The 72089-nt window shown below is 43.6% G+C and overlaps 1 protein-coding gene across 1 annotated transcript; it reads left to right on the forward strand.

Moving 5' to 3' along the window:
- The first annotated feature begins 39858 nt into the window (after positions 1–39858).
- Positions 39859–57521, forward strand: LOC138772516 (syndecan 4-B-like). The gene is made up of 5 exons (XM_069952963.1): positions 39859–40372; positions 52676–52814; positions 53642–53712; positions 53918–54098; positions 55035–57521. Exons 1-5 carry the CDS (start codon positions 40310–40312, stop codon positions 55181–55183), a joined length of 603 nt encoding a protein of 200 aa, XP_069809064.1. The 5' UTR covers positions 39859–40309; the 3' UTR covers positions 55184–57521.
- Positions 57522–72089: the final 14568 nt, after the last annotated feature.

Here is a 72089-nt window from a genome sequence, read left to right on the forward strand (position 1 = left end):
ATCAAATGCCAAATGATAGGAATCTAGCATTCTGTGCTCGTCTCCATTACATACCCACATTCTGCTGATTCAGTCATTACAAGACCTTCTTGCTATTGGACCCTTGGACTGAACCCTGACTACCCATTGTATGTTGATTCTGCTACATAGGAAGATTTATACTTTTCCCTTCCGCTTCCACTCCTGATTTTGGTCTCAAAATACTGATTAAAAATACTGATCAAATCAGCAATGTGTGACAAAGACCTTAAGTTCAAACACCTTTTCTACTTACATCTTCTTAAAACATTACTGTCATTACTGATCATACCAACTGAGACCCAATGCGAGTGTGCTCCACTCCCAAGCCGACGGGGAACTCCTACTTGTTCAGGAGGTTGTTCATAGATTCCAATGGAGCTAACAAGTCGGATTTGATTGACAGCCAAGGAGTAAAGCGTGTTGCCAAGGCTGCATCTCAGATCACAGTGGGTCTCGGGAGTAAGTGCCCTATTCCACCGGACGATTATCGTTTGCATAATCGTTAACGATTAACGATCTCAAACGACTGCTATAGCGAAAGACCTGAAAACGTTCACTCATTTTCAAGGAACGATAATCGTTACTTATGATCGTAATTGCGATAGTTTTTTCTTCGCTATTTATTGTGAACGACCGAACAACGTCTTATTTAATGCGAACGATTTGTGAACGTTTTGCGAACAAGCAACGATAAAAATAGGTCCAGGTCTTATAAAGCGATCAACAATTTCTCGTTCGGTTGTTAATCGTTAACTGCATTTCAACCAAACAATTATAGTTTAGATTCGAACGATTTAACGATAATCTGAACGATAATCGTCCGGTGGAATAGGGCCCTTATAAAGCGATCAACGATTTCTCGTTCGGTCGTTAATCGTTAACTGCATTTCAACCAAACGATTATCGTTTAGATTCGAATGATTTAACGATAATCTGAACGATAATCGTCCGGTGGAATAGGGCCCTAAGACCTGGTGCAGTCGGTAGCTTTTGATCATGGTGGGATGGTTCAGACTATTTGCAAATGGTATGCTAAGAGCCTCATTATTATTATGGAGATTTTTTTAGCAGTTGGGGGGCTGCTTTTAGCAATTTTCATATCTGTATTTCAATGTGTTCCTGCCTAGTGCGAATGGTGTTGTAAGAGAGCTGACCAAATTTGTCTTTTTTGCTTGTGTTCCAGGTTGTTATTATTTTTGCAAGTATAAGGGTACCGATTCGGCCGATTATTGCTCCGTGTAATAAATACAACGATCAGACGATGACACAATCCTTGAAATAGGTTTGAACCTATAACACTGGTCAACAAATTTTCAAAAGTTACATAGTTACATAGTTACATAATTAATACGGTTGAAAAAAGACAGAAATAAAATTAGCCATTTCTTGATTGATTTTTATGTGCTGAATTCAAATATTAAAAGGAAAAATGTTAATTGTCTCTAGTTTCTATAATATCGAAGAGTTCTCATGTTACTGTTTTGTGAATTGTATAGAATACAGTATAATAGCCGACATATTTATTACTTCTGCAATCATAAGGAAGCAAGTTTACTGTTCATAAACTTTTGAAATATATTCATAGGAAACTTAGTTCTATCTGAAATCAAATACAATTTACAGGCATATCCAAGAATTTTTACAAATTAATTATGTTAATTGAACTCTGGCAAGTATGGCATCAAGTGGACTGTGAATTTGGAAATCCTTGAGCATTGTTGACCATTTTGTTTTCCATCTAAATCCCCCAGTAACCATCCCAATGTAATCATGTGCAGGGCTGCTTTACCCCCATGCAGAATCACATCTCAGACAGCCAGACTCCCCAATACAATTACATGGTGTGGACATGTCACTGGTAAAGTGCTGGAGGGGATGTACATCTCACCCAGGTTGATACATAGTGTGAGATGGTGAGTCCAGGAGGCATCTGTGCTCAGCAGTGTTATGCTGCTGAGCTATTATTTATTATTGCCGGGCCTGGACTTACATGGAATGGCAGGTAGGTTTTGGTAGTGGGACTTGCCATTCCCTCCCCCTCGATCCAGTGTGGGTTTTGGGATCAGGTGAGCTCTGATCCCAATCAGCCTGAGAAGGCAAAAGGTGGGCTCAGTATACAGGTCCTTGCTCTCAGCCAGGGTGAACAGCCTGCATGCTGTGTTTCCTGGGAGCAAGGAGTTCTATTGCTGCTGGGGCCTGTTCACACCCCGCAATACTGCCGACTGAAGTGTCAGAGAGGTAACCTGCTGTGTTAGTTAGCGCCCAGACGGGCAAGACCTTTTTGTTTTGTTCTTAAAGCACAGTGTTGCTATATTTCTGTTATGGACTGTTTATGCTGCAAATAAACGCCAAGCTGTTATTTGGTAAACAGCCCTTGGTAAACGATAATCGGGCTGTGTAATAGGCCCAGTAAACGAGCGCCGATCTTGCAGATTGGCGCTTGTTTACAGTTATTCTCAGGCCTCCATTGGCCCGCTGCTTTTAGTGATTTTCATATCTGTATTGGGTCTTGCCATTAGCGGTGACCTGTTGCATTTCTTTTGGTTTTTGTGTGTCTGGAATTTCAGCCATAGCAACGTGGCTAACCTGCCAAATGTGAATGGTGTTCTAGAAGAGCTGACCCAATTTTTCTTTTCGCCTATATCTGATGACCTGTCAAAATTTCCTGCATATGACAGTAACGCTTTAAATCTAATTTCCTGTTCTATGTACGTTAGAGATTTTAAGTAGCAATAGAGCGTTCGTTTTCTGTTTCCTTTATCGGAAGTTTCATGTTACCTTCGGAAGGTGACCATTTAATATGATTGTAATGAATGCAGATCTCATCGCCACTGCAAACTCCGAGCTAATTTTCCTGCTCTCCCAAGCTGCAGTAAAAACATTTGCACGAAGCCAACTCCCATGATCTGTCCAATGAAACCCGTCCTATCCTCAAATGCAGGAAGTAGTCGTTTGTTTTTCTTTTGCTTTCTTTATTTTTCCATTTGATTCTTTCCCATTTAGCGTAAAAATAACAACTTAACTATTAAAATGGGTAAAAGGGCTCGATGGAATAAAATAAACAAATCCAAAGTTTAAGGATGAAACGGTTTGGGTCTCTTGTGATTCTTCTCTCTTTAGGCCTTGGCAGTACATCAGGTTTATGAATGTCTTGTAGTAACTGGCAGAAAGCACTGTAGGCCTCTTAGTCTCTTTGTATAAATTGGCTGATGTGATGGAAGGCGGCACTTTCAGGCTGGCATATGCCAACATTGACGTCTTTATGGAAAGTAGTGATCAGTCTTTCTATGGAGACTTGCACAGGATTTTTTCGACTTTACAAATCCGCACCGAATCTGGGGTTCTTTTATTCACTGGTGCCACAGAGCCAAATGCAACTTAATATATTTGTCGTTATCAAGCGGATATTGTTTCCATAGGCACAGGCACGTGTTTTGGAGTATTCGGCTTTAGAACTCGTCACTTATCAAGGTGTTACGGATAACAGGTGATCGGATTCCGGTTATAGTAATGTCCAGCTGTGAGGGTATGTCCATACTATGGAATCCTGGTGGATCACCTGCCGCGGATTCCGTAGCTTGCCCCCACTCGCCCCCATTCTTTGGGTGGTCAGCGGACCTACCCTAAGGGCTTTTACGTGAGATGATTATGGGCCAAGCAGGCCCTGCGTAATAAGGATAGCAATTGGCCGTTGAATGAGCACATGATCATTTGTTGGCCAAATCAGTTCCATTATATCCGCTATGTGAACATGGCCTTATTTTGCAAAATGTCCTAAGCTATATTAAAAAAAAATCAGCTCTGAAGCACAAACTTCTGCTGTAAGTGGTAAAATAATGCATGGACTTGGGAGAAGAGGACAGGTAAGTTTCTAGAACAGAATGGGGAAGTTTATCAAACTGGTGTAAAGTAGAATTGTCTTAGTTGCCCCTAGCAACCAATCAGATTCCACCTTTCATTTTCCAAAGAGTCTGTGAGGAATGAGAGGTGGAATCTGATTGGTTGCTAGGGGCAACTGAGCCAGTGTCACTTTACACCATGTTTGATAAATCTCCCCCAATGTGTTTCTATTATCCTCAGAGACAAAAACATTCTCATTCCAGATTCCGACATTACTCATCCACATTTGAAGCCCGTGTCACTTGGCACCACCAGTCCCCAACAGGAAGGAGTACCATAAACATCTTTTCTTTCTCTCAGTCTCGTTCAGCACATCAGGTTTTCCGATTTGTATCTCGTGTTTAAAAGCAGAGAAAAACTATTGTGTGGACAGGCCGCATTTCTTGCTGAACAGGTTTAGAAAATATGAAACTATAACCCCAGGAGTCTAATGCTGTTTACCAATGATCTATGTGCATAGTAATAAAGCAAGTCAATGCCAGCGTGCGAAAAGTGGAGCAAACAAACAGAACAAGATGGAGGCAGGTGCTACTGACAATGCTAGACGCCGAGATCAAGGTCAAAAGTAGGTGCTAAAGATTTCTACAAAGGTAAACTATACAACGTAAGCTAAGAAAGCACACACTAAGAGTATGGCGCAGAGTCTATAAGGCACGAATCATGCGAAACTAACATTCCTGCTTATACAATAAATCACATAACAAACAATAAAGCAATCAGGACGGCAATGTTGGGCGGGAGGATGGAAAAAGGGAGAGGGAGGGGAAATCACAGGCCTGAAGATTTACTAAAAGACCCTCACATAAAGGGGGTAGGGGGGAAGGAAAGGGGAACGATTGATGTCAGGACTGTCCAGGATGTTAGAGAAGACTATGGATAAGCCGGCAGTAGTGTAAGAGAGATGTGCTGTTATATTATAAAATTAGTATGAGACGTCCCGATGCCTCCAGTGTTACACGGATCGACAATCGTTTAGCAAGGGCTGTATATATACCATTAGCGGTACGGACATGTGCACCATTGCCCTTAGGGTGGGTCCACACTACGGAATCCGCGCAGATAAGCTACGTCGGATTCCATCACTCGTCCCCTCTAGCGGCGGTGCGCATCACCGCACGTGCCACAGACACCTATCTATGACCAGGCCGATTCTGCTGTCCGCTGAAAGAATTGACATGTCAGTATAGAATGGTGTCTATGGCACGGGTGGAGATGCGCGCTGCCACGAGCGGGGACGAGCGTCGAAATCCCCTAGAACTTATCCACGCGGATTCTGTTGCGTGAACCCACCCTTAGGCTATGTTCATACAACGTATCCTTTCGTTTAAACTACAGCCGTTGTTGCTGATTGCAACAATGGCCATGCTTAATACGAAAATATATGTTGCCTTGCCTTCTATGGAATCCCGTCCAGAGCGTATACACATAGTATACGCTCCGGCCAGGATCCCCAGCAGCGCCGTAGAAAACTGTGACGGAACGGCAGGTCTCGTACAGCATGTGAACATGGCCTAAAACTGTATACATTACCTCTCCACAGCCCCCAGTGTTCTTCTGCCCTCTGCTCAGTTCCTGGCACCACCGCTGTAGCTTCAGAGCGGGTCTCTTAACTCACAGGCCGCTCAGCCAGAGCCGGCTCCAGGAAGTGAATACACTGGGAGCGTGAAGGGGTAATGTCATCAGCCATCGCCGTCAATCTTTGATGTTTTCAAAATATGCAAATGAGGTCTTGTAGTGCACTGGAGGCGGGCCTAGTGCTCACAGAGCTTTTCATATGAAAAGCTCAATATGTGCATTACCCTGATACATTCACTTCAACTTTCAACATCTGTACTTTTAAGTGTTCCCTAAAAACATCTTCTTAGGCAGGTCTATCACCTACCATTCCCTAGTTGGTCTCTGCCCGGTTTTTACCATCCCCGATTCTATCAGTAGAGTCCCCCAACAATCCATGCAGTCATGTGCACTTTGTATGTCTTTAGCCATGACAGTATTATACAGCTTTGTGCTATATCCTATTGTATGACAGCAGGACCATTGTACAAAGCCTATAGATTGTAAGCTCTTGTGACCAGTCACCTCACTACTCCTATTTTGTTACTATATAACGGCTCATTTTTCTGTCTATGGAATATGTTCTATAAATAAAGATTATTCCTCTGTTCTGTTGGGACTGCCCGTGGTTTCTGTAAGAATGGCTCGAGCCTCTCCGGTTGGTGACGCCTCATAAATCCGCCGGCTTTTCCTCACTCCATAACTCAATCATGAACGCTGAATGAAGCATGACAATTCCGGCTTTAAACTCTGATAGTGGCTATAGCCAAAGGGGAGTAACATAGCAAATATCTCCATAACAACTTGCTAGGACTCCGGTACAATGGGGACGACTTCCCAGCAAGCAGTGTATAAAGCTGGTGCCACACAGACGACATTACTGTTTGATCCAAGGATTGGAGGAATAATGGTGCCGGTGAGGGGGGTAGGGGGGTTGCTAACCTGTTCTTATTGACAACTTCTTAAATGGATAAAGAATGTCCATGTCAGGCAAAGGAAATCTGCAATATGTTATAATTCTGTACAAGAACCTTAGGCACCCAAGTTGATTAAAGTTATTGATTTCATATTTAAAGTGTCTCTCTCCCTGATGAGTCTTAGAGACAGGTCAAAAGTGTTGAACATTTGGGGTCGGGATGTTCAAACTCCTCACTCCTCTTTAGAGAAAGAATAGAGAAGTGTGGTGCACCCCCGCGGTGGTATGGAGGTGATACGGCCGGTCACTTGTTAGATGGTGGAGTGTGACGCCAGCTCTATGGTGTATTTCCCCTCGGCTACATAAATGTCCCAAGGATTTGGTGTATACTATGTTGGTGCAGGACGAAGAATCATAGAGTCTCTTTGCCAGGGCCGGCTCCAGGTTTTTGTGGGCCTTTGGATGACAGAGCCTCAGCGGGCCCCTCATTTATGCACTATGCACAATAACATGAGACACCACTAACATGTACAAACGTATATTATTGACATAGACACTGACTGACACACTCAGACACTGACACACAGCAGTTACAGCTCAGTCTTCTCTCCAGATCTGTGATGAGAGTGGTACAGTTGTGCTGAGTGAGTTGCATGTTGAGAGATACAAAGGATCAGAGGAGCAGAGAGGAGGATGTTGTGAGAGTCCCAACCCAAGTAGTACTGTGCTCTGCTGGGATGTTGGAGGATGAGGTAGCAATAGAAGAATACTTGAGAGAGAATACTTGTGCCCGCACATTGACTATTGTTGAATGAACCACCTATTGCCCTACCAGTGTCGGGGGACCCGCCCTAGAGGGTGACACAAGCCCCAGACCTTGTTACCTGGGATGAGCGGAATGCTGAGGGTTCCCTGCTGACAACCGCGCTGCGAGATAGAGTACCTAGGCTTCTAGCAACTTTGCTCTATCCAGATCAGTTCCTAGCTTTCTGCTGTAGTGCAGACTGTCCTGCACTGTCACTCTCCTAGTCCACGGCGCAGGTTAAGATAATCTCTGTTCTGTGCTCTCCTGTGAAGGGCTTAACACTGCATAGTGTTGTGTAGAATGACTTGAAGAGAAACTGTTAGCTGCGTCCTGACTTGCTTCCTCACTGTACAGAAACCTGACTAAGACTGACCTACACTTCCTTCTACCCACGTGATTTTCCTATTTACAGGTCCTGTAAGGTGCGCTGCGAATGGTGAAGAGTGCGTATGGAAGAAGTAAAGAAGAAGATGATAGGATAGAAGAAGAAGATACTCTCATTGGTTCACAGATCCATGTGACATACAAACAAACAATAACCCCTTCGGTACTTCAGCTGTGCAGCAACCAAGTACACATACCCACAATAGCGACATCCTGTGGCGAAACTCTATCACCACTACATCACCACTTACACACAACAAGCAAAGGCTTTTGCGAAGGGTGTAACCAACAGCAACACCCGTGGTGGGACACCACAGAAGTGCTTGGGTAAGCTTTTCACTCCTTGGTTCACTGCACTCTACATTTTGCTGCAGGAGATGGTCTCCACTGACTTTTAATAAAGAGAGATGGCAAATGCAGCAAGTGATGCTTCTCTTGGCTCTATCCAACAACAGGCGGGTGTCTGAACACCCAGACCCAGACCGTTCAAAATTTTGAGAACATATCATAAGCCAAGTGCCCATCTGAATGTCCTCATTAGAGATGAGCAAACCTGCCATAGGCTGTATCCCAGTTTTCCAGGCGGTCCTCCGGCTGTATCCACCCTCTCCACGTAGTGGGCAGACAGCGGGAATCAGAAGCCGAGAGTTCAGGTTCATACGAACCCGAACCACGGCAGGTTCGCTCATTTCTAGTCCTCATACACGTTATACTTTTGTCAGCAATCCAGACCATTCACTGACAGATGATGTCGGTGGAGATAGGAGTCATGAATGATGGAAAATTAATTCCTGACCCCTATGTTCTCAGAGAGATAAGCCACAGTTAGAGCAGTCTGCTGCAGCTTACCCCTCCCTTCCCCATAGAGAACACAAGATCACTCGCGCGTGGTCAATGTTTCTGTGTGTGGGGAGGACGGGGGCCAGATGGGAGAGATAACCAGACTTTCAACAAATGTCCAACCATCAATCTACTTTCTATCTAATGTATATGGCCACCTTAAAGAGCTCAGGTAAAAAATAATTAAAAAATAAAAATCTTGCAAATCAACTGGTTTCAGAACGTTATATAGATTTGTTCTTTACTTCTATTTAAAGTCTTCCAGTACTTATCAGCTGCTGTACGTCCTACAGGAAGTGCTGAATTCCTTACAGTCTGACACTGTGCTCTCTGCTGCCACTTCTGTCCATTTCTGTAACTGTCCAGAGCAGGAGAGGTTTTTTTTTTAATGGGGATTTGCTACTGCTCTGGACAGTTCCTGACATGGACAGAGATGGTATCGGAGAGCACGGTGTCTGGCAAGAATACATCACTTCCTGCTGGACACACAGCAGCTGATAAGTACTGGAAGATTGGACATTTTTGAACAGAAGTAAATTACAAATCTTTATAACTTCCTGACACCGGTTGATTTGAAAGAATTTCTTTTTTTCGCTGGAGTACCCCTTTAAATTCACTTCAATTGCACCAAGGTGGGCAAAGGGATATAAAAGATCAAATATAAAGCAGGATATAGAGATGTACAAAGAATTAGAAGTATAAATATGGTGAAAAGGGATGTGCAGAGCTTTGGTGACCCATCAGATAAGATCTCAATAGAGAACCGCAGAAGTAAAGAACAATTTGACATGGCTGCATGCACATAATAACATGAGCTGGAAAAGAAACCTGAGGATCTTATTGACGGCTGAAATCTTAAAACAACCGAGCTTTGCGACCAAATTTGGGGAAAAAAATAAGCCACATAAGATGAATAGATATCCTAAGAGAAGTAGAGTGCACTGGGGACACCAGTATATACAGTATATTACAACATGTGGTGACTACAGGAACAAGGAACTTATGATATCACAAAGTCATTGCCAGTCATGTATCATCTGTACTGTTCCTCCTGTCATGTGTCATCCTCACAACGCATCTTCTCATGACTGATTACAAGCGTCTTTAGGGTCGTGACATTTACAATTTTGTGGAAATTGGATATGCTAAAAAGTAAAGCAATACTGTGCTATTCTGTAGGCTTCTGTTCACAGCTTGAGCCATCAAAAAATGATGCAAAATTTGCTTAGGGAATCTTGATGGTCCTTTTACACGGAACGATTTATCGTTCGAATTTGCACGATAACTAATTCGAACGATAATCGTACGTGTAAACGCAGCGAACGATCAAGCGACGAGCGAGAAATCGTTCATTTTGATCTTTCAACATGTTCTCAAATCGTCGTTGATTGTTCGCAAAAAATTCGCAGATCGTTCCGTGTAAACATTCTTTCAACGATTTCACCTATGTGTGAGATAGGCTTAAGCGATTGCAAAACGATCGCAAAACGATTTTTCCGTACAATGTATCGTTCCGCCTAAATGCTGATCGTTATAAAAAAATATCGTTCATTCAAAATCGTTAATCATACGATTGGGCAAATTATCGCTCCGTGTAAAAGTGCCATAAGTCTCTGTGACATCCATCCCTGCTATCATAACTTTCACAAGAGAAGGAATCCCTAATCTGAGTATCATATCGGCAGTTCTGTGTTGGCAAAGATTTCAGAAGAGAAGGATTTAGGAGTAGTGATTTCTCTCAGCCTTAAAATAAGTCACCAGTGCAGCCAGGAAGTAGGGAAAGCTAATGACATGCTGGGCTGTATATTAAATGGTATGCTGGGCTATACTGTATATATATATATATATATATATATATATATATTTATTTATATATAATGGTATGGTGGTCTCTCTTTCTCTATATATATATGGTGGTCTAATGGATGGTACACTGGGCTATATATATATATATATATATATATATATATATATATATATATATATAGTATGCTGGGCTATATATATATATAATGGTATGCTGGCCTGCCTACATATAATGGTATGCTGGGCTGTGTGTACACACACACACACACACATATATATTATATATATATATTATGCCGGGCTATATTATATATATATATATATATATATATATATATATATATATATATATATATATCCCATCTGTAGCCCATCTGCCTCAAAGTTGGAGGTACTGTGCGTTCAGAGATGCTCTTCTGCCTACCTTGGTTGTAACGGTTGGCTATTTGAGTCACTGTTGCCTTTCTATCAGCTCGAACCAGTCTGCCCATTCTCCTCTGACCTCTGGCATCAACAAGGCATTTCCGCCCACAGAACTGCCGCTCACTGGATGTTTTTTCTTTTTCGGACCATTCTCTGTAAACCCTAGAGATGGTTGTGCGTGAAAATCCCAGTAGATCAGCAGTTTCTGAAATACTCAGACCAGCCCTTCTGGCACCAACAACCATGCCACGTTCAAAGGCACTCAAATCACCTTTCTTCTCCATACTGATGCTCGGTTTGAACTGCAGGAGATTGTCTTGACCATGTTGCCGCCATGTGATTGGCTGATTAGAAATTAAGTGGTAACGTGTAGTTGGAGAGGTGTACCTAATAAAGTGGCTGGTGAGTGATTATATATATATATATATATATATATATATATATATATAATGGTATGCTGGACTGTATATATATAATGGTATGCTGGGCTGTATATATATATATATATATATATATATATATATATTCGTATGCTGGGCTGTATATATATATATAATCGTATTCTGGGATGTGTATATAATGGTATGCTACGCTGTGTATATATAATGGTATGCTGGGCTGTATAGGGGGACATGATTGAAACCTTTATATATGTTTCAGGACTGAATAAGGTTCAGGAGAGAAGTGTTTTTAATTAAAAAAAAATACTAAATACAAGAACAGGAGGACACAGTGAGAGGTTAGTTGGGGGAAAGATCAGAAACAATGTAAGAAAATATTACTATACTGAAAGAGTAGTAGATGCTTGGAACAAACTTCCAGCAGAGGTGGTTGGTAAATCTACAATAACTGAATATAAACCTGCCTGGCATAATCATATATCTATCCTAAGATAATAAGAAGGGAAATACTAAAAGAACAGACTACATGGACCAGGGGGGTTTTCTCTGCCGACAATCTTCTATGTTTCCATGATTTATTGATGTTGCTATGTCTTCTTGTACCCCAGTCCCTGAGGAATGTTAATAAGTGAATATTGCTAGAATTTGCTATATATACAGTATATATGTATTTATATTTCCTACATCAGTGAAATGTACCATTACATCGGAATTCAGTGAGTTCTTTACATACACTTGAAAAAATTGTTGTTCTAAAGGCAGACTGCATTGGTAGGGACTCGACTTTGTACATATGGGACTGAATGAATTTTCTCTGTATAGTATAACTATGGACAGCACCCTAATTGTAATGTCCCTGAACAAAGAATCCAAACTAAGAGTGCATGAACACTACGGAATTCCTGCGTATGACCCGCGGCAGATTCCGTTGCTCGTACCCGCACGCGGTGGCGCGCATCTCCGTCCGTGCCATAGACACTATTCTATGCATGGGCGGATTCCGCATTCCAGCGAGAGAAGTGACATGTCAATTTTTTCGGCAGAATGCGGAATCCTCCCGTGCCTAGAATAGTGTCTATGGCACGGGCGGAGATGCGCGCCGCCGCGTGCGGGTACAAGCGACGGAATCCGCCGCGGGTCATACACGGGAATTCCGTAGTGTGCACGCACCCTCAAGGTCCCCATACACCCTCAACGATACATGATCACTCAGCCGTCACTTATATTTCCCGCCCCATACACAGGAACATTTGGCCTGGCTGACCATTCCTGTGTTCTCTATGGGGAAGGGAGGGTTAAAGGGGACCTGTCACCATAGCTGCCGGGGTGAAGCCCGCCTGATCCCCCAGTGGAGCGCATGGCTTCCAACATGGATTTCTCAGTGGCGGGACGGGGTCCGGGATCGGGACTTCGAGGAAGGGGTAAGTATAAGGGGCCCTACCGGGGGGTCTGGTGGGCTTCACCCTGGCAGCCGGGGAGACAGGCTTCCTTTAAGCCGCAGCCTGACTGCTCTGGCTGCGGCTTATGTCTCTCACAACAAAAGATGTTGGGAAGAGATTTTCCATTACATTATCTGTCAGTGGATGGTCGGGACAGCCCCTTACACCCAGCAGCAGGCATGGCCGACTAAAGTATATTGTGTATGGGGAACTTAAAGGGGTTATCCAGTGCTAAAAAAACATGGCCACTTTTTCCCCCCTCTCTTGTCTCCAGATTGAGTGGGGTTTGGGACTCAGTTCCATTGAAGTAAATGGAGCTTAATTGCAAACCACACCTAAACTGGAGACAAGAGAGGGGAAGAAGTAGCCATGTTTTTGTAGCGCTGGATAACCCCTTTAATTGTTTCTAGTGAAAGCAATTTCTAAACAATCATAATCCATTGTCATGGCAGCTCGCCGTTCATTCAAACTCATCCAGACACCTTAACATTACCAAACAATTCTTAAAAAGCTGAATGATGGAAGAACAATAGGATGTCCTTACACCCCAGTCCACAGGAAATGTAATCATTGCTAGGAGCCTGGTGACAGTCTTGCGTCTTAGAAACATACACGAACTATACAGTACACTATATCATCAGAATGACAGCCTTTCGGAGGGGTGTTATTTCCATACCTTACCTTATTACACATGAGTAATGCAAATAAATAGAGCTGTAAACCAGAGGTGGATTTACATAGGCCCTGGGCTGTTCTCTTATTCTTATCCATCTGGCCTAGGCCTCTATGACATCTCCTCTTAAAAGGGTAGTTTAAAAAAAAATTCTTTTAAATCAACCGGTGCCAGAAAGTGCCAGAGATTTGTAATTTACTTCTATTAAAAAAATCTCCAGTCTTCCAGTACTTATCAGCTGCTGCATGTCCTACAGGAAGTGGTATTATTTAAAGTGTGGAGAGCAGGAGAGGTTTTCTATGGGGATTTGCTACTGCTCTGGACAGTTCCTGACACGGACAGAGGTGGCAGCAGAGAGCATTTTGTCAGACTGGAAAGAAAACAACTTCCTGCAGGATATACAGCAGCTGATAAGTACTGGAAGATTTGATTTTTTTTTTTTCTAAATAGAAGTACATTACAAATCTCTGGCACTTTCCAACCCTATAACGTATAGTTTGCTGTTATCTTTCATCTTTTGCTTCTATGGCTGTATCTATTTTTTCCAAGACTCCAGGACCTAGGGCTGGATGTTGGATATATATATACACACACCATAAAGGGGTATCCCCCCCCCCCCCCCAAGAGCCAAAAAATGAAATTCTCCCAAACCTGGCTGGTCTTACATCTTTTCTTATCTCTGGTCTTACCTGTCAGCAGGGCATGATGGGAATTGTAGTTTTGCCATCTGAGATCATCCAGGTTGCAGAAATACAACTCCCATCATGCCCTGCTGACAGGTCGGTCTTGATGGGATTTGTAGTTCTGTAACCTGTAGCCTTCCAGGTGACAGAATTACATCATTACTTGTCAGCAGGGCATGATGGGAGTAGTAGTTCTACAACCTGGATGCCTTCAGGTTGCAGAACTAAAACTCCCATCATGACCTGTTAACAGGACATGTTGGGAGTTTTAGTTCTGAGGGGGGTGATCTCACCTCTCCTGGTATTCCGGTGGTGCTGGGACAGTCCTGTAGTCCGGCGGTGGCGGTGCAGCAGGTGGTGAGTATCGTGTGATTCGCGAGGGGGGGGGGGGAAGAGGGTGATTCCCGGTGGGGGTTTTACCGTGGCACGCACCGGGTGAGTCCCGGGGGGAATGGGTGTCGCCGGCAGCATCGGGTGATTCGCGGGGTGGGGGTAGGGTGGGGGTGTGAAACCGCAGGCAACCAGCACTGGGTCAGTTGTGGGGGGTGTCACTGGCCTGAACCAGGTGGGCGATTCGCGAGGGGTGGGGGGTGCCAGCTGCCAGCACCGAGTCAGTTGCAGGGGGTTAGCCGCTGGCGAGGAGCACACATTGGGGGGAAATGGGGTTACACAGTGTGGTAGGGGGGCTGCTTTCAGAGAGGGAGACAGTGGTCAGCAGCGGCAGCTGTCAGTGTCCTTCCTCTCGTCAGTGGACTGGGTTAGAAGCACTAAAGAGACTGAGGACACATGATGCCGTGAGGGTGGGTGAGGGCCAGGAGCAGGGAACTGGTTGGACTGAGATTTGATGAGTCTATACATTCAGTGGGAGTGAATGCCTGTAGATAACAGCAAAACTGTGCAGAATCCATAATAACTTTATATTGGAAAGATGGAAAGCTACGGGTGGGCAAAGTATTAATGCAAAAATATTTTTTTTTTGGGGGGGGGGGGGGGGGGGGAATACCCCTTTAAATTTGCCCACAAGGGAGATGGACTACTGCTAGAAGTCTCTGCAAGCAGCTTATTCCCCTTTCCCTATAGGGAACATATGCACGCTCAGCCAAGCCAGTTGTGCATATGTATGGGTAGGGGGATTCAGGAAAACTTGCTGTTGACCAAATAATTTTGTGACCACAGCAATTTAATGTGTATAGCTAGCCTTAAAGTGTTTTTTTTTTTTTTTTTGAGCAAAGCAGACCCCTCGAATCCCTGATGATCAGCTGTTCAGTACACGCACAACACAGTACACGCACAACACAGTGAAATGGGACAAAAGCACTTAGCTCCATTCACTGTGTAGTGGCCAGACCTGGTAACTGCAGCTGGTTAACTGAGCTACAGTCACAGGTCACCTCTGGTTCAAAGTGAATGGAGACAACTACATTTAGCCCCATTTATAGTGTCAGGGCTGAGCCGCTAATCATTGGGGTTAACAAGTGTTGGGACCCAACTGATGAGCTATCATGCGGATAGCCCTGTTCTGCCAAGAAAACCCCTTTAAGGTGGTCATACCCAATAGCTTCCTGCTTAACCGCCTCCTGTTCATCCCTATATGGTGCGTTTACACAGACAGATTTATTTGACAGATATTGGAAGCCAAAGCCAGGAATGGATTTAAAGGGGTTATCCAGCGCTACAAAAACATGGCCACTTTTCCCCCTACTGTTTTTGCAATTAGGCAATTAGGCTCCATTTACTTCAATGGAACCGAGTTTTAAAACCCCACCCAAACTGGAGACAACAGTAAGGGGAAGTGGCCATGTTTTTGTAGCCCTTGTGTCCACTTACTAATATTGTATACTGCACAATTCAATTCTACTATAAGGGTGCCTTCACACCTACCGGATTCACAGCAGATCTCCCTTCTGCGAATTCGGAGCGAGATCCACTGCGGATCCGGTACCATTCACCCTAATGATAGCACATACCCGCAGCGGGATTGACATCCCACTGTGAGTAAGAGCTTTAACCCCCTGATGCCCGCATCCCCGCCTCCTGCAGCTCCACCGCTGCCCCCATCAGCCCCGGCGCCCGCATCTCCAATCGCCGCCCGCCCGCATGCCCAATCATACCCGCAGCCAGCACGCATCCCCGATCGCCGCCCGCATCCCCCATTATCTTTGCAGCCCGTCCGCATTCCCGATCATCCCCGATCGCTGCCCGCAGCCCCCCCGCATCGGGGCGATCGGGGGCGGCGATCGGGGATGCATGCGGGCTGCAGGGATGATAGGGGATGCGGGCGGGCAACGATCGGGGATGCGTCCTGGCTGCGGGGATGATCGGGCATGTGGGCGGCGATTGGGGATGCGGGCGCCGGGGCTGATGGGGGCAGCGGCGGAGCTGCAGGAGGCAGGGAAGCGGCGGGGCTGCGGGCATCAGGGGGTTAAAGCTCATACTCACAGCGGGATGTCAATCCCGCTGCGGGTATGTGCTATCATTAGGGTGAATGGTACCGGATCAGCAATGGATCTCGCTCCGAATTCGCAGAAGTGAGATCCGCTGCAGATCCGGTAGGTGTGAAGGCACCCTAAGGGTACGTTCACACTTACCGGACCCGCAGAAGATTTTCTGCTGCGGATCCGCAGCAGATGTAATTTAAATAACTGGACACAGCATCAAATCTGCACCATCAAATCTGCTGCGGATCCTGTAGGTGTGAACGCACCCTTAAGTGGCCAACCCCTTGAAAATCCAACATGCCTGACAGAATAGGAGATAATTCGTGGGGTGTCATCTGCATGGACCCCCGCCAATCACAATAATGGAGGACAACTGGTTCTGAGTCAGTGTGGGTGTGCAGCTCCATGCATTTTTAATGGGACTTGCAAACATTCTTTTGTGCTGAGTTTTTACCCATAAAAATCTTATCCTTCGAGTGAAAATCTCCTGTGTCATAAATGACCCCCGTGTGGTACTGAATACAATTTACAGTATCCCAATGCAAGTTTACAACATGGCGGATGAGTCAGGGTCGCTGACGGAAGAGTTCAGTCACTGAATACAAACATTTGTTAACCAGTTTATATAAATAAAACTTTTAATAAAGTTTTTCGGATGTTCCCTCCTTCCCGCCGTGCATACCTATAATGCCTTGCTTTGTAGGCCGCCACAATCACTCATCAAGAGATGAGATTCTAAGCCGTTCACAAAGCTTCTACAAGATAGGGGCAAAATGGAAAGTGAGAACTTATCTAGCGGAATGTCCTGGAAGGAAGCCAAGGCTGCTATTATATAGGCATCCTGAAGAACGCTAATCGCTTAGATCGGAATGGATGTGATAAGGAAAACCAAAATATAATATAGACTGAATGTTATCGATTCCATCTTACTGTATATTATACTGCCAAGTGAAATGAAGCTCGGGATAGCATTTTATCCAAAACCTAGTATTATATTATATGAGGCCTCCGACGTGTTTCAAATAGGTCAGTTCCTCATCAAGGCATGCTGGATTACATGCATTTAAAGGGATACTCCAGCAGAATAAAAATTCTTTCAAATCAGCTGGTGTCAGAAAGTGATAGAGATTTGTAATTTACTTCTATTTAAAAAAAAAAAAATCATTCTTTTAGTACTTATCAGCTGCTGTATATCCTGCAGGAAGTGTTGTATTATTTCCAATTGGACACAGTTCTCTCTGCTGCCACCTCTGTCCATGTCAGGAACTGTCCAGAGCAGTAGCAAATCCCTAAATAGAAAACTTCTACTGCTCTGGACAGTTCCTGAGATGGACAGAGGTGGCAACAGAGAGCAATGTGTCCAATTGGAAAGAATACAGCACTTCCTGCAGGACATACAGCAGCTCATAAGTACTGGAAGACTCAAGATTTTTTTTAATAGAAGTAGTTTACAAATCTCTGGCACTTTTTAGCACCAGTGGATTTGAAAGAAAAAAAAAAATCTTGCTGGAGTGCCCCTTTAAGTAGTTCTAACAAAATCTACCCAATTAAAGGCAAATATTATAATATCCAATGATGAACGATTGAAATAAGCAACTGTCTAATGATTCAATAAGTGCTTCTAATGGCTTATATATTATTAGACCCATGCGATCAGACAAATGTTCCTGACATGGACAGAGGAGGCAGCAGAGAGCACTGTGTCAGACTGAAAAGAATACACCACTTCCTGCGGGGCATACAGCAGCTGATAATTACTGGCAGGCTTTTTTAAAAAATAAAAGTACATTACAAATCTATATAACAGTTGATTTAAAACATTTTTTTTCCCTCTGGAGTGCCCCTTTAATGGTTTGATCAATGCTAGAAAAGTGACAACCACTGTAAACATCATTTAGCGCTTATAGCAGGGTTTAACCCTTCCCGTTCCTCCTGCAGAGTAACAGTCTCTGGATCAAAGTCTTTTCCTGCCATAGATAATCCTTAAGAGCTGTTAATGATAATCCTCGCATCGACTAAAACAAAAATGATCAGTTCTGACACTGATCCTTCCGGATGCAAACATTTTTTTTTTACAATAGACAAAATAAAAAGTGAAGGCTCATCAGATTTTAGCCAGATCTTTAAAGTGTACCTGTCATGCCGGCCTGCTCTCGGATCAGCGGCAAAGTTCCTCTGTTAAACCAGTAGTTCGGGTCTCCTTAGATATCAACACACAATGAGACTGTTAGGAGCGCGACCCCCATTGGATTCAATATACTTGATTGAGTTATTATCTAGTAAGTGGAGCCTAGCCTAAATGATAAAAGGTCCTGCCTTGTCTTTATAGTATATCCTAAGAAGCAGCAGTGGTATGGAGGACTTTATAGAGCAGTGGTGAACAGTCTAAAGCAGTGCTTCTCAAACCTTTTGTTGTCGGGCCTCACCTTGCGATCTCTGTTGATGCTGGGGCCTCACCAACAAACACATACCAGCCGCCCGCAGCCCCGGCCGCCCGATCGCCCCCCCGCAGCCCCGGCCGCCCGATCGCAGCCCCGGCCGCCCGATCGCCCCCCCGCAGCCCCGGCCGCCCGATCGCCCCCCCGCAGCCCCGGCCGCCCGATCGCAGCCCCGGCCGCCCGATCGTCCCCCCGTAGCACCGATCGCACGCCCCACCGCAGCACCGATCGCTTACACGCCCCCCTGCAGCCCCGGCCGCTCGATCGGGGGGGCGTGCGATCGGTGCTGCGGGGGGGGCGATCGGGCGGCCGGGGCTGCGGGGGGGGGGGCGATCGGGCGGCCGGGGCTGCGGGCGGCTGGCTGGAGCATATACTTCACCTGGTCCTCGCTCCGGCTTGCTGAAGACATCGGGAACCGCCGGAGCCGGGATCAGGTGAAGTATCAGCTCCGGCGGCCGGGGGGTTAATGGGGTGGGCTGCAGACAAACTCGCAGCAGGGATGTACATCCCTGCTGCGTGTTTGTCTGCCATTAAAAGTATAGCAGACTTGCTGAACTGCTTGTGTTTGACAACATTCTCCAAACCTGAATTTGACTACTGGCGGCTGGAAAAATTGGATGCTGCCTGGAAAACATGGATACAGTCATGGGCCATAGGCTCTATCCATTATTTTCCTGGCAGTCCTAGGGGGCATCCAGCTTCTCCGGCCACCGGGAGTCAAATACAGAGCATTTGCATTTGCAACTAGCAACACTAGTCTTGTGCTATTTTTCAGAGTGGGTTATGAGTTTAGGAGGGGGAGCAAGGGAAAAGCCTGAAAAGAATGGAATTTTTCTCTAGTAAGATATATTACAAAGTTTGTTAAAACAACAGTGACCATTTAACACGTTTTCAATATGCACAATAAAAAGATTATTTTTATTATACTGTATTTTAATTGTTTTTTCCTCTAATTTACTTCTACTTAAAAATCTCAAATCTCTCAGTAATTATCATCTGCTGTATGTCCTGCAGGAAGTGGTGTATTCTTTCCAGTCTGACACAGTGCTCTCTGCTGCCACCTCTGTCCATGTCAGGAACTGTCTAGAGCTGTATCAAATCCCCATAGAAAACGTCTCCTGCTCTGGACAGTTCCTGATATGGAAAGAGGTGGCAGCAGAAAGCACTGTGTCAGACTGGAAAGAATACACCACTTCCTGCAACACATACAGCAGCTGATAAGTACTGGAAGACTTGTTTTTTAACTAGTAAAAAATAATTTTCAAATCGCTATAACTTTCTGACACCAGTTGATCTGAAAGGAAAAAAAAAAATCACCGAAGTACCCCTTTAAGGAATTCCATTATTACTTTTTACATTTTATTATTACTTTTTAACCTTTTCTTCACTTGCCATATGTTTCCATACTGGCATACATACATTCCCATATATAGAGAGTGTGTATAGAACTATACAGAGATACCTAACAAGTATTTACAAGTTAGGTTCTGGGCTGTATCATGTACAATCACTTTAAAGGAATATGGTGCCTGAACTATCTGTATTCCTTTATGTGCTCCTGTATGAAGGGGCAGCACAGGGTTAACTAAGTAAACATCTCCTGAAATAGGCAAGAAGTGGGAATGTCACATCTTATTTCCCACAACTGATTCGCCATTCGCACTTTGTCCATAATATGTTTTCATAGCTGAATGACCTAAAACCCAGCTAAAAGTCCATAGAGTCAATAAACATTGTGTATTGCTATTGTTTACAATGCAGAATCATTATTTTTTCTAAGAACATCAACTTTGTTCTACTATTGCTTCACAGAAGGTCAGTTCTTAGATAATTCATGCAAGATCTATTGTGTTACAGGGGTAACTCCAGTGTGTGTGTGTGGGGTGTATATATATATATATATATATATATATATATATATTCTCAAATCAACTGTTGTCAGAAAGTTGTATAGATGTGCAATTTATTTATATTTAAAAAATCTCAAGTCTTCCTGTAGCTATCAGCTGCTGTATGTCCTGCAGGAAGTGGTGTATTCTTTCCAGTCTCACACAGTGCTTTCTGCTGCCACCTCTGTCCATGTCAGGAACTGTCCAGAGCAGTAGGGTTTTCTATGGGGATTTGCTGCTGCTCTGGACAGTTCCTGACATGGACAGAGGTGGCAACAGAGAGCACTGTGTCAGAATGAAAAGAATACACCACTTTTCCTACAGGACATACAACAGCTGATAAGTACTGGAAGGTTCAAGATTTTTAAATACAAATCTGTATATCTTTCTAGTACCAGTTGATTAGAAAATAAATACATAAATAAATCCCTGGAGTACCCCTCTAACCAAGTTAGCATATAACATTGCTGAAAACTCTTAGGGTCCTATTACACAGAGCGATTTTTAATGGTTAATGACTAACGATAAACGATCGCAAGCGAGATTGTTTATCGTTAACCTGTTAGTTACTACTATCGTTATTGTGATCGTTACTATGATCGTTTATTCCTTCTGATCCCAGCAAAACAATGAACAATGCGCAATTACATCGAACAATTAGTAAAAAAATGCGGAACTTGAGCGAACGAATGTGGAATTACAGCGAACGATTAATGAACGATTAACAATAATTTTAGGTTCAGATCTAAATCAACGATCAACGACATATGAACGATTTTTCGATCGTTGCCTGCAATTACACAGAATGATTATCGTTTAAATTTGAATGATATTACGATTTTTCCCACGATAATCGCGTCGTGTAATAGGGCCCTTAGACTTATTTTGCAAATGAATGGAATAATCCACTAAAGGATCAATGCAATAATGACATGCAGGGTGAACAGGGAAGCTAGCATTCTGCTTTATAAGACACACCTGATGATAAGACGAACCCAGGTTTTAGAGGGAGAAAATATGAAGAAAAAAAAAGTAAACCAATGTTAGTATTATTTTGGTAAAGGACCTTCCACTATCAGGAGCAACAATTAGGTACATGGTCCCTGTCCCCAGTAGGGCTCACAATCTATATTCACCTATCTGTATGTCTTTGGGAGGAAACTGGAGTACCCCCACGCAAACACGGAGAGAACATACAAACTCTTTGCAGATGTTGCTCTTGGTGGGATTTGAAACCAGGACCCCAGCGCTGCAAGGCTACAGTGCTAACCACTGAGCCATCCTACCTACACACTGTGAACCTAAATGATCGGTAAGTTCACTAGACCAAGAGCAGGGTGAAAAAAAAGGTCAGGTCAAGGTCAAGTTAGAAAATGAGCAAACAGACTGAAGACAAGAAAGGTTTATTCCTTAATCACCAGGTGTCCATCACCCTCTTCAAATAGGCCGCCTGACCGGATTTCATCTGTCACCTAGCTTACCCTGTCACACTAGAGAAGCGGAGGAAGTAGGATAATTCAGCTGCAAAGCCACCTGATGACCGGGCCTACTACCACCAGTGGGTACCCCGGGCTGGAGTAGAAAGAAGTGAAAAACAGTAACATTGGTAGTAATTTTTTTTTTTTTTTAATAATCCTGAAATCTTGCAGTTTCCATTCTAGCCACTAAGCCCTAATACTAAACCGAGACATCCTTTTCATTATAGATAATTTTGCAGCAGGATTCGTCCTATCAACACAGTCAGGAATAGAGTGAATGGTGACACCAGTATAAAGATAAATAAGGTGCACAAAATTGCTGTTGCTCACAACTCAGTGTCCCACTACCTGTAGAAAAGGGGTGTCAAGCTCAAAAACACAGTAGGCCAAAATTAAAAATGTAACTAAGTCGGCGGCCAACCTTGGTGCGTGCGCTGTTCCTGGGGGTTTCCTGCAACTAGGGGCGGGCCGACCTGCCTCCAGTACTTCACCCCCTGCACGTTACCTTTGAAAAGAATAGCGCCAAACACGGGAATCAGGCGCCAACTTCCCGGCATCAGCGCCGATTTGTCCATTGGTAATACTCAAAGTAAATGTACATCCGCCTTAAACACATCTATGAGCAATAACTTAATTGCTCATAGGGATCAATGCAGTACTGCATTAGTCCATTACCTTGGCACTCTGTTGGCACAGCCTGCTTTGGGACCGGTGGGGGCTCCAGTAGTCGGACTGATGGATAGCCATAACTTATGGATAACAAGCTGAGATGGGGAAACCCCCAACCTGAAATTTGGCTGTGTGACATTCATGTTAAATTGGCCTAAACTCAAAGTCGTACATGGAATAAGAAGCTGTTCTTTCAATAGGGGATTTCATAGACATCATAGAGATGGGACTTTCAAATAGCTTACAGCTTACTTTTTATTGAGTGTTTAGTACTGGTTACTTTCTATGGTCAGTGGTCACAAATCCATCATGATATGAGAGTCAATAGCTCTGTCCATTCCATATGACTGCGCTGGAAACTCATGAGAATAGATATACAGGTGAAATTCCACTGATCAGGTCATACAGCTGTAATATACAGGACTCCACATGAAAATCATAGACAAGGGAGCTCTTATAATAACCTTGGCTGGAGTTTCCATATGGAAATCCCTTGATGAGCAAAAGAGAAATACAAAGCACACTACACTCTTCCTCGTCTACCTTCTGCAATCTTAGAAAAGTTGATGTCATCACAGGCATAGATATTGTTACGTGGCTAAGTGAGTTATCATACTTCCTTGTTGCTGAGCTAATGACTATTTATATATTATTACATGAAAGGAATTAGGTTCTAAAAAGGGAAATGGAGAATTAAAGAGGTGTTCCATCATTTTGCTAAAAACGGATGGCAAAAAAACACAAAAAAAAACACAGTGTGAACCCAGCCTAAAACAGCTTGGCTACAAATCTACGCTAGGGTAGGATTTTGTGCAAAAAATGATAAATCTAATGAAAACTAGATAATAGAAGCCTGCAAACATTGAAAAAAGGTGCAGGCAGTGGAAACTGATGTAAAATAGCGCAAACCCTTAATAGGTTTTGCACAGATATTTATCACAAAATCTCCTTATTAGCCAAAAAAAATAATAATAATAATAATAATGTGCAAACACAATGATAAATGTCTCCTATGGGGGAGATTTATCAGTCATGGTGTAAAGTGAAACTGGCTCAGTTGCCCCTAGCAACCAATCAGATTCCACCTTTCATTCCTCACATACTCTTTGGAAAATGAAAGGTGGAATCTGATTGGTTGCTAGGGGCAACTGAGCCAGTTTCACTTTACACCATGTTTCATAAATCTCCCCGATGTGTGTCGACTTTCAAGATTTACTTCAGTCAGCTTCTCACGTAACTCAGCAGACGAAGTTGTATCCCCAATAAAATGTTTAAAGTAATTCTTGTGTATATTACTCAATGCTACTGATTTCATGAGGGTATAAAATGGCCTGAGGGGGTATGAATAGGCCTAGGCCAAAATATACCCCAGGGTGTAATCTAGCCTAGGCCATTTTAACCCCCGGTATAGTCTGGGCTTGGGGTATAAGTGAGGCCCTGGGCAAAATTAAAAGTGGGGCCCCAATTAAATGTACCATGTTTGCTGTAGATTCGATGCAGTGTTTCGTCATTGATTTACACAGCATAGTTCGCGAAATCTGTAGCATAAAATCTGCAGAAAACATAGTACATGTAAACAGGGCTGGCCTTTGGGGTGTGCGACCTGTGCCTTTGCACAGGGCGCATCACTCCTGGCCAGCTGGGGGGGGGGCGCTCTGGCAGACAGGCAGCTGCACACATAACTGGTCTGGCAGACAGACGTTCTGTCTATCTGCCAGAGTGCCCCCCTAGCTGGCCGCCTGCCCTCCTTGCATAGGGGTTGGTTCGGGCGCTCCTGAAGCCAGACGGGCTGGGGACCTGGCAAATCAACGTTCTGGGTAGGTCCCGATAAGCTCCGCCCCCGCTGACAAGCCCCGCCCCCGGGCACCCACCACGGGTGGGATACTTACTCCTTGCCACAATGGCCTGCTGAACTGGAGTGTCATCAGCTGTGTGTGTCAGCTGTTCTCAGTAGCACAGTAGCATCAGTGTGGTGACCTGTGACCTCTGCCCAGTCTGTGTGCTTCCTCCCTCCTCCTCAGCAATTCCTGCAGGTCTAGCATCCTGTGCCCTGCTGTAAGCCTGATGCTTCTTCTCTCTCCTCTGTCTAGCTCTTTATCCTCCCTCCCATCTATCTCTCTCTATATCTATTATCTATCTATCTATCTATCTATCTATCTATCTATCCCCCATTTTATCCAGGAAGTGACATCACCATGTTATCCAGGAAGTGACATCACTATGTTATCCAGGAAGTGACATCACCATGTTATCCAGGAAATGAAATCTTGATGTAGTAGTAAGTGCAGGGAAAAAAGCTCTTTATAAGCATTTCCCATAATAAGTATATATTGGTAATTTGTATAACTTTTGGGGGGGCAATACAATACTTTAATAAAAATTTTCCCCGGACTTCTACTTTAAGGGTATGTTCACATGTAACAAGTTAGCACGCTGCAAGTTTCTCAGCAAATCCGCTGTGATACTTGGTATTATTATGGACTCTGGCCCTGCATTCTGAATATCTGCAAACATGTAGTGACCGCCATATTTAACTAATTAAAGGGGTAGTCCACCAAAAAATTTTTTCTTTCAAATCAACTGGTGCCATAAAGTGCCAGAGATTTGTAATTCACTTCTCTTAAAAAATCTTAAGTCTTCCAGTACCTATCAGCTGCTGTGTGTCCAGCAGGAAGTGGTGTTTTCTTTCCTGTCTGACCCAGTGCTCTCTGTTGCCTCCTCTGTCCATGTCAGGAACTGTCCAAAGCAGGAGCAAATCCCCATAGAAAACCTCTCCTGCTCTCCAGACTGGAAATAATACAACTTCCTGTTGGGCATACAGCAGCTGATAAGTACTGGAAGGCTTGAGATTTTTTAATAGAAGTAAATTACAAATCTCTGGCACTTCATGGTAGCAGTTGATTTGAAAGAAAATTTTTTTGGGTGGACTACCCCTTTAACTGTAGGTAAAAATAATAAACAGCAACTGCTTATCTGCCTGTACTCCCTCGTCACGCTCCTCCAGGAGTCTCTTGGTCTCTGCACTCAGCCAGTGTGCTGTCCTGTGGGAGCCTGTGATTGGCTGAGCGTCCATCAGTGAGCGGGAGCCGGAGACTCAGGAGCATGGGCAGGAAGGTTGTTAATTTTACTGGCAGCTAATTAGTTATATATGGCTGTCACTACATTCTCACAGCGGAATAAAAATCCGTAGTAAGGGTAGCTTCACACGTACCGGATCCGCAGCGGATCCTGGTATAGTGAAGGACTATGGGGTCACATACCCGCAGCAGAATTTTCATTCTGCTGCGGATATGTGACCCGGCCCCTTTAACCCCCCGCATCCCGCCGCCCGCAGTCCCAGTCCGCAGCATACATTACCTGCTCGGCGCCACAACTGTGTGAGGTTCCCGGGAGCCTTCCCTATACCAGGATGCAGAGCGGATTTTGCTGCAAACTCGCAGCGTGAAATCCGCTGCGGATCTGGTACGTGTGAAGCTACCCTTAAAGAGATTCCCTACAAATGATTGTTCCCGATTGTCGCCCAGTGTAACCGTGCCTGAAATCAGCCAAAGCTCATCGTCAGCTCGCCGCGTTCATCACTTGGACTTTAAAAGCATTGCTTGTTGGCAAACTATGTCTATGAGCAATGAAGTCTATTGAGAATAAACGTGAACGAGCATTGACCAGCTTCCCATATCATCGACCATCATTTGATTTTCTGCCTGTATAAACTGACCCTTAGATTCTTCTTGTTCCTACATTGCAGTCCTGTTTGTTTAGGATCTAAACAGGAAGTACACGATAAGCAAGCACGGAGTTAAAGCTGTTTTCCATTAGCAGCTGCCTCTTGTTTGTGTACTTTGTTTTTCCATGGAGAACTCAAGAAAAAAGAGATTAAAAAAAATAAAAATCATCAAAATTACAGCGCGGGTATAAGGCTGTGACTAATGTCCCGAAACTCCTGTGGTTGCTCATTGGTTTGCAGAAATTTCCAAATTATAAAATGTCACAGACACTAACAGCTTCCTCAATACTACAGCCTGTAGGCTTCAAATGATAGGACAATAATTCTCTAGAAATTAAAAGGTTCACCAGCAATAAAAAGCCCTGTTAGGGTGATTTCACACATGGTGTTTTCCCCCCAAAAATGCAGTGGTTTCTTCCTGTGCTCAGATCAATCAAGCCAGTCTGGGCAGCAGGAGGTCTAGTTGAGCGTGACTGGAAGCTGCGGCGCCCCCTCCCTTTAGCCATGACTGAATCTGTAGTTTACTTTCTGTTGTTAGGCTTAGTCTGTCTCTAGTAACTCAGGCACCAAGACAGAGCCCAGGAAATGGGGATGAGGCTTAGCTAGTGCTATGTGAAGGAGATTGCTTGGACCATGTGACTGCAAGCTAAGCATGTCCAGAGGGTCCATACTGTGCTCCATGAGGTCCACATTGTGCCTGAAACTCCGGACACTGATAAAGTTCTGAGCAGTTATCATCATCGTTATCATCATCAGTTTACTGCTTGGACCAGGTCTTCTTTTGTGATGCAACCCCCTTCTTGCTGTGATGCTATTTTCCTTTCTGCTCACATGGCATCTTGCTAGGCTAGTGCATAAATAACCCATCCACCACCACCACTATGTTCTGTATAGTAGTATACAGTAAATTATCACCTAGCATAGCACCATCTCCATAGCCTGTCCAGTCCAAGCAATGCACTTTCTCCAACTCTATTTTTTAATGCCTGAGGTGCACATTAAGGGCTTCTTACCAGGAATCCAAAGATGCCACTCTTATTGCAATCCAGTGCTCCAGCACTGAGTTTTAAGAATTAAAAATTACATGAAAATTAGGGGATAAAGTGCATTCCCCTGAGCTGCAAAAGCCCAGCACAGCGCCTTCATTATCAACTAATGCCCCAACACTCACAGTATTCCTCAACAGACCTTAGACCAACAAGCAGAACCCTATATGTTCCCTCTAGCCCAACCTGGCAGATGTGCTTGTAATGGTACCTGTGGTGCATGCAGTCTGATCTGCTCTTTTCCAGGGGAAGACCCTATGGACAGTTTCTCCTAATTTGTTTACTATTCTCATATATCAGCGCTGGAGCGACGGATTACAATAAGAGTGATATATATAATTTATTGTAACAAACCCTATTGTATAATACCTTTAGTTTAGGCATCAAAATTAAGCAGTCATGCATTCCATCATATGACTATCATGTTGATGGCCTATGGCCCATGCTAAGGTGTACCCTATCCATTTTGGAGAAAACTGGGTAATATTAAATATCTCAGCTTTGTTTTGCAGTGAAGCAGAATCTGCAGGGGATAGAGGGTGACTATATTAGTTACCACCAAAAACCAAACAAACAAGAAGACACTGCTCAGGTTATGGAGGTGTTTTTTTCCCACCTTATTTGAAGATGACATTTAGAAAAAAAAAATTCCCTTTCAAAAAATGCAAATGTAACTTTCTGTTTTGGTGTAAGTGACATTATTGCTATTACACTGCAACACTCGCCTTTCCTCTTTGATGGTGGTAAATGTGCTGAGTTAGGTTTCCTTCTTGCCATATTAAAAAAATAAAAAGCCCTACATACTATAATTGGTAAAAATAAAAATATATATGTAACCCCAGCATTAAAGGGTTACTCCAGAGAAAATAATTGTTTGCTAATACATTGGTTTAAGGGGGTACTCCTGCAAAATTGTATGTATTTTTTTTTCAATACCAGAAAGTTATATAGATTTGTAAATTACTTCTATTTAAAATCTAAATTATTCCATTACTTATAAGCTGCTGTATGTTCTACAGGAAGTGATGTATTATTTCCAGTCTGACACAGTGCTCTATGCTGCCACCTCTGTCCATGTGAGGAATTGTCCAGAGCAGGAGAGGTTTTCTATGGGGATTTGCTACTGCTCTGGATAGATCCTGACATGGACAAAGATGGCAGCAGAGAACATTGTGTCAGATTGGAAAGAATACACCACTTCCTGCAGGACATACAACAAATAATTTTCCACTGGAATTCCCCTTTAATAAAGCTATATTACTTTGTAATAAAACTTTATTAAAACAAATGTATAGTTTTTTGTATTTTTTTAAATTACATATTCACTTCCATTTAGTGGCAGCAGTAAGGGGAGACACAGCCCCCTCTGCTGCCACCAATGTTGTGTCAGGAACTGCAGGCCTATCTAATGCCCTGCCCTCTGATGCACTATACAGAGCAGGGTCCTGGTTCCCCTGTGTACAGTATATTCTTATATACAGTATCCATGGGGGCCGGGAGCGACCAGCACGCCGCCGCCACGTCCAGCAGCTTCTACAGATACACAAGCCACTTAAACGTTATAAGCTTAACCCCTTAGTGACCGCTGATACGGCTTTTTACGGCGGTCACTAAGGGGCCTTATTCTGCTGCCATCAGCTTTAAACGGCGATGGCAGAGAATAACATAGCGGGGCCGGGACGGCCCCCACCCCATCCTCCCAGCTACCGGACGATCGCCGCTATTAACGTTATAGCGGCGGCCGTCTGTAACGAGGATTACCGGTGCCGCCGCCTTTCATCTCCCCCCCCCCCCCCGTGGGGGGAGATGAAATAAGTGTCCCCCAGACCTCAGATCAGCCCCTCCTAGTAGGGCGATCACTAACCCCCCTCCCCCGGCGGCCATCATTTCCAAGATGGCCGCCCCCATCCCTGCGAACAAACGATGTTTGTTCGCAGGGATGGAAAAGTGAAAATGAATGAAAGCCCCATGCTCTCTGCCACCGGAGGTAGCGGAGAGCATGGGGCAGTCATCAGGGACCCCCTGTGGGGTCCCGGTACAAGCGATCAGCGGTATATACTATATACCGCTGATCGCTTGTGCCACGTGCATCCCGGCACCTTTTATCCCCTGTCACCATAAATGATTGGTGACAGGGGATAAAAAGTGATGTGTCCGTCCCCCCAAAGTCGCCCCCCACCCTCCCAGTCACCCCCCCTTCCCCATATACGTTACCTGATCCTGGAGCTCCTTCCTCCTCGGCGTCCTGGCTGGTTATGAAGTGTGCATGCGCTTCACAACCAGTCAACTCTGAAAATTTTAAGTGACAGAGACCAATTTGGTCTCTGTCACTGAACTATGATTACTGTGATAGAAAATATCACAGTAATCATAGAAATACAGTGAAAATGAATGTATAAAGTACAAAAAGTGACAAACATACAAAAAAATAAAACACACACTTTTTATTATAGTAATAATTGCAGTTTACTCCCAAATTACTCCTAACCCCCCCAGATTACCCGTAACCACCGCACGTTGCCCGTAACCACCGCAATTTGCCCATAACCACCGCACATTGCCCGTAACCACCGCACATTGCCCGTAACCACCCCAAATTGCCAGTGACCCCCTCCAGATTGCCCGTAACCACCCCAAATTACATGTACCCACCCCAGATTACCTATAAGCACTTCAGTTTATCAGTAACAATCCCAGATTGTCTGTAACCCTTCCAGGTTGCACATAACCCCCCCAGGTTGCCCCTAATCACGCCAGATTACATGTAACCCCCCAGATTGCACGTAACCACCGCACGTTGCCTCTGACCACGCCACAATGCCTCTGGCCACCGCACCTTGCCTCTGACCACCGCACGTTGGCTCTGACACCAAACGTCGCCTCTGACCACGCCACGTCGCCTCTGACCACCACACGTCGCCTCTGACCACGCCACGGCGCCTCTGACCACGCCACGTTGCCTCTGACCACCCCAAATTGCCAATGACCCCCTCCAGATTGCGGTGCCCATGCCAGATTACAGGTACCTACCTAAGAACTTCAGTTTATCCGTAACCACCCCACATTGCCCGTAACCACCCCACGTTGCCCGTAACCACCCCAGATTGTCTGTAAGCACTGCAGGTTGCCCGTAACCACCCCACGTTGCCCGTATCCACCCCAGATTGTCTGTAAACACTGCAGGTTGCCCGTAACCACCCCACGTTGCCCGTAACCACCCCAGATTGTCTGTAAGCACAGCAGGTTGCCCGTAACAACCCCACGTTGCCTGTAACCACCCCAGGTTGCCGTAACCACAGCAGGTTGCCCGTGACCACCGCACGTCGCCTCTGACCACCGCACGTCGCCTCTGACCACGCCACGTCGCCTCTGACCACACCACGTCGCCTCTGACCACCGCAGGTTGCCTCTGACCACCGCAGGTTGCCTCTGACCACCGCACGTTGCCTCTGACCACCGCACGTTGCCTCTGACTACCCCAAATTGCCAATGACCCCCTCCAGATTGCAGTAACCATGCCAGATTACAGGTACCCACCCGAGATTACCTATAAGCACTTCAGTTTATACGTAACCACGCCACATTGCCCGTAACCACCCCATGTTGCCCCGTAACCACCCCAGATTGTCTGTAAGCACTGCAGGTTGCCCGTAACCACCACACGTTGCCCGTAACCACCCCACGTTGCCTGTAACCACCCCAGGTTGCCGTAACCACAGCAGGTTGCCCGTGACCACCCCATGTTGTCCGTAACCACCCCAGCTTACCTGTAACCACCTCAGGTTGCCCATAACCACCCCAGACTGTCCGTAACCACCCCACATTACCTGTAATCTCATTTTTTAAATTTTATTTTAATAACTGCGCTATTCTAATAACTATTACTAGCTGCGGTTTTCTTCCAGTAAATTGGCGCTCCTTCCCTTCTGAGCCCTGCTGTGTGCCCATACAGTGGTTTATGCCCACATTTGAAGTACCGTTTTACTCAGAAGAACCTGCGTTACAGATTTAGGGGTACGTTTTCTCTCCTGTTCCTCGTCAAATTGAGAAATTTCAAACTAAAATTCGAGTTTTTCATTTTTACTGGCCAATTTTGAATACTTTCCTCTAATACCTGTGGGGTCAAAATGGTCACCACACCCCAAAATGAATTCTTTAAGGGGTGCACTTTCCAAAATGGGGTGACTTTTGGGGGGAATCTATTCTGCTGGCACTACAGGGGCTCTGCAAACGCACCTGGCGCTCAGAAACTTCTTCAGAAAAATCTGCACTGAAAATGCTAATTGGCGCTCCTTCCCTTCTGAGCCCGGCTGTGTGCCCATGCAGTGGTTTATGCCCACATATGGGGTACCGTTCTACTCAGGAGAACCTGCGTTACAAATTTTGGGGTACTTTTTTCTCTTGTTCCTCGTGAAATTAAGAAATTTCAAACTAAACGAACATATTATTGGAAAAATTAGAGTTTTTTATTTTTACTGTCTAATTTTGAATACTTTGCTCTAATACCTGTGGGGTCAAAATGCTCACTGCACACCAAGATGTATTCTATGAAGGGTTTACTTTCCAAAATGGAGTGACTTATTGGGAGATTTTACTCTGCGGATACTACAGGGGCACTGCAAACGCACCTGGCGCTCGGAAACTTCTTCAGCAAAATCTGCATTGAAAAAGCTAATTGGCGCTCCTTCCCTTCTGAGCCCTCCTGTGTGCCCATACAGTGGTTTACGCCCACATATGGGGTACCGTTGTACTCAGGAGAACCTGCGTTACAAATTTTGGGGTACTTTTTTCTCTTGTTCCTTGTGAAATTAAGAAATTTCAAACTAAACGAACATATTATTGGAAGAATTCGAGTTTTTCATTTTTACTGTCTTCTTTTGAATACTTTCCTGTAATACCTGTGGGGTCAAAATGGTCACCACACACCAAGATGAATTCTTTGAGGGGTGCACTTTCCAAAATGGGGTGACTTATGGGGTTTTTTCTCTCTGCTGACACTACAGGGGCTCTGCAAACGCACCTGGCGCTCGGAAACTTCTGCAGCAAAATCTGCATTGGAAAAGCTAATTGGCGCTCCCTTCCTTCTGAGCCCCCCTGTGTGCGCATACAGTGGTTTACGCCCACATATGGGGTACCGTTGTACTCAAGAGAACCTGCGTTACAAATTTTGGGGTGCTTTTTCTCTCATGTTCCTTTTGAAAATGAGAAACTTTAATCTAAACATATATATTACTGGAAAATTTTAATTTTCCATTTTTTTACTGCCTAATTGTGAATGCTTTCCTCCAGCCCCTGTAGGGTTAAAATGCTCATTATACCCCTAGATTCATTCTTTAAGGTGTGTAGTTTCCAAAATGGGGTCACTTATGGGGGTTTTCAGGATACCAGACTTCTAAATCCATTTAAAAAAAGAACTGGTCCCTAAAAAAATCAGTTTTGGAAACGTTCACGAAAATGTGATAATTTGCTGATAAATTTCTAAGCCCCGTAACACCCTAAAAAAGTAAAATATGTTTAAAAAATTATGCCAGAATAAAGAAGACATATTGGTAATGTGACTTAGTAACTAATTTATGTGCTACGACGTTCTTTTTTTAGAAGCAGAGAATTTCAAAGTTCATAAAATTTTTCATGATATTTTGATGTTTTTCACAAAAAAAACACAAAGTAGTGACCAAATTTTGCCACTAACATAAAGTGCCATATGTGACGAAAAAACTATCTCAGAATCGCTAGCATACGTTAAAGAATCACTGAGCTATAAGAGCATAAAGTGAGACAGGTCAGATTTAGAAAAATTAGCCTGGTCATTAAGGCTCAAACTAGCTGCAGCACGAAGGGGTTAATAGACGATTGAGACCACATCCATACTTGCATGGGCCAGCTTGTGATAGAACGCAGCAGACAGTGACTTCTATCTACATATGATTATATTTGCTATAGGAGGAAATGCTCTTAGTGATGTACATTACACATAGCTAATCTACTTACAGGGTTAGAAGAACTCTCCCTTTAAGTTCATTAGTGCTGGATAACGCCTCATTCACCTCTAATGTATTGGTAATTGTATTGCTTCTGAGCTGACTGTATGCTAATTCAATCTTAATGTTACGGGTCTGAGCCGAGTGTGATTTCCCTCATTATCCTTATTGTGAATACAGACAGGGAAGGTTCCTTAATGAACTGCTTGGTTTGATGCTACTATAGATTTGTAGATGAAAGGCTCAATGTACCTTATCCCCCCCCCCCTTCATTTCCTTCACCTTATATCATTAAAGGGGTATTCCCATCTCACCATATTATCCCCTATATACCGGATAGGGGATAACATGCTGATCAGTCGGGGCCTGACGATGTTCAGAAGCCCCATAGACAATGAATGGAGCATTGGTTGTACATATGTGGCTGCACCCTATAGAAGCCCCATAGACAATGAATGGAGCATGGCTGTACATGTGTGGCTGCACCCTATAGAAGCCCCATAGACAATGAATGGAGCATGGCTGTACATGTGTGGTTACCCCCTATAGAAGCCCCATAGACAATGAATGGAGCATTGGTTGTACATGTGTGGCTGCACCCTATAGAAGCCCCATAGACAATGAATGGAGCATGGCTGTACATGTGTGGCTGCACCCTATAGAAGCCCCATAGACAATGAATGGAGCATTGGGTGTACAGGTGTGGCTGCACCCTATAGAAGCCCCATAGACAATGAATGGAGCATTGGTTGTACATGTGTGGCTGCACCCTATAGAAGCCCCATAGACAATGAATGGAGTATTGGTTGTACATGTGTGGCTGCACCCTATAGAAGCCCCATAGACAATGAATGGAGTATTGGTTGTACATGTGTGGCTGCACCCTATAGAAGCCCCATAGACAATGAATGGAGTATTGGTTGTACATGTGTGGCTGCACCCTATAGAAGCCCCATAGACAATGAATGGAGCATGGCTGTACATGTGTGGTTACCCCCTATAGAAGCCCCATAGACAATGAATGGAGCATTGGTTGTACATGTGTGTCTGCACCCTATAGAAGCCCCATAGACAATGAATGGAGCATTGGCTGTACATGTGTGGCTGCACCCTATAGAAGCCCCATAGACAATGAATGGAGCATGGCTGTACATGTGTGGCTGCACCCTATAGAAGCCCCATAGACTTCCCTATACTTATCAGCTGCTGTACATCCTGCAGGAAGTGGTGTTTTTCTTTTCAGTCTGACACAGTGCTCTTTGCTGCCACCTCTGTCCGAGACAGGAACTGTCCAGAGCAGGAGAGGTTTTCTATGGGGATTTACTACTGCTCTGGACAGTTCCTGACATGGACAGAGGTGGCAGCAGAGAGCATGGTGTGAGACTGAAAAGAATACACCACTTCCTGCAGGACATACAGCAGCTGATAAGTACAGGAAGATGAGATTTTTTTAACAGAAGTAAATGACAAATCTATCTAACTTTTTGAAACCAGTTGATTTTGAAGAAAAATATTTTCACCGGAGTACCCCTTTAAACTAAGTTTTTGATATGTTGCTGCCCTTTGGCATAAAAAAACAAACAGTCTATTCTTATCAGCGTTCATCTTCTGGTCCTGGCAAACAATCCCACCTCCACTTCCGAGATGGACTTGTCTCAGCAGTGACAGCCTGCTCAGCTAATCACTGGTCGCCCTGCTGTGCTGCTTGAAAAACATAGATACAGCCACAGGCTATAGACTGTATCCATGTTATCCAGGGCTGCATCCAAGTTCTTCAGCCACCAGCATTCAAATGCGACGCGTTTAGGTTTGGACGAAACCCAAGCTTGCTCGAGATTCACTCATGTCTAGTAGAGACCCCTTCATGGGTCATTTGTGGTGAAGGTCCACAGACAATGGGGCATTTGCGCCTCTTATAAACCTTAAAGGGGATATCCAGCGAAAATCTTTTTCTTTCAAACCAACTGGCTACAGAAAATTATATAGATTTGTAATTTATTTCTATTTAAAAATCTCTAGTCTTCCAGTACGTATCAGCTGCTGTATGTCCTGCAGGAAGTGGTGTATTCTCTCCAATCTGACACAGTGCACTCTGCTGCCACCTCTGTCCATGTCAGGAACTGTCCAGAGCATAGGAAACCTCTATTCTGCTCTGGACAGGTCCTGACATGGACAGAGGTGGCAGCAGAGAGCACTGTGTCAGACTGGAAAGAATAAACCACTTCCTGCAGGACATACAGCAGCTGAGACGTACTGGAAGACTGGAGATTTTTAAGTAGAAGTAAATTACAAATCTATACAACTTTTTAAAAAGAAGTAAATTGCAAATGGTCGCCCCTCATGTTGCCGTATGATAACTATATGGTCATTTGCTCCCATCCGCATCAGGGTAGTAAGGGACTTTTTTCTCAGTTTGATGTTATCAGTATTTACGCCGACACAATGTGAGTATAAATCAGATAATAGTGTTCATGACCGAGCCCAGAGCATGACTTAGGAATTCCGGTTTCAGTAACGCCGCACTGTCAATGATGTAATAAAAATGACTTCTAGAAAAAGTTTTAGCGGCCACAAAACCCCCCGAGATTAAAGTGAAACGGAATTCTCTGAATAAGTGGCACTTTCAGTTTCCTGTTCGTACAGCAGCTGACAAGTATGGGAAGACTTGAGATATTTAAATAGAAGTAAATAACAAATCTATATAACTTTCTGACACCAGTTGATTTGAAAGAAAAAGTAGTATGCAGCCCTAAGGATTCCTGCAAAACATGGATCCAGCCATAGGCCATAACTGTATCCATGTTTTCCAGGACTCCCTAGGGCTGCATCCAACTTCTGCAGGCATCAGTAATCAAATGCTGAACGCTCGGGTTTGGGCCAATTCGAATGTACTCAAAGTTTGGTGGACTGTAATGTTTTGTAGTGACATAACAACCAGATGCAGCCGGACCTATGTGCATGCGGATAGGTGGATCGGGGGAGACAGATAATGGTCAAGCTGCTCATTTAGTCAATTTTTTTTAAATTCAATGTGTTAATGATTATTAACATGACAAAGCTCTATTCTGTGCAAGTCTGTACTTTTTCCTATAAAGGTTGATGGGATAACCCCTTTACCATTACTGAGACATAATGAAAATGGCTTTAGCACTTGTTAGCACTCTGTAGACTTGTAAATGAGCCATTAGTGCTGGGCTTTTAGTAGGTGTGAATTCATGTAAACACAGGCTCCATTAAGCTGCCCATAGACCACTCCATCTGTTCTTAAAGGGACAAAAGATTTTAAAATATGTTCTGGGGTCCAGGTGGATTTCTTTTGCCCTTGGGGTGGGGGACGTTGTACATCCACGCTAAACATCTGCCCTAAATACACCATAGGATGACGTAAATCATGGTGGGAAGCTTCTTCCCGTTAGGGATTATTCACAGTGAGGCAATTTTGGCTGCGATTTTTACAATGTCACGGCAAAATGCGGTGTGAAATCATGTCATAAAATGTCACTTGTCCATACTGTATGAAGAAACTATTGTGGTCCCTTAACATGGGAAACGATCGTAGATCATTGTTGAACATGAGTCGACCTGTCAAACTGTTTGGGTTCGGCAACGTTCTCCAACCCAGAACGCTCTGTATTTGATTACCGGTGGCTGCAGAAATTGGATTCCGCCCTAGGGAGTCCTGGGAAACATGGATACAGCCATAGGCCATAGGCTGTATCCATGTTTTCCTGGCAGCTCTAGGGCAGCATCCAACTTCTGCAGCCACCGGCAATCAAATAAAGAACGTTCTGGGTTGGAGAACGTTGCCGAACCCAAACAGTTTGACAGGTCGACACTAGTCATTTTTTTGTTATGTAGTGATGAACTGCTTGTTAGAGATGAGCGAACCTGGAGCATGCTGGAGTCGATCCGAACCCGAACTTTCGGCATTTGATTAGCGGTGGCTGCTGAAGTTGGATAAAGCCCTAAGGCTATGTGGAAATCATGGATATAGTCATTGGCTGTATCCATGTTTTCCAGACAACTGTAACACCTGGAGTAGTGGATCCACTGGACCGTCACTAGCGATGGCACTAACCTCACCAGGGAGCGGAGTCTAAGGGGCCGCTGGTTTTCACCAGAGCCCGCCGCAAGGCGGGATGGACTTGCTGCGGCAGGCGACCCCCAGGTCGCTACCCCTGGCTTGGTTGCTAGTGACAGCAGGCGAGGCGAGGCAGGAGCAGTAGGCAGGAGATGGTGCTGGCAGAGGTCTGAAGGCGTAACCGCAGGTGACAGTCTGAACACAGGAGCAATGGAGTGACAGGGGAGCAGGAACCAGGAACAAGGACTAGGGACCAGGTAGCGGATAGGAATCAGGAACAACAGGGGGCTGGGCCAAACGCTATGGGAAGCATGTAGAGGCTCCAACACAAGGGACAGGGCATGCTGGGATTTATAGGGAGTAATTGGTGCAACTAACCAATTAAGGGCGGACTGGCCCTTTAAATCTGAGACAGCCGGCGCGCGCGCGCCCTAGGAGGCGGGGACGCGCGCGCCGGCCGGCACAGACGGAGACAGGAGCGGAGGAGAGGTGAGGCGCCCCCAGGGGCCGAACTAGCAGCAGCGCCGGGTCCCTGCACAAGGACCCCGGCGGCTGCATGGGGCAGGAGGAGGTCGCGGCGGCGGCCCGGAACACGGGACGCCGCCGCGGCCGTGACAACAACCTTAGAGCTTTATCCAAGTTCAGCAGCCCCAGCTAATCAAATGCCGATTAAACTGCTTAAACTGCATACATTACCTATCCATGGTCCAGGGCTCCTCATGCAGTCCGCTTCTCCCCGGGGTCCCACGCGCTGCAGCTTCAGAGCGGCCTGTCTTAGCTGATAGGCCGCTCAGCCAAACACTGGTCCCGGCTAAGACAGGCCGCTCTGAAGCTGCAGTGCACGGGACCGAGGGAGAAGCAGAGCGCAAGAGGAGCCCTGGACCATGGATAGGTAATGTATGCACTTTGCTTATCGTCAGCCACCTGCCGCGCACCGCTATTACACGTAGCCATACGCCCGACAATTATAGGTCCAAACCTATGTGAACGTCGTTGATTGTCATCGGCTGATCGTTGTGTTTATTACACGGCCCAATAGGGCTGATTATCATTCCGTGTAATAAGGCCCTTAGGGTCTATTTACACAGAAAGATTATCTGACAGATTATCTGCCAAAGATTTGAAGCCAAAGCCAGGAACAGACTATAAACGGAGATCAGGTATAAAGGAAAGCCTGAGACTTCTCCTCTTTTCAAATCCATTCCTGGCTTTGGCTTCAAATCTTTGGCAGATAATCTGTCAGATAATCTTTCTGTGTAAATGGACCCACTCAGCTGATCACTGGCCATGCCATTGTCCTGCAGTCAGTGATTGGCTGAGCCGGCTGTAACTGCCGAGATGAGTCCGTTTCAGCCGTAGTGGTTGTAGCGTTTAATAGGGGACTTGAATTCCCTGGGGTTTCCTCTAAGGGTCCTTTTATACAGGCCGACTACAGCCCGATCATTTTAGTAAACAAGCGCCGATCTGCTAGACAGGCCGCTCAGCCAATCACAGGACGGGACTGCCTCGGCTGTGCATCGCTATTACACGAAGAGATGGACGGTCGGCGTCCAATGATTTTAGGTCCAAACCTAAACCAACGATGAGCAAATAATCAGCTGGTCGTTGTTTCTATTACATGGAGTGATAATGGGCTGAATCGCCCCGATTCGGTTAATCATCGCTCTGTGTAATAGGGCCCTAACCTCTGCAGGGAGTCAAATGCTGAGAGTTCCGGTTCAGGGTACGCTGTGAAACAGTTTGGGCTCACTACTCCGATATACAATATATATATATATATATATATATATATATATATATATATATATATTTATATATATATATATATATATATATATATATATATATATATATATATATATATCTATCTGCATGCTTGGAGTACCCCTTTAAATGTATAGAGATCTGCGGGGAAAAAATCCAATAAGCAGGGTAAAAAAAAAACTACAGCATGAAAAAGCTTCCACATGTGAACTCACTCTAAACAAACAGGTAGGTTTATTAAACAAATAAATAAATAAAAAATAAAAATAATAAAAAATATAATATATATGCCTAATAATTATATTGATTGACTAGATGCCTACAGCAACCAATCAGCATTCACATCTCATTTATCAGCTATTTTAAGACTACTGCCGCATCCTTATAGGTTGCTATAGGCAACAGCTCATCGTTTCTTTCCAAACAGTCCTGTCTGTTGCCAAGCAACGTCAGCAGAGTGACATCACCAGAGCGTTACACTAACGGCCGGACCGATACATTGTTTATTATCCAAAGATTCTGACAAACACCGAATATCTCGGAAGAGCGGCGCCCGTCTTCCCTTCCTATACACCGTGAATGTGAAAGCTGAAAGTGAAGCCGTAAAGCACTGCCCGGCCTCACGCTGCCTCATGTCACACGAAACAAAAGACTCGGGGAAAAAAAAATTCCACTAAGTCACTAGTGAAACCTAAGCCTCTTATGTCATTTCCCCTTTAAATGAATCAACTCCCAGACAGGGAAATTCCGGTAATGGGGGGAGGGGAGAGAGAGGACTGTGTGTAGTGAAATGGGAGGAGACAGCGTATAAAAAATCCTTTGAAGGTAACTCACACACACACTAGAGAGTAGTAAAGTTCGCTGGGATAGTCGCACAGCAGCTGGGGAGATCAAGCTTCCTGTCGCACTCACTGAGGACTTTTGGATTGTCTCTCGAGGACCAAGCGCCATTTAGGATGAACATGAGGCTGGTGCTGTTCGTGCTCGGGGCCCTGCTCGGCGCAGTTGCGGCAGAATCGGTAAGTGGCGCAGAGAAAAAGTCGCACAAAAGCGCGGGGAAGGGGGAAAAGAGAGGGGGGCAGCGCATAACTCGCATTCCACTGCTATGTGGCTGTATATAGTGTCCTTGTGTATAGGTGGAGAAACCTGTTTGCTAGTGATTGTGGAACTACAAGTCCCAGCAAGTCATAGACTTGTTATGTGTGTATTATGGGGACTATAGTCTAGGATGGCTTTGGTTTGTTGAGTGCTCAGGTTGCTGGGTGGTAACTTTGTAGCAGCCAGGGGGCATACTGCCCCCCCATGACATGTGGTGGGATATACAAGGGTCATTGCCCCCAGGGATGTGACCATTGAGCTGTGGGACTGGAATGTCTCAGTGAAAGAGACTCCATTTAAAAGGCTGTCTCTTCTCTTGTGTCTGGGCGCTCTCTGAACCTCCAAGCGTGAGCCTCGCACCCTGACCTATCCCATTGTTCACGAGGAATTCCAGCACCTTTTCTTTCCCCCCTTGTGGATGTATTTCGGTTGGCTAATGGGCTGTGGATGATGTTCTGCCCCCCCTTCCCCATATATGTGACTTATGGCGTCTCCTCTATTATAGCCCCCCCCCCCCCCCCCTACTTGATGCCTTCAAGGGGCTTCATTGTATCAGGACAGGAAATGGAGAATATAATTTATTCACGTGACTTCTCTTAGGATAATATCCTGTCATCTATTATGGATGTGTACAGATATAATGGCGCGCCGATCGGAGGTGTAATGGCCGTGTGGTCGGAAATCGCCATGCGTGAAGGTTGTCGTCATTGGGTTTGCGTTCGCCATTATTTGTCCTATACAGGAGTGTCCGTGTTCTCCTGTCTCACTCGGTATGAGTATCTACAGTATTTTTTTTTTTTTTTTTTTAACAGAAACTTGACTGTCCACATTATAATCATTGTGCGGCAATGGATCTGGCAATATCATATCTGTTCTGCTATAATAGGGATCCCTAATCTGTGGCTTTCTGTAAGAACACTACGACCTCCATTGAACCCCCAAGTTGTCAGGCGAAAATCTTTTTCTTTCAAATCAACTGATATCAGAAAGTTATATAGGTTTGTAATTTACTTCTATTAAAAAATCTCAAGTCTTCCCATACTTATCAGCTGCTGTATGTCCTGCAGGAAATGTTTTATTTTCAGTCTGACACAGTGCTCTCGGCTGCCATCTCTGGCCGAGACAGGAGCTCTGTCTGGTTTTCTATGCATCCCCATAGTAAATCTCTCCAGCTCTGGACAGTTCCTGTCTTGGCCAGAGATGTCAGCAGAGAGCACTGTGTCAAGAGTGAAAATAAAACATTTCCTGCAGGACATACAGCAGCTGATAAGTATAGGAAGACTTGAGATTTTTTAATAGAAGTGAATTACAAATCTATATAACTTTCTGAGACCAGTTGATTTAAAAGAGATTTCGCTGGACAACCCCTTTAAGAGTACCATAAAGGCAAGCGCTAGGGTTAAACTAATCCCCTGGTTCCCTACTTGTAAAACTACAACTCCCAGCAGGCCCCCTAGAGGTTGTAGTTGCCTGGACGCCAGACGCGTGTGGTGTAACGCTGTGTTTGCCGGTGGGCCGCTTCCATGACCTCATCCACGTCCTTACGACACTTGCACCGAAGGCCCCAGGAAGTTTTGCGTCCGTCACGTTCATTCTCATTCTTGCTCTGGAGCCAAATAACTTCTTGGCGAGGGGCAGGACTCTTCTAATATTTAGACTCCAGCTCGCGTTAGGAATTCTCTTGTCTGTGGGATGAAGCAACCCCTTGACCGTCTTATTAGCAGATGTTGCTGGCGTCTTTGTTACTCCGTCAAGTAGTTATGTAAAACAAGGAGCTTGGATAAACATGGAGGGATTTAGGGAGCCAAGTTTCCGGAACGCTCGCATAACTCTGCTTTTTGGGGACTCCAGCTGTGACTCCGCTCGCCTGTCTCTTTTCTACGTGTTTGTTGGATGATAAACAAGTTTGTGAGTCAGTCGTCACCGTTCCCTCATAGATGACTTTAATGTCTTTGGTACATTAGTGTTGCGACATACACCCTCCTGTCTTGCGTAACGTCAGAAACAGCTTTTCCTGGGAAAGTTCCTGGGAAGTATGTCCATTTTAGGAGAGGATTTCCTGCAGACAGTACAGTTTGTGGATAGTTGGGGGGTCACTGGTTTGTAAGATGGAGTTAAATATTAAACTATAAGGGGGGGAGCACTTGTGATCTGAGCCTTGGGAAGCCTGTGGGTTCTTTAGGATGCAGTCAGCTATGGACGGGGTTATGCTTTGACATATGCTCCAGCGAGTCTAGAAAAAAAACCTTGAATTGTACCAGTTCAAAACAACAACCAGCCTTACAAAGTCAATGCGCCAGTTCAAAAAAAAAAAAGCTGAGCGCCTATAGAGTGAGGCCCCTCTGGGGTCATTGTTCTCTGTGGGGCTGCCGCATTTGCATATAAATGATATCGTGCTTTATGAGGTAAGAAAGTGTTTTACTTAAAAGATCATTTCCGTTGCAGGGATTTGCTCCCCCCCAACAGCTTTTCTGATTATTGGTTCTCAGCCGTTTAGAATCCAGAAATACAAGAACTTTTCGGTGAACTTTCCTATTGGCTGTATGTAGTACAGGGTAGGGGATATATAGTTTGACCGCTGGGACCCTCCTGAATGAGCAGAGCACAGTGCATGGCCTGTGCTTCATTCTCTATGGGGCGTCCGGTCACTGAGCTCTGTGCTTGGCAATGTTTTGAAGCCCCGTAAAGAATAAACTAGAGATGAGCAAATCTTGAGTACGCTGGGGTTCACCTGAACTCTGAACCAGTGGCTGGAGATGTTGGATGCAGCCCTAGAGAGTCCTGGGAAATATGGATCCTGCCCATGGCCTATGTCCGTATCCATGTTTTCCAGGCCGCTTTAGAGCTGTATCCAACTCTAGCCACTGGTAATCAAATGCAGAGTGATCACGTTCGGACGTACCCTAGTGTGCTCGAGGTTCGCTCATCTCTACAGGCCACCATCCACTTATTCAGAGAACAAACTTTTCTCTAGGTGTTGGTGGGCCCCCCTTCCCCCAAGCTAGTTTTCCCTATCATAAATAGGGGCAGCTCCATCTTTGGCTAGGCATGGCCTCTTATTACTGGAATCTCTCATCCCACTCCAACATATGTGGTGGCCCTCACTTGTAGACGCCTCATGATGGTGGATGTTACTACTCCTGAAGTGTCTTTTCAAGGTCTAGTGAAGGTGACTACTCTCATAATGCCAAACTAGTCGACTATCTTGTGTGCATGGGGGTCTTCCAACATGCCTAATGTGTACATTTTAATGCCAATCCTTTCATCCAGGTAGATAGACCATGGTCGTCTTCTTTCCTCATGTCTATGGAGCATCTATCATCAACAAGGTGTGCGGCCAGTTTGGCTATTTTCCCTATTGGCTCAGCACTTGCGTCTGTCTTCAATCTGTCACTTGGACACGACATGGCCGCCATTGCATCGTTTAGGACTTTTATTAGTCAGTGTTGCATACAGTTCACCTGAATAAACACCATCTTAGTTCCCAATACTACACCCATCACCTATTACTTGGCACTGATTCAGCTTTTACTGTGGGTATTTACAGCCTATATCATTGCTCCTTCTACAAATATAGGAGGGGTGGCCGTGTACGTATGCATAGCTGTATACACCCTCCAAGTGACTAATGACTGCTCAGGTCAGTAACTACTTTAAGAAGCTGAACATCACCTACGTGCCTGGCCCGTCCCTTAGCTATTTCACAGGGGCACGACGATCCGCAGCGCCAGCGAACAGCTGCTGTATTCTTCTAGGCCTCTAAGAAGTGTTGTGGAAGACTCCGAGCTTCCTGAGCTCCTTTTGTTCTGCCCCAGGAGAATGCAGGGCTGTGTGCAACCCCAGGATTCCAGGTGCCCTCACATGGCGAGTAAACAGCCCGGGCCTGTGCACCTATTATGCTGCCTTTCATGCTTCACATCCTGACCACGTCAAACCTTTAGACTTTTGTGTACACTTAGCTGTACATGTATTTACTTAGACCAGCGTCTTTCATGCTTTCTTGTCCGACAGAGCGTAATATTACAGTGCAATGTGCTGCAGAATCTGATGGGGCTGGAAGTAGATCCAACAAGTAAAGCTTGTTTGGCTAAAAAAAAATGAATATGGCTACTTGGGGAATAAATCACTACAGGACGTGTCTAGGTCATGCTCCAGTTTGAAATATTTTTTTAATGACTATTTATTCCTAGTAAATTGCATGATAGCAATGTCATCATAACCAGTCCTCCCAGTCCATCACAGTACATGTGGTGTCATTGAAAATCGTTCTATTCTACATCTTCTCTCTCTACCTGGAAGACCCTCTTGAACTTTGGTTGCTGACGTTTGTATAGAATCGCTAGAGATTAGCGCAATTGGGAGTGTGCGTCGTTAGACTACTGATGGCTGGAAAAGTTGGTTGCTAGGCCTAGGGAGTCCTGGAAAACATGGATACAGCTATAGGCTGTATCCATGTTTTCCAGGATTTCCTAGGGCTGCATGCAACTTAAAGTGGTTCTCCACTGCTACAAAAACATGGCCGCTTTCTTTCAGAGACAACACAACGCTTGTCTCCAGTTCAGGTGCGGTTTGCAATTAAGCTCCATTCACTTCAATGGAACTGAGCAGCAAAACCCCGCCCAAGCTGGAGACAAGAGTGGCGCTGTCTCTGGAAGAAAGTGGCCATGTTTTAGTAGCACTGGATAACCCATTTAAGCCACCAGTATTCAAATGCCAAACAGTTGGACTCAAGCATGCTTCGGTTGTGCTCTTTGGCATTCTATACAAACCAAACGGAAAGAAGCTTGGTTATGGTAGGAGGTGTCGGGACACGCAGTGCATGCTGACCACTATCCAACGCAACTACAGTGGGAATCTGAACTGGACAATGGAGCAGTAGATGGTGGTCTGGTCTGGAGTGTGTTTTCTCTTATGGCAAGTGGATGTTACCTTGGGCCCAAGCATCATCTGAATATTACTGTGAGACATACCACCTGCCTAACCAATGTTCAGAGCAAGTAATAAATCCCTAAACCAATGCTGAGCTACTTTGGTGGCACCATGCAGTTTGACCACAATGACTATTTGGTTGACTTTGAGTAAGCCGGAAAAAGTTGTAAGTTGCCACCATCTGACCTTGTCTTCTGTCATGTCCAGAAGCGTTCCTTTATCTGACGTGAAGGTTACTCTTACATAATGCTATATTGCATCAGATGCTCCTTGTTGTGGATGGAAGAGTCTACCATGGTACGAAGACTGCTTTGGTAATACCATTGAACTAGGCACCCTACATACACGGACACTGCTGTTCCATTTGAACCTTGACATGTGACAGTCCTTCTGAGGTTTTCTGGAAGCATTCTGCTCCTTCACATGTGGTCTAACAAGTCTTGTAAGATGTTCGTACAGTTGCAGGTGTCTAGTTACCTTATTTAGTGGAAAAGTACCTTTCTCTCACAGTGGAAACACCTGATTGTGCAACTGAATGCGTTTTAACAGTTTGATATCGATGAGACTAGCTCTGTAGTGTACCTGGCTTTTGTTAGAACAGGTGTTTGCACCCCCCCCCCCCCCAAAAAAAAAAAAATCCCCTATAATTTTATTTTACTGCATAAACCTATATAGTCCCTATGATCTACTGGAATTTCCCCTCTTCACCACCAGCAAGTTATATAGTTGTATGCGCACACGTACCAGTTCACGTGTCTCCTGCAACTTTGTTTTGACCGGGTTCGTCACGTGGAACAAAGACCTTGATTATATTAAATGTGTGATTGTTGGCTAAACAGATACCAGTTGGATTATGGGATGAGCTGGTGGTATGGCGCTCCCGGGTGTCTACGGGTTATAGCAGTGTGCAGCTATTTATAAGGTTTGATAAGCTGCTTCCTCCTTCTACTTTATTTGAAGCAATGTCATTTACTATTGTACATTGTTTCCTGTTTACACCATAACTTTACAGCTTTTCCCATGGGCCCTCGATGTTATGTCAAGAGGGAATATTCGGAAGTGATATCTTCCAAAGACAATTGTGTTCTAGCTTGTCGCTTGATATGGTGGGCTCCTTGCACCTAGGTGGTGGTACATATATTCTCTTTATGCCCCTTCTGTGTAGAGATTGTCGGCCAATAACTGGATATTCATTCGTAGACAATATATATTTTTTAAAGCAACAGATCTTTGGACAAAGGAAGAATTTTAAGACACTTTTTTTTTTTTTTTTTTTTTTTCAGCATAATGTCACATCCTGGGGGGGATAAGGCAAATACAGGGACCATGCCTACGTGCCTTGTCTACATTGGTCCTGTCCCCTCCAGACAGTGGCCATTGGTGTGCAAATGACTTTGCGGAGAGCTGGAACCATGCGGGGATTGTTGATTACATGCAAACAGCTGACTCATTACTGATAGGTAGAGTCAATGGGGCGGAGGGCAGACAATGAGGTTGATTTTCTACCCCAGACACTTTAATTATTTAGTCATTTATTTAGGAAAGTGTTAATTTTGCCTCTATTGGAAACAGGAAATTAGGATCTGTTTGCTGAGAACTTGTGTATGACAAGAAATCTCATCAGTGTAGTCTCCATTTTCTTCACAATGTAGAACTGGGATTAGGGTGACCGGTCATTTAGACGTGGTCGTATCTCCTACTTACTAGACGACAAGAGGGCCAACTGCTTCTGTTGTATACGTTCCTCTAGTAATATCGCAAGGCTGATAAGTCTCCTTACACAGCTTCCAATGGAGACATGTTACAACTTCAGACCATAGTTCACAATAGACATTGATACAACCAAAATATGGCGGTCTTGACGTATTATACTCTTCAGGTTTCCTGCTTTTAAAGGGGTTGGCCAAGGATAATAAAAATGAATATATGGTTGGGAGTGGTGAATAGAGATGAGCGAACCTGGAGCATGCTCGAGTCGATCCGAACCCGAACTTTCGGCATTTGATTAGCAGTGGCTGCTGAAGTTGGATAAAGCCGAAGGCTATGTGGAAACATGGATATAGTCATTGGCTGTATCCATGTTTTCCAGACAACCTTAGAGCTTTATCCAAGGTTAGTAGCCCCAGCTAATCAAATGCCGATCGTTCGGATCGACTCGAACCCGAACCTGGTTCGCTCATGTCTAGTGGTGAATAAATAAGTGACTCTCCTTCCTTGATCCCTCCAAGTCGCAGCTTCTTCTTGGCTCTGGTGTCATGTCATCCTTGAGAAACTGCCTGCTAGACCGGTTACGGACTGTGGCAGGATATCCCTGCAGTGAGTGACTGGCCGAGCAGACCGCTCCTGTGGGGGTAAGGCACAAGAACCAGAAAGAAGCAGTGTTTGCCAGTGGATCCATTGGAATGGCAGTTGTGGGGGATCAGAGTAGGTGAGTTTCACTACTTTACATGACTTTCAGACATATTTGAAAAAAACAAAAAAAACTTCATCCCTGGATAGACACTAAGTTGGTGCACAAATTTTATCTAGACCGGATTTCCTATGATTTTTGGTCCTACCCTATATAATATACTTGACATCTTTGAGAAATTGAGAGCCCCCTCATAGACCACTTTTCAAAGTCAATTTGGGTGGTCTCCTGAGTTTTCCCCCTATTCTACAGCCTTTTGTTTATCATGGATGTGGCTCTTAGGCAGCATCAGTCTGTAAGTTATACGGAGGTGTGTCACATTACATAGACTATCAGGAGGAAATTTCTATCAGATTAACCTAAAATACCCTGTGGTGGTGGTGAAGTCATATTTACGATTCCTAATGTTCGCATCATAAACTCTGTGTGCTAATGCGCCATTATCATCATATCCTCTTTACAGCAAGTACAGACAGGCCTATGAGCTCAGGAACCATGCAGGCAGGAAGCGGTTTCCCCCCCCGGGCATCGATTCTACAGAGTTTGATTCATCCCTAAAGAAGGTTCTTTATGTCAGTCAAGAATGAAGACAAGGGTCGACTCAGGAAAACTTCGATTTCACAGCTCATCTCTTATTTCAGTGCTGTGATCACAGCTCCTGAACTCACATGAAACGTTGGATTTCCAAGAACCATGTGGGGTTAACATTGGTCCTTGTCTACAGCTATGGGAGCATTAGAATACTCTGCTGTATTCAATGCTTTTTTTTTTTTTTTTTTTTTTTTGTATGTAGGCTTGACTCTTAGATCGATATGATGTGGGTGCCCCAGATTGGTGTGAAATAGTTTCTGCATTCTCTTGCTTGAGGTCTGACTTGGCACTTGGCTCTCATCTTGACCTTTTTGTAGCTAAAGTCGACAGACGAGCTGATGCAAAAGCTTCAAGGAACATGTTAACTTTCTGCATCCTATATCTTTAGACTGTGGGAGTCATGGGTGACGTGCTAACTATAACTTGCGTGAACTTGGAATATATCACAAGAAGCCCATGGCTGTGACTTTATCAGCATTAATTTATTTTTATTTCCCCTCCCCCCTCCTCCTCCTATTGCTGTATGTAAAAACTGAAGGCCTTTTATGGAAGCAGACTTTTTGGCTTTATGGCAAGATATATAGCTCGGTTCTTTAATTGGAATATCTCTTCGACCATCTGTGAAATTCCCAAATACAAAAAATTGGCTATTTATAGGATGAGCTGCCTGCGTACAGAGCATTCCCAAAGGCCGCGCCGTGTGGGTCTAAAGGGGGGGAATTTCCAGCTTTTTACAGTTAGAAATCCACATCCGTCTCCGAACCCCCCTACTATTTATGACCTTCTGTGATGCGGGGATGCTGGCTCTCCATTCCTCATTGATACAGTCTTCATAAATATTTCTGGCTCGCCATTCCTCATTGATACAGTCTTTATAAATATTTCTGGCTCGCCATTCTTTATTGATATAGTCTTTATAAATATTTCTGGCTCGCCATTCCTCATTGATGTAGTCTTAATAAATATTTCTAGTACTAACAGACCAGCAAAGTATTATTTATTCATAATAGATGCTGAATACCTGAATGCTGTACAGTGGGACAGGTGCCACCTTGTAAGCAAACAAGTGGCAGCAAATGAATATTCTTTTGTGTTTTGTAAAACTAACAAACCATTTTAGATATATAGGTAGAACGTCTGTGAAACAGCCATATAAATCAGGCAAAACGGCAACATCGCCCGCCCCCCCCCCCCCCCCCCCCTTACCTGCACAGGTGTAACAATGTATCAGGTAGCATTTCTACAAGGTCAAGGCAAAGGTCTATACTATTTCACGCAGAAGCTTTGATCTCTTAACTGTGCTAAAGACGTTCAAAAGGAATGTCTTTCATCCCGCCATGTCCATTCTGTTCTTTTAGCTATTGTACCTATGGTATGGATTACTTTATTTAAAGAGAAATAAGTAAAAAAGAAAAAGAAAAAAAAGCTTAGTCCTTAGTCTAGTTTCTAGAATCAACCTTGACATACTAAAAATGTTATCTGTTGGCCATACACAAGATTATTAAAAAATTCATTGACCATAGTTGACTTTAGGGTGCGTTCACACCTACAGGATCTGCAGCAGATTTGATGCTGTGTTCAGTTATTTAAATGAAATCTGCTGCAGAAAATCAGCTGCAGATCCTGTAGGTGTGAACGCACCATTAAAGTGGATCTTTCATGTTGATGCAGTCCTGTCTACAGGCATAATGATCTAGAGCTGGAGGAGCTGAGAAGAATGATATATAGTTTGTGGGGAGTTAAGCAGTCAAGTGGGTGGCCTTAATCAGTAAGTGTTATTAGGACCACCCACTTGACTACTTAGTGCAGAATTAGAAGATTTATGTGCATACTGAAAAGTAAGCCCCACAAAACTATATCAATCTGCTCAGCTACTCCTTCTCTACATCATGCTGTTTGCAGATTAGGCTGCATTTTTAAAGTTACAGGTTCCCTTTAAATATTTCTGATTGTGTGTGTGTGTGATCCAGCATTGTTACAGACCAAAATCAAGTCCGAAGTATGCGGGTCTGAACAAAGCCGAACAAGATGGCTGATCTGTGATATTAATATAAATTATTTTTAGAAAGACTTCTTTCTTTGAAAATTTCTTTCAGGCCATGTTCCCTACGTATAAGTTTTTGCATAACCCTTTTTTTTTCTGACCAGTTTAACCAGTATTTCTGTGGCGGGAATAAAGGACAAAAAAGTGAGTTTCCACATACGGAAGCAAAATAGGTCGAAAAGCAGAGGGCTATAAAGACATGCGGGGGGGGGGGGGGGGAAGAGAGAGAGAGAAAGTATTTAAAATTCTCCCTCCCCTAATAGGTTAATTGAATCTGTGCGGTTCTCTTCTCTCACCTGGCCAGTGATGTTTAATGTGTAAACCAGACGCGGAGCTGATGTCTCATGGCTCGGACCTGTTTGCTGCAGCTTTTCGAACCGTGTCCCATGAGGTGACCTTGCTGGGTGCAGTTTATCTCCCATTAGAGTTAAATATTATCTCGGCGATTAAAATACACAGAAAAACAAGTACAAGTTTACATTGCCATTAACAAATCGTTACAGAGGCACAGTATAGTCACGTCTGTTACAGTAGTCTCTCCCTTTATACTCTCGTCTCGGCCGTATAATAAGTTCTTTGTTCCTTTTCTGCTAAGATTTTTGAGGTTTCTCTAACCTTGAAAGCTGTGGTTTTCCCTATCAAAGCCGGGCTTCCTGCTCAGGACTGATAAAATTTAATGTAATGGTTTTGTCCTCATGGGTATAACGCAGGTCAATGAGGTTGTTATATATGGTGTTGGTGCTGCTTAGTCCCCTTCTATATTTTCACTTTTCTTAAGTTCTCATCCTCCCTGCTCACTATCTCCTGCAGAATCTCTTTTAAAGGGATCCTATCACTGTAAAAATACAGTTTTATAATTTTATTTATGGAAATCTTTGTTCATGCTAAGTAGTCAAGTGGGCGGTCCTGCCAATCACTGACTGCCTAGAGATTTCTATTAATAAAATGACTAATACTAAAAGTTTCCCCACTGAACTATATATCAATCTGCTCTGCTCCTCCTGCCCCATAACATGCTGAAAAAGTGGTGTAATACAACAGGTTCCCTTTAAATGAGCTCATAGAGCTTCATGGCAGTCTTGAATTGTTTTTGTTTGAATTGAAGGGCAACCCATGTGATAAGCCCATAAGACATCCCTTTTCTGTGTTGTAATGGTATCCCGCGGCTATCCTGGTAGACTGTGGAGCCTGGCCTTAAAGTCTGTGTTGCCATTGAATGCGTTTCTTCCACGTCTGTGCAAAACTTTTTTTTTTTTTTTTTTTTTTTTTTTTTTTTTTTTTGGGGGGGGGGGGGGGGGGGAACTTTCTGTTTGAGCTCAGACCAGTTTGTTGTGCAAATTTGGAGAATTACCAGGAGTTTCCAACATGTAGCAAAGAGTGTGACTTACTCTTCAGGCAATACAAATAGCCGTCAGGAGGCTACGGCAAAGAGCAGTGGATTGCAAAATACTAGTCTCCAGTGGGCAAGGAAGCAAGGTTTTTGGAAAATGTACAGGGCATTGCTTACATATATGGCGTGTTTCAGAAGCTAGCACATCTGCCAGAGGCGGAGCCCCATGAGCTTTTACAGAGTAAAGATCAACACAAGCATGTGTATGGCATCAGATTATGGCACCCAAATTACCCATACTCTGGGACCAGAAACTGGAAGAATGGACGTGAAACTTGTTGAGCTTTGTTTGGCCTTGTTAGAGTTGAGCCATCTTCTTCTTTTTTTTTTTTTTTTTTTTTTTTTTTTTTTTTTTTCCCTTTAACCCCTTTAATCATTCTGTATGATGCGGAGAACCACTCAAATTGGTATTTTTTTTTTATTTTTATTTTTTTTTTAGTAGCCATTTTATGTATTCGGGCTATACATTATAAAGAGTATTGCTATTGTTGCTTCACCTCCTTTGTCGTGTCTTCAGCAACGTTGTCCCTTTTTATTACATGCAACATACTTCTCTAGGCGCGTCCAGTAAAGCAGGTGTGGCTGTAGCATTACACGTCGCAGTAAAGGAAACTTCTACACCAACCTGTTCTAATAATTGAAATAAAATCTCCTTGGGAAGTATATGGCTTATGTGCTGGCCATATTAACTATTTCATCACCAGACCCCAAGGCTTAGGCCAACCGTTCTTCGCATCCCATTGTGGTTTACCTTGTTTTACCTCTCAATGTTCTCATCCGCCACTTAGTGATGTTAGATTATTGTAGAATTTCTTTGACAATCGAAGTTAATGGATTTTTTTTTTATTTTTTTATTTTAGATTCGAGAAACAGAGTTGATGGACCCAAATGTAGTAATCGATGATCTGATTGAATCCTCTGGGGCGGATGATGAAGATATTTATACTGACTACTATGATGAGGAAGACTCGTTAGAAGGCTCTGGGTCCGGTTTTTCAGGTATTTGAATTTGATCTTTTTTTGATAGTATTAGGCTAGACTCCTTTAATAGCCATCGTCCAAATAGTCAGCTGGCCAATGGCTGTCTCCTATTCTTAGGGGGTTGGCTGGGTGTGCATGTACCTAATGGAAAAAGGATAGTACTAAAAAGGGTAAAAAAAAACAAACTACTTTTAACATGTCTTAGAAACTTTTTGATTGGTCAGGGTCAGCTTTTTTTAGACCCCCACCAATTCGGATATGTAAGTGTTTGCTCCCTGCTTTGCTTTCATGGCAGCACACAGTCTTCAATATTAAGTCTATGGAATCCTCTGACCCTGACTGACTGGATATGTTGTAACGTGAATTTTTAAAAAAAAAATTTTTTTTTTTTTTTTTTTTGGGGGGGGGGGCGCGGACTTTTTTTGTGGAGTGACTGTAAAGCCATACACAAAATACTTGGCTCAAGCCTCCCATTCTCTTCTTGTAGAATATATACGCTACTCAGATCAATCAGCCTCGACGTGTTTAAACATATCTGCCGTATAAATACATAGGAAAAACAAACAAGGTGTGGTTATAGAAGACTTGGTAAAACAAGATGTTGGCCTACCCGAGGAACTTGTGTGATGAGTAAACATGCTGACGCTTAAAGGAAACGTAGCGGCCTTCCTATTCTTAAGGCTGTTACAAGAGACTAGCCATCTTTCCAGGTGCAAAAATCTAGTTTGATTAGAGAGCTATGACCTATGTCGGTGTAACAGATTTTTATTTTATTTTTTTTTTTATGGTCAATGAATGTAGCCAAGGCTTTAAAGTTCATACTAACGTGATCTTAATCTTTTCAGATGAAGACGATAGTGAAGACGATAGTGAGGATGATGAAGATGACATTGAATCAACCGTGGACACACCCATAGTAAGTGCTCGGTTCTCCATGTAAATCTGTGTTAGATATCTTAGTAGAATGAGCCTACACTTGGGCTGAGTTATGTAAAACCCTGAGCTCCCTCCATGTATTATCAAGTGAGCGAAGTTCACCTCTCTTTAGGATTGCTTAGTTTAAGATATCCTATTTCTAGCTAAGACTTGTGTCTTAATCTATGATTTTCTTGCGCCTACAGACTACTCTTGGTAATGACATCGAAGAAGGCTTCATTGAGAAAAAGATTTCTAATGAGGTCGACCAAGAGAACAACGATATAGTGCCAAATCGGGAACTCATGCCTGACGAAGATATATCAAATAAAATCGCCATGCCCGTCACCTCTCAAAACTTCTTAAGCAGGACAGAAGTAGTCATCGGTAAGCCTTGGACTCTTCACAGCCCTATATTCTTTTTATTATTGTATATTTATTGAAATCCACCTGTGCTGAATTGCGCCAAAAATAGATAAACAAGAGCGTTGTTGTGTTGTCACCTATTCATTAAGCGGAAGGAACGGATGTTGTGATTCCTCAAGGATTTATTAACAGATGGGTTCCTTCCTCTTATTGTGACTTGTTAGTCATTCATAAAATTAGTTGTGTGTGTTTTTTTTTTTTTTTTTTTTTTTTTTTTTTTTCTTACGTCCTTAATTGTCCAGAAAATATCAGGAAGTCCTCTTGCAGGTGGTATCCCCGACAAGGTTTATATATGGAGCTGCATGCTGTAGTTCTTTGAGGAGCATTCAGCAAAAATTGTGTGTTAAGAAAGAACCAAACCCTTGAAGGCCATGTTCACAGCTGGTTCATTCGTTTGGGTCAATTGGATATTATAGCTATGGAACCATTCTGCCCTAGAAGCTATGTTTCTCATATTGCTAGAGACTAGAGATGGGCAAACCTCAAGCATGCTCAATTTCTTCGTAACCTGAGCTTGCGCCATTTGATTACTAGTGGCTGAAAAAGTTGGATGCCTCCCTAAAGCTTCCTTGAAAACCTTTTTATATGGCCATAGACTATAGGCTGTAACCGTGTTTTCCAGAACTCCCTAGGGCTACATCCAACTTTAGCCACTGGTAATCAAATGCGGCACACCTGGATTCGGACGAACCTAAGAGTGCTTAAGGTTTGCTCATCTCTACTAGAGACATGATAGAATCTACGATAGTATGAAAGTGCATGACCGTGCTGTATGATTACTTGAAGACACTAAATTTTCTCTTTTCTTGGTGAAACTTGTATAAAACTTTTATAACTTGTTATCTTTACCAAAACTATGGGGGTAAAAAATCAATAATTTTTTTTTTTTTTTTGCAGCTGTCGTTGCCGGTGCACTGGTTGGCCTGGTCTTTGCCGTCATCATTGTCTTGCTCGTAATGCACGTTAGGAAGAACAAGAAAGGCGACAGTGCCTACGACACGGTGAAAAAACCCATCTACAAGAAGGCGCCAACAATCGAAGCATAGGCTTCACGCGGACCCTGTTGACTGTTGTTCAGACTTTGAAATGCATCGCAGAGCTGAGAAATCAAACCACCTTGTTGAATGACCCAATATCAAAACTGCTACAGCTCACCCAGTCTAAATATATATATCGAAAGGAAAAATAAGCTTCTTTTTTTTTTTTTTTTTAACCAAATGAAATTTGCCAGCATTTTTCCAGAGAACGTTTTATTTCATATCGAAATTCCAGGTGCTCTCGCCTACAGAGGCCATTTTGTGAAATAAAAATGGATGCTTTATGGAGTTAAATACACTACATTTAAAGAGTGGACGTTTAACTTAACTTTTTTTTTGTGGTAATTTTGTTGCAAATGCTAATATGCATATTTCCTGTAATTTAAGGATCTCTGCTTAATGGGATATTTTCTATTTGTCTTCCAGGATCTAGATTTTTTTTTTTTTTTTTTTATAATAAAGAGGACCGGTTATCACTTGATCATGTTGCTGAAACCAAGTCATTTGGGGGGGGGGGGGGGGGTCTTCTCCCAACCCTTAGCCTTTAATAGTTTTCTCTCTATACCCAAAGATGGGGAGATCAATTGATCAGGGCTGGGGGCGGGAAGAAGCCTCCGTGGACCGCCCCATTAACTTGTGGTTCGGGCAGCATGACTGGTTCCCTTGAAAGTTTCATGTATGTTTGTCTAAAGATTAAGGCTATTTCAGGTATATACTGTAAGTGGAATATTGTAATTGGTTTGGTCTTGAGCTAATACCCAAGAAAGACCAAGTTGCCTTCAATTTGGGAGCGGCCACTAAATATAGGGGGGTGGTGATGGGGTCTGTATGCAAGCATGTTCTATCCATGGACGAATTCTAACTATACCTCACCCAGTCTCTCTTCCAAGAACTACAATGAACTGCCATTTTTCTATGGATATTTCTAAATGAGAGGTACAGCGGATCCTTAGTGGGTGCCAAGTCTGCTTTTTCTACCGAGCGAGTGTCCTTCGTGTGTGCGTGTGAGTCTATAAGTACCTGGGTATGGATGTGCCTAAACTGTCACTATACTTTATATGGGGAAATGTTGACTTGTAGTCATAGAACTCTTTGAAATATTTCAAGATATTTTTTTTTTTTAAAAGAGAATAATAAAATGTTAAAATTCTGATGCATTTAAATGTATTTTATAGAAAATGTTAGATTTGGATAGAATTTGTAATATTGATTGTAGAATTTTATTTTTTATTTTTTGGTCTCCCTTTAATAAATGTTTTTTTTAATTTAAATTCCCTTTAATGTTTCATATTAACGTCTGTGTACATATGTATTATATATATTTGTATTTACCAAGGGCATTTTAAAGTGAACCTGACGCCTCTTCTATTGGTCTTGATCAGAAAATGTTCAGAAACCTCTTTTCTAATACCCTTGGTAGGAGGAATAATAAAATATCCAATGGACCAATTCTTTAATGAGACTGTTTCCTCCGAGAATCCCCTTTAAGTGCGGCTTAAAGGGCCATTGCCAAGCTGTAACTTGCTCTCTGTGCATGAACTTTTCGGGTACGACCCTCTTTACCTCCTTTTTATAGGGGGAAAACACAAGTAAATACGGTTTCTTCCAAAATATATACAGTATTTTACTGATCGCTGTTCTGGGATTTGAAGGTGACAGATTCTTTTAAAGGGAATTTGTCATATTACAATGAAGTCCACTCTGTAGGCATGTTATAGAGCTGGATTAGCTGAGCAGATTGATATACTAAATCCTTTCCATAAAATTATATATAACTAGTAATTTATTCACATTGGTTTCTGTTTAGAGGCGGTCCTAATTTATATTGACATGTTTAAATAAATTTAAATAACTGTCACTGATGTAGCCCCACCCCCTGGACTCTTAAGCCCAGAATAAGCAAAAGCTTAGATTAAGGACTTACTAGTTCTACTGAATCTTTTCCCATAAAACTATATATCAATCTGCTCGGCCTCTTCTGTTTAACTCCCTGCCCCCAGATTGCACTGCATTTGTGAAGTGACATGTTCCTTTTAATGAGTGGTTGTTTTTTTTTTTTGTTTTTTTTTAAACACATTTTGTCTATTTCCTGACAAAACACTACATATGGCTCATCAATATTGGCGCTAGGTTCACTTTAAAAAATAAAAATAAAGGCGAGAAATATGTATAGGGCAGTCACTAAATTGTTTCCATTGGGTTCTGATATGTATAATGGGTTCATTGTATACTGACTGCTCTGTATTTCTTTCACTTCGGACCATACAATACTACTTCTTTTTGTCTGTTTTTGTACCTGTACAATATTTCAATGTAGCAACTATTAAAATATATTTATATTTCACAACCTTTTATATGGTAGAGGTCTGTTTTTTTATTTATTTTATTTTTTATTTTACACTTTGAATATTTTTGTTAATGATCTATGGCTAAGGCTGCCATTTAAAGGGGGGTTCTACTTTTACAAACTACTTTAAGTCTCCGGTGCCTCTCTACTTTCCTTGAATGACTGCTCTACCTAGAATCACCAGTAGATATGAGCGAACTTACAGTAAGGGGCCTATTCCACGGAGCGATAATCGGCCAATTGGCCTGATTCAGCCAATTATTGCTCCGTGAAATAGAACGATCAGGCGATCGTGTCATTGGCTGATTTATTTTTATTTTTTTTATTTTTCTTAAATTACCTCACCAGGCTGCAGGGCTTCTCCTGCTCTGCTTCTCCTCGGGTCCCGCGCGCAGCAGCAGCTTTGGAGCGGCCTGTCTGAGCTGACAGACCGTTTAGCCAATCACTGGCTGGGACTGCCACGGCCAGTGATTGGCTTAGCGGTCTGTCAAAGCTGTTGCTGCGCGCGGGACCCGAGGAGAAGACCTGCAGCCTAATGAGGTAATGATTGTTTAACAACAAGGGCTCCATGGACATCGGTAACTATGTCCCTGGAGCCCTTGCTAAACTATTATCGGGCCGTGGACTAGGCCCAGTAAACTAGCGCCGATCTAGCAGGTGGGTGCTTGTTTACATATCGGCCCGTGGAATACCCTAAGTTTGGCTAAACCCAAACCTGATCGTTGGGCTCTTGAATTTTGCTACCTAAGAGACCAATGGCTGGATCTGTGATTTCCAGGCAGCCCTAGAAATTTGCGCATTTTTAATCGCCATGTAAGACCTACTTATATGGTGCCAACGCTTCTGTTCCGTATGGGTCTCACAATCTTGTATGTATTTGGAGTGTTTAAATAAAAAAAAAATTTGGATTTAAACCCAGGACCCCAGCGAGGAAATACTGCTCACTACTGGGCTTATAATATTGCAACGAATGGCAGAACACTTAGTTATGAAACTATGAGCTTTTATCTGCATTATTGTGCAAATTAAATCATTGCACAACCTTTCATAATACTGTTTAACCATGTGGCTTTGTGGACTATGATCTTAAAGGAATACGCCAGCATTTTATTTATTTATTTTTTCCAATCCACTGAAAGTTATGGTACACAGAGATTATCTGACAGATTATCTGCCAAAGATTTGAAGCCAAAGCCAGGAGTGGATTTGAAAAGAGGAGAAATCTCAGGCTTTCCTTTATGAACTGATCTCTGTTTATAGTCTGGTCCTGGCTTTGGCTTCAAATCTTTGGCAGATAATCTGTCAGATAATCTTTCTGTGTAAACGCACCATTATACAAATTTGTAAATCTCCAGTCTTTCAGTACTTATCAGCTGCTGTATGTCCTGCAGGAAGTGATATACTGTATTTTCCGGCATATAAGGCGACTGGGCATTTAAGATGCCCTGCTGCGGTCAGGCAGGGGTTAACTGCAGCTAAAAGCAGGCAGTGTGATGTACACTACCTGGGATAGAGACTGGAGAGCTTTGGGAACTTCCGGCGCCTCCATCGTTCTCCCGAAGCTCTCCCGGTCTCCGAGCCTCTCCGATAAGAGGAGAGGTTTGGCAATCTCCGCCGCAGGTAGTGTACGTCACACTGGGAACGGTATGGGAGGCGCGCAGATGCCGGGAACGGGCCCCAGGTGAGTTAAATGTTTGTTTTTGTTATTATAGTGGTTACCCCATATGGTGAGGATGGGGCCATTTTTGAGCCCCCCCCTCCCCCCCTCCAACCGTATAGGGCAACTGTACCCGGCATATAAGACGACCCCCGACTTCTAAGAATTTTTGGGGGTTAAAAAGTCATCTTATACACCGGTAAATACGGTATTCTTTCAGTCTGATATGGTGCTCTCTGCTGCCACCTCTGTCCCTGACAGGGACTGCTCAGAGCAGGAGAAGTTTCCTATGAGGATTTGCTACTGCTCTGGACAGTTCCTGACATGGACAGAGGTGGCAGCAGAGAGCACTGTCAGACTGGGAGGAATACACCACTTCCTGCAGGATATACAGCAGCTGATGAGTAATGGAAGACTTGAGATTTTAAAATAGAAGTAAATTACTAATCTATATAACTTTCTGACATAACTGTATAACTTTCATAAGCTAATCCATTAAACGGACAGCAAAAACGCAGTGCGAACCCAGCCTAAGCCATTAGAATTAGATTGTTATTGCCTATCAAAAAAATAATAAATTTGCTTGTTGGCCACACAGCTTCCCATATAATGTACTAGCGATGAGTGATGGCAGCAAAGGGCCGCACCATTACATTACTATTAGTGTTGTGTAATGGCTCTGTAAATCAGCCCTGACCTTACTGACATTTACAGCACAGCTAATAGGCCCTTACATAAGAGGAACCAGAACACCCTGTGGTCAATTTACTTGTAAGGAAAATGAACAGAGAAATGACGCTAAATTGTGAGAGAATATTATATTGCCATTATTCTAGGAGGGGTGGTGTTTCTCCTTGAGGAGACCGTCAGCAGGCATATGTATTATTGCAGACCAGGCAATGCATCCTGGGAAAACCATATGCAAATTAGCCAGTCTTTAGTAGAAAGCAAGCTGCTTGTCTAGCGCCACCTATTGAAAGTATTTACCCTGTAGGTTAAAGGGGTACTCCAGTGAAAATCTTTTTCTTTCAGATTAGCTTATGAAAGTTATACAGTTATGTCAGAAAGTTATATAGATTTGTAATTTACTTCTATTAAAAAATCTCAAGTCTTCCCATACTTATCAGCTGCTGTATGTCCTGCAGGAAGTGTTTTATTTTCAGTCTGACACGCTGCTCTCTGCTGACCTCTCTGGCCGACACAGGAACTCTGTCTCGGTTTTCTATGAATCCCCATAGAAAACCTCTCCTGCTCTGGACAGTTCCTGTCTCAGCCAGAGATGTCAGACTGAAAATAAAACACTTCCTGCAGGACATATAGTAGCTGATAAGTATGGGAAGACTTGAGATTTATTTAATAGAAGTAAATTACAAATCTATATAACTTTCTGACACCAGTTGATTTAAAAGAAAAAGATTTTCGCTGGACAACCTCAGGTCACAAAAACAAAGCGTTTTTCTTTTAGAAATAGCGCCACTTATGTCTTCAGTTGGTATTGCAGCTCCGTTTAATTAAAGTAAATGGAGAAAAGGTGTAATACCACACACAACCTGAGGAGACGAGTGGCGCTGTTATTGGAAAGAAGCAGCTTTATTTTTCTAATTGTGCATACCCTGTAGACAAGCCTTATGACATACAGTGTGTATATATATATATATATATATATATATATATATCATACTATGGGGTTTATCAGCCAAACCTGCTTACAGCTTACCTCTCTGTTATATTAGGAGAAAGGTCAACACTCCCCACCCGCCACGTAAAGCTGTAAAAGTTTTTAAATTTTTTTACGTTTTACTCATTTTGTGGAAAGTTTCCTGGAAGCTTACAGATTTTTTTTCTGCTGCTATATACAATCCGCTATTAGTGAGGTTTCTTCATTGTTTTTACATTCTCGGCTTTTGTGTAAACCGTCTGCTCCCATCATTGTGACCAGGCAATAGCCCAAGAATGTATTACATTTAGGGCAGATCAACTGTTCTTACCTTTTAAAGAAAAGATTCCTTTGTGCTGAGATAAATGGAGGGAAGATGTATTTCATGTTCTCTTGATGAAATGTGGCTAAACCTTAAAAAAAAATAAAAAAATCTGATTATATATACAGCTCGTGTTAGGATTGTTAGAGGTCATTGTGTAAATTACTTCTATTTAGAAATCTCCAGTCTTCCAGTACGTATTAGCTGCTGTATGCCCTGCAGGAAGTGGTGTATTCTTTCCAGTCTGACACAGTGCTCTCTGCTGCCACCTCTGTCCATGTCAGGAACTGTCCAGAGCAGGAGATGTTTTCTATGGGGATTTGCTACTGCTCTGGACAGTTCCTGACATGGACAAAGGGTGGCAGCAGAGAGCACTGTGTCAGACTGGAAAGAATACACTACTTCCTGCAGGACATACAGCAGCTGATAAGTACTAGAAGGCTTGAGAAGCGCTATGCTGAATGCGTCTTCCTTGTAATTCTAGTGATCAGTGTGACCTGAACACACAAATGTGGACACAATCCTAACAATCCATGATGATGAATTGATGTCTTATTTAAATGAAACAGGATTCAATGCAAGAAAAAAAAAATTGCAATAAAATTATATTTTTTACATGTTAAGGCTAGGTTCACACTATGTAGAAACAACGGCTGTATTTCATAACATCTGCCATTATTTGAGAAATAACGGCCGTTGTTATGAAACACGGCCGATGTTTATACATAGTGTGAACCTAGCCTAAAGAAATACATCGGTCCCAAAAAGCTAGCGTGCACACAGCCTTATTATTGGTAGGTAAATGGCCTCGTTGCATAATTTGGCTATGTTGCCACAGCGTCTTTTCTTTGGCCGTCATTCTGAAGCCAAACAACGGCCGTTTTTATCTTTTTTTTTTTTTTTTTTTTTTTTTTACGACTACCAGGACTATACCTATAACGGCTTATAACAACGGTGTGTGAACATAGCTATTGAAGATGAGGAGCGATAGTCTCGGTCTCTTCTGATGGTTTGTTGGCCTTATCCACAGACTATATCAGAGTTATGGGATCAAGTGCTGAACCAAACTTCGTTTTCTAGTTTTTCGAGATCTGTTTTGCTTCAGGAACTTTGAAGCTCATACACGTCCCCTCCTGCCGCCACCAATCTGCACAAGTGAAGTTTCCCGGCCAGCAGAGTGGAAATTTTTGTTAGCCTGGGGGCCTCCTCTGTTTTTACATTTAGTGATAGTTCATGTTTTTTTTTTTAGTTTTTTTTTTTTTTTAACTTTTTCAGGTAATCTGATACTTTGTCCTATTGCTGTGTTAGAGCTCTTTTTTTTTTTTTTTTTTTTTTTACTGTTATTGTGGAAACTTTTCCCAAGTTCCTTGGTATCCAGTAGCAAACAACGTCCCTTTCTTATTAACACAGGTGTCGGCTTCTGTTTGTTTTACTCATTTATGTAGTACCCGTGTGGGTGTTTGTTTTTTTCGGAATCCTATTTCACTAATATATTTATTTTGGCATTGACGTGCATGTGCTGTATTAATTTCCGGTTCTGTCTCTTTTGTTCCTCAGGTCACTTATGCTCGGGGCTCAAACAAAAGAAAACGATCGCTTACTCCTAAGTATAAAGGGTAGTGCTGCGTGTTTTATATGTCACTACAGACGTTAAACTAACGTGGCAACAAAAACAGTACAAAAAAAAGTCAGCAAAATGTGTGTGTGAATCTAAATCCAGCCTAATAAGGGTATAGTGGGTGGGACCACACAGCAGCCTAAGCCACGCCCACATTAGGTGGGCAGGGCTTTAAGCTGTTAAAGGGGGGAGTGACCAGGTTTAAAGGAGAAGTCCGGTTGTGGCCTGTGAGGTCCGCTCCATAGTTCCGCCTCTGCCGCTGACTGGCTGAACAGATCACACATGCCACAACCCGGATCCCCCCACTCCGACCAGGAAGCGGCCAGGGACCAGAGCGGCCACCAGCGCTGGAGCGGGGGAGGTAAGAACACTTTAATTCTTCTATCCTCCCCCTCCCCAGCACTTGCTAAAAAAAATGGGTCTGGTTGTCTTCTTTAAAAAATGTTTTCTTGTTAGTGATGGCATGGTAAAAGTAAGTGATACTCACCTACCTCTGTCCCCCGCAGTCCAGTGACTTCTGGTCCCCTTGATCATCACTTGTTACTACTTCTAAGATGAATCCTCTTAGCAGAACCTTCCCACTCAGCCAACCACAGGCTGCACTGCTATCCAGCCTTAAGGCCCTATGACACGAAGTGATTATCGGCCATTACGGCCGATAATAGTCTTGTGTATTAGAAGGCAACAATCACCCAACATGCGTTGTTGTTGTTGTTGAAAAATCAACGTTCTAGATACCAGCATTATGCTGTGTAATAAGAGCGGCGGCAGTAGACCGCCAATATCTTCTATGGCCTGACAGGTCGGCGCTCGCTTGCTCCTCTGAACCGCCCCGTGGCTTTAGTCAGTGATTGGTATAGATACAGCCTACAGTATTGTTATTTAGGGCCTTAGGACTGCATTGGATTTCTTCAGCCACTGGTAATCAAATGTAGGGCGTTCGGGTGTGGACAAACCTACGCTCATCCCTAGTGTGTTTTTTTTTTTTTGTTATTTTATTATAGCACTCAAAAATTACAGAATAAAATTATTTGAATGACAGTTTTCCAAGTACAGTGGTGCCTTGGATTAGGAGCATAATTCATTCCGGGACAGCGCTCATAATCCAAATCACTCTTAAACCAAAGCAAAATTTCCCATTAGAAATCACTGAAATGCAGACAATTGGTTCCATGCTGCAAAAATAATCATTTATTATTCTGAATAACATGTAGAACAGATGAAACAAACATTTAGAAACAGCTGAATATGTGATATTATAAGTTACTGTACAGTATAGCAATCAGCATGAGGAGTATAATGTATAGTAAGTGAATAACCCTGAGAACACAGCAGCAGTTTGTAGATACAGGATGGAGCTGCAGATCCCCATAATGCAGTAGTGTAGTACAACAGGCTAGAATAGATAAGCAGGGCTGCTGTCAGAGGTCTGTGTGGTCACATAACAGCAATGGGGAAGGGGTGTGTGTTCAGTATGGACTAATCAGGAAATGAGAATCACAGAGCTGTGCAGGAGGACAGAAACAGAAACAGCAGTGTATATAGCGGAGTGTAAGGACAAGCACATTATAGCATTAGCAGTGTGTATAGCTGAGTGTGAGTGCAGGCACATTATAGCAGGAATGGAGAGGATGGGAAACACAAGAGGTGAAAGAGACTGTAGGGAGCATGAAGGAATGAGCAGGGCAGATGTGGGCACATGAATGCAGCGCTCTCTGTCCGGGGAGAGAGGGGTTACAGCTAGAGATTACCTCCACAGTCCTGTCCCCTGATGTAAGCCCCAGCCTGAAGTGGATCTGCAATGATTTGAAAGGTAAAGGAGACTATCTGGGTCAGACTACAGGGCTGTAGATTCCGATATGCAGACCATGCCCCTCCCCAGGGCCGGCTCCAGGATTTTGTGGGCCCTTGGTCGAAAGAGCCTCAGTGGGCATCTTTGTATAGCAAATTATGTGGCATCATTGTTAGAGGGTCTCGGGTCTCTATCTCTTGATTGTATGAGTGTGAATATATCTCCCCATTCTGTGTAGGTATACAGCAGTGTATTATATACTTATTATCCTCCTGTATGAGTGTGTGTATATCTCTCCATTCTGTGTAGGTATCTATCTCTTGGGCATATATACACACATACTCATACAGGAGGATAATAAGTATATAATACACTGCTGTATACCTACACAGAATGGGGAGATATACACACTCATACAGGAGGATAATAAGTATATAATACACTGCTGTATACCTACACAGAATGGAGAGATATATACACACTCATACAGGAGGATAATAAGTATATAATACACTGCTGTATACCTACACAGAATGGGGAGATATATATATACACACTCATACAGAAGGAGGATAATAAGTATATAATACACTGCTGATCCCCTACACAGAATGGAGAGATGCTGTGAAGGGTCCCAGCATACAGGTCAAATAAAGTTTGACAAAATACCGGGAAATAAAAAACGTAATTTAGTAACTCACAGGTGACGTCTCCTTTGATCTGAGGGGATTGCTCTCCGTTTTCTCTCCATCTGGCCCAGACCACCATGATGATTTCTTGCAGCTACAATTCTTCCCTTCAGAACCTGTCAGACAAACCATCTTAGGCTCCGCACATTTCCAGCAACTTCCTTCCCACCCATAGGCTCCTATACAGTAGTAATTCTGCTGCTTGGTGTTATGTGCAGTAAAGTAAGGAGGTATGTGGGTCCCGTATGTAGGATCCCGTGCTATGTCCCCAATATAGTAATAATGTCCTCATGCTGTGCCCCCCATATAGTAAAAATGTCCTTTGTCCCCATAGTAATGTCCCCTGCTGATCCCCCATAGTAATGTCCCCTGCTGATCCCCCATAGTAATGTCCCCTGCTGTTCCCCCATAGTAATGTCCCCTGCTGATCCCCCCCATAGTAATGTCCCCTGCTGATCCCCCCATAGTAATGTCCCCTGCTGATCCCCCATAGTAATGTCCCCTGCTGATCCCCCCCATAGTAATGTCCCCTGCTGATCCCCCCATAGTAATGCCCCTGCTGATCCCCCCCATAGTAATGCCCCTGCTGATCCCCCCATAGTAATGTCCCTGCTGATCCCCCCATAGTAATGCCCCCTGCTGATCCCCCCCATAGTAATGCCCCCTGCTGATCCCCCATAGTAATGTCCCCTGCTGATCCCCCCATAGTAATGCCCCTGCTGACCCCCCCATAGTAATGTCCCCTGCTGACCCCCCATAGTAATGCCCCTGCTGACCCCCCCATAGTAACACAAACAAACAAAGGCATACTCACCTCATCCGGCCAGGGGACGGGTCTTCCCTCTTCTAGCTCACCTCTCCCTTCTGTGCGCCAGGGGGATGGATCATCTGGCAGGCGAGATGACATCATCGCTCTGCCCTGCTGGGGAGATCCCATGATCCATCCAGCACTGCGGAGGGAGGCCCAGCTCAGGACGTCATGGAGGGGGAGAGTGGTGTCCCGCTGCATCCCCTCCCCGGGAATCAAGGTCAGCATCGCTGTCACCCGGGTGAGGTGCTGCCGACCCTGAGTCTCGGGGAGGGGATGCGGCGGGACGCTACTCTCCCCCTCCATGACGTCCTGAGCTGGGCCTCCCTCCGCAGCGCTGGATGGATCATGGGATCTCCCTAGCAGGGCAGAGCGATGACGTCATCACGCCTGCCGGATGATCCATCCCCGCGGCGCAGCGGAGGGAGGCCCTGGACGTCATGAAGGGCATGCTGTTAATCATTACTTGCCCGAGTAAGCCGGGTGCTGACGCCGGCCCTGCCGCTCCCCCACTCCCCCTCCCACCCAGTACAGGGAGCTCTTAAACCAAAGCAATGCTCTTAAACCAAGTTAAAATTTCGAAAAACTGTGAGCTCTTCTTGCTAAACGCTCTTAATCCAAGGTAACACTGTATCTTAAATTTTGTAAAATGCTCTCAATCCAAGGTACCACTGTATTTTAAATTTTTGACCTAATAATGTGTGTAGAAGCCCATAGACTTCTTTCAAGCAGCACCACTTGATGTGATTTTGCAGCTCAGTTCTACAGTACCACACACAACCTGAGGACTGGGGTGGCGCTGTTTTTTCAAGAAAGTAGCTGTGCTCTTTTCTAATCCTGGATAACTCCTTTAAAGGTTGCCCCAGGCTTATATAGGAGGAATAAAGTCAGTGATTTGTGACAGTGCTGGGTTGCAGGTGAGTTATTGCAGTATTACTACGATGCAACCTCAATGTTTTTCTATGCAGGCCGCCATCGTGACGTCAAGATGTATCTCCACAATGTGTTGGCCGTGCTTCCTTCTGTTTATACCAGTAGAAGTGCTGGCAATGGGCAATAGTTTTTTGACCTGTGCAGATGAGGTGATAAGTCGGTGACTGATTCCTGGGTAATATCCAGAATAATACGGCCTAAAGGTGTGGTTCACAAAAAAATATATATATATATATGTATATATATATATATATATTTTTTAAATCAACTGCTATTAGATAGTGCCAAAGATTTGTAAATCACTTTTATTAAAAAATCTCCAGTCTTCCAGTATTTACCAGCTTCTGTATGTCCTGCAGGAAGAGGTGTATTCTTTCCATTCTGACACAGTGCTCTCTGCTGCCACCTCTGTCCATGTCAGGAACTGTCCAGAGCAGCAACAAATCCCCATAGAAAACTTCTCCTGCTTCGTGACATGGACAGAGGTGGCAGCAGAGAGCACTGGAAGACTACACCACTTCCTGCAGGACATACAGCAGCTGATAAGTACTGAAAGACTTGATTTTTTTTTTTAATAGAAATAAACGAAAAATCTCTGTCACTTTTTGGCACCAAAATTTTTTTGGGAGGTTGAACTACCCCTTTAAACACACTGACTCTCATAGTCACGGCCATTTGTGAGAAGTGTCGTCTTCTTCCTCTTTTGATGCAGTCTGTAAAATAGCCGCAATCCCTCCTATAAGCTTGTCTTTTACAACAATAGGCTTAGTGGCAGACAGTGGTGACACATCAGAAGGTGTCAATGGCCGCAACATCATTTTTTACCTTCCCATTTCAGAAAAACTGCACGGCAAGCAGGCTAGTATCCCCCAGGACAAAAGGGTTCCAGAGCTGCAGCTGTCTCTGGAATGTGACTAAATCACTGGTATTGTCATTGTGAGATGGGGCTGAAAGCCGAGTGTGGGATGACTGGAGGTGACACACTCCCCGTTCCCATAACTGGAGATGACGGCCTACTGACACAATGGGATAATGTGCCCTTATTCAATCCCTAGAGAAAAATGGGGTTTTAGGTGTGTTTAGCTCTGAGCAATCATTCATATGTTTGCAGTGTATAGGATAATGGCCTGAGCCCCAGTGTCACCAGTTCTAATCATATTAGTAGGCTTGTACTCAATGGCCTTTCAGATTATGCTCATCACAGAGCATGTTGAATCATTTAGGTAGGTTGCTGTTGAAGTTTAATATATATATATATATATATATATATATATATATATATATATATATGTGTGTGTAAATTACTTCTATTTTAAAATCTCAAGTCTTCCAGTACCTATCAGCTGCTGTATGTCCTGCAGGAAGCAGTGTTTTACTGGTGCTTTCTGCTTCCACCTCTGTCCATGTTCAGAACTGTCCAGAGCAGGAGCAAATGCCTATAGAAAACCTCTCCTCTGGTCAGTCCCTGACATGGACAGAGGTGGCAGCAGAGAGCACTGTGTCAGACTGGAAAGAATACACCACTTCCTGCAGGACATACAGCAGCTGAGATGCCAATCACTGAGTAGGACCGCCCACATGACTACTTATTGCAGAATGAGCAGAGATTTACATGAAGCTTTCCTAGTACTTTTCCCACAAACTATATATCAATCTGTTTAGCTCCTTCTGCTCTATAACATGCCGCCTGCAGATTGGACTGTATGTCAGGTTTCCTTTAAAGGTGTACTCCGGTGAAAATCTTTTCCTTTCAAATCAACTGGTTTCTGAAAGTTATATAGATTTGTAATCTACTTCTATTTAAAATCTCAAGTCTTCCAGTACTTATTAGCCAATGTATGTCCTGCAGGAAGTGGTGTATTCTTTCCAATGTGAAACAGTGCTCTCTGCTGCCACCTCTGTCCATGTCAGGAACTGTCCAGAGCAGGAGAGGTTTTCTACGGGGATTTGTTACTGCTCTGGACAGTTCCTGACATGGACAGAGGTGGCAGCAGAGAGCACTGTGACAGACTGGAAAGAATACACCACTTCCTGCAGGACATACAGCAGCTGAAGTACTGGAAGACTTCAGATTTTTAAATAGAAGTAATTTACAGATCTATATTACTCCTATCTATAAAGCTCCTATTAATGTGTTACATTGTCATTCTAAGGGGCATCCAGATGGAACAACCCACATTAAATAACTGTACTGCCAAATATATTCCTATGGGTAACAAATATAAACGGTTAAAATCCAATCCCACATGGCTTACAACCGAGGTTAGAAGGGCTATAAATGAGAAAAAAGGGGCATTCAAAAAATACAAATCAGAGGGGTCAGCTGTAGCATTTAAACATTACAAAGAAGTCAACAAAACCTGTAAAAATGTAATAAAAGCAGCAAAAATCCACAATGAAAGGCAGGTAGCTATAGAAAGCAAAAGAAACCCCAAAAAATTCTTCAAATATATTAATGCAAAAAAACCAAGGTCAGAGCATGTAGGACCCCTAAATAATGGTGAAGGGGAATTAATAACTGGGGATCAGGAGAAAGCTGAGTTACTTAATGGCTTCTTCAGTTCTGTATATACAAAAGAGGATGGAGCTGCGGTGGGCGGGGCCAGTACTGAGGTGGGTGGGGCCAGTGCTGCTAACACATGTAATGTACTGAACTGGTTTACTATAGATATGGTCCAAGATAAATTAAACAAACTCAATGTAGCCAAAGCTCCAGGGCCTGATGGATTACACCCCAGAGTTCTTAGGGAACTCAGTTCTGTAATTTCTCTACCCTTGTATGAAATATTCCGTGATTCTTTGCTTACTGGTATTGTGCCGAGGGACAGGCGTCAGGCAAATGTAATGCCGATCTTCAAAAAGGGCTCTCGAACTTCCCCAGGTAACTACAGACCTGTAAGCTTAATGTCCATTGTGGGGAAACTATTTGAGGGGCTTATAAGGGACTACATCCAGGTATATATAGTGGCTAATAGTATTATAAGTGATAACCAGCATGGTTTTACTAAGGACAGAAGCTGTCAAACCAACCTAATATGTTTCTATGAAGAGGTAAGTAGAAGCCTGGATGGGGACGCGGCTGTGGATATCGTGTACCTGGATTTTGCTAAAGCGTTTGACACAGTTCCTCATGGACGTCTGATGGGTAAGTTAAAGTCTATCGGTTTGGAAAATTTAATGTGTAACTGGATTGAAAACTGGCTTTAAAATCGTACCCAGAGTGGTGGTCAATGATTCCTACTCCGAATGGTCCCCGGTAATAAGTGGTGTACCCCAAGGGTCAGTACTGGGCCCTCTTCTGTTTAACTTGTTTATTAATGATATTGAGAATGGAATTAACAGCAATGTTTCTATCTTTGCAGATGACACCAAGCTTGGTAGTACAGTACAGTCTATGGAGGATGTGCAGATGTTACAGGATGACTTAGACACACTGAGTGTTTGGGCGTCCACTTGGCAAATGAGGTTCAATGTGGATAAATGTAAAGTTATGCACCTGGGTACTAATAATCCACATGCATCATATGTCCTGGGGGGAGTTACTCTGGGAGAGTCGCTGATGGAGAAGGATCTGGGTGTACTTGTAGATAATAGACTACAGAACAGCACACAATGTCAGTCAGTGGCTTCTAAGGCCAGCAGGATATTGTCATGTATAAAACAGGCATGGACTCTCGGGACAGGGATATAATATTACCGCTTTATAAAGCTTTGGTGCGGCCCCATCTGGAGTATGCCGTCCAGTTTTGGAACCCGATTCATAAAAAGGATGTTCTAGAGCTGGAGAGGGTACAAAGACGGGCAACTAAACTAATAAGGGGAATGGAGCATCTTAGCTATGAGGAGAGATTAAAAGAATTACATTTGTTCAGTCTGGAGAAGAGACGTTTAAGGGGAGATATGATTAACTTATATAAATATATAAATGGCCCCTACAAGAGATATGGGGAAAAGATGTTCCAGGTAAAACCCCCTCAAAGGACAAGAGGGCACGGCCTCCGCCTGGAGAAAAAAAGGTTCAATCTCCGGAGGCGACAAGCCTTCTTTACCATGAGAACTGTGAATCTGTGGAACAGTCACCACAGGATCTGGTCACAGCAAAAACAGTAGAGGGCTTCAAAACAGGGGGAGACAAGTTCTTAGACCAAAATAATATAGATGCATATGTATAGAACCTATCACCCCTCCCCCTTCCCTGTATCCATCCCCTCCTTGGTTGAACTTGATGGACATGTGTCTTTTTTCAACCGTATTAACTATGTAACTATGTAACCCCTCTAAATGTAATATCTGCAGGTTGGTTGCTATGTAAAGATGATCATGCTCGATTCATTGATCATTTGGCATTTGATTACTGGTGGCTGAAGGAGAGAAGTTGGATGCAGCCCTAGGGAGTCCAGGAAAACATGAACACAACCATAGGCCATAGGCTGTATCCATGTTTTTCTGGACTCTCTAGGGCAGCATCCAACTACTTCATTCACCAGTTTTCAAATGCTGAAGGATCAGACTCTAGCAGCTGCGCTCATCTTTATTGCTGTCTATAAGGGTCCATTTACACAGAGAGAATATCTGACAGATTATCTGTGAAAGATTTGAAGCCAAAGCCAGAAATTGATTTGAAAAGAGGAGAAATCTCAGGCTTTCCTTTATGACCTGATCTCTGTTTATAGTCTGTTCCTGGCTTTGGCTTCAAATCTTTAACAGATAATCTGTCAGATAATCTTTCTGTGTAAATGGACCCTTGTGCTGCGTTTACACAGAGCGATAATTCGCCCAATCGATCGTTTAACGATTTTGAAGCAACGATTTGGTTTTTATGACGAATAAATTGTTAGAAAAATCATTCGAAAATTTGTTAGAAAAATCGTTATTGCGAGCGTTTTAAGATCGCTTCGGCCCATCTCACACATAGGGCAAATTGGTGAAAGACTGTTTACACAAATTTTTTAGCGAACGGCCAACGACGATTTGAGAACATGTTGAAAGATCAAAATGAACGATTTCTCACTCATCGCTTGATCGTTCGCAGTGTTTACACAAGCCGATTATCGCTCAATTCGAACGATAATTGTTCTGTGTAAACGCAGCA

The sequence above is a fragment of the Dendropsophus ebraccatus genome, chromosome 14 (assembly GCF_027789765.1).
Source record: "Dendropsophus ebraccatus isolate aDenEbr1 chromosome 14, aDenEbr1.pat, whole genome shotgun sequence".
NCBI classification, from domain to species: Eukaryota; Metazoa; Chordata; class Amphibia; order Anura; family Hylidae; genus Dendropsophus; species Dendropsophus ebraccatus.

Bases quoted from the DNA above. Each gene is read 5' to 3' on its own strand.
- LOC138772516 (XM_069952963.1), top strand. From the start codon at position 40,310: ATGAACATGAGGCTGGTGCTGTTCGTGCTCGGGGCCCTGCTCGGCGCA. The intron at 52,815-53,641 runs GTATTTGAATTT...TAATCTTTTCAG, and splicing joins CTCTGGGTCCGGTTTTTCAG to ATGAAGACGATAGTGAAGAC. The intron at 53,713-53,917 runs GTAAGTGCTCGG...TTGCGCCTACAG, and splicing joins CAACCGTGGACACACCCATA to ACTACTCTTGGTAATGACAT.